This window comes from Solanum dulcamara, chromosome 10 (genome assembly GCF_947179165.1).
Source record: "Solanum dulcamara chromosome 10, daSolDulc1.2, whole genome shotgun sequence".
NCBI lineage: Eukaryota > Viridiplantae > Streptophyta > Magnoliopsida > Solanales > Solanaceae > Solanum > Solanum dulcamara.
In genome coordinates, this window is record NC_077246.1 from 3,394,611 (window position 1) to 3,454,079 (window position 59,469).

The following is a 59,469-nucleotide window of genomic DNA, read 5'->3' on the forward strand; positions in this document are numbered from 1 at the left end:
AACATTTGAGCTTTCGCATTATTATCGTATTTCATAAGTTGAACAGCTAATATAAGTTAGGATTTGTATCGTTGGTTAGCCCACCTAGGAGGTTAAGTGTAGGTGTCACTCATGGCTCAGTTTAGGTCGTGACAATATCTTTGCATAATGAGAGTGAAACTTTTACTTTATTTTGCCCTTTCTATTTACCCTGATTTTTTTTCGGGTAATCCATTATGTTCAAAGTCCACCTTTCTTTTGAACAAATGAAGAAGGTTAAGAGGCCGTTTGGATTGACTTATAAGATGTTTTCAGTTTTTTTTTTGAGTGTTTGGCTGACCAACTTAAAGTCATTTTGTGCTTAAAATAAGCCCCAATAAATAGTTGGATTTATTTGGACGAACTTATTTTAAGCAGTTTATAAGTTGAAAACAGCTTATAAGTCAAAAAAAAAAGTTGGTCTGCACCTACTTTTTTTTTTAACTTATAAGCAGTTTTCAACTTATAAGTTGTTTAAAAATAAGTCAATCCACATAGGCTATAAGTGTTCACCATTCTGTCGTTGTCTTGAAGTAACAACCTATTTGACAAAGCTCAGAGTAAAGGAGGAAGATTGTGGTTAGGAGCGGAGCTAGGGTACTTTTGGAGCGTAGCTAGGGTACAAAAGGGATTCATCCGAACTATTTTAATAAAAAAAAATATATTATACTTATACGGTCAAAAAATAATTATATATATATAATAGATATTGAATCCTTGACTTCTTCATATATTTTTTTCGTTATATTTTGAGTCCTTTAGTAAAAATTTTAATTTCGCCACTGATCATAATTAGTTGAGGAACATGTAAAAGTAATCTAATTATGTCAAATTCTCAAAGGAGATATAATAGATTATTCAAATAGTTGATCATTTTCTGAAGCCGAGTATCTAACTGAGGTTGCTGATTTATCTAATTGGACATAAATTTTTGTTGTAAACATAGATAGTCTAGATAGGGCTTATGGACTAGAGTTATCTAGATAGAGGTTGGCCAAGTTGTTGGGCCTGAGGCTAAACCACAAACAGGCTCAAGAATTAAATAAAATGTAGGAAAAATTATGCGAATTGACAAATATTACTATTATATTATGCAATAAAAGTATAGTTTCAATTAATTACACGAATTGGCTATAGTTTAATAAAATTTGTTATTATACAAATCTGAGGGCTCATATACAAATATGAAAGCGAATATACGAATCTTTAAAGCAAATATGAAAGCGAATACATACCATTTCTTTGAAAGCCCAATTTATATACTACAACGAGATATAAAAACAAAAAAGCTCAATTTGTATAATGCTATGAGATATACACACGAAATTGGTATAACAACTAAAAATATAGTTATAAAACGTAATTAAATAAAATATAGCTAAAGAACATAATTATATTCCAAATATTTGCTATTTTTAAAAGTTCCCCAACATTTTATTCCTCTCCTCTTATTTGTTTTACTGTTAAAAAAAGCACATAGAATATAAGTTACTCCCCCTTCCTTATTCATGTATCCTACTTTTATTTTTAGTCTGTCTCAAAAAAAATCATATTTCTTTATTTAAAAATAATTTAATATTCGACTTCAGACTTTAACCTAACACCTTAACAAAATAATTTATAACTCAAATGTAACCAATCAAACATCGCCATATAAATTGGGACATAAGGAGTATTTAATTTCTACTATCACAGTGTAGCATACTAACTCAGATTTAGAGACCGTTTGAATTGACTTATAAGTTGTTTTCAATTTTTTTTGAGTATTTGACTGGTCAACTTAAAGTCATTTTGTGATTAAAATAAGTCCCACTAAATAATTAAATTTATTTAGATGAACTTATTTTAAGCAGTTTATAAGTTGAAAACAGCTTATAAGTCAAAAAAAAAATTGGCCTGCACCTACTTTTTTTTTTCAACTTATAAGCAGTTTTCAACTTATAAACTGCTTAAAAATAAGTCAAATCCAAACAAGCTATTAATTTAGATTGTCAGAGACTTGATGAAAGTCTTGCTAGTTCAACTAAAGGGTATTTTACTTTACTTCACACATGGAAAATACAAGTCTCCTTTTTCAAGAATCTCTTCACAGTACCATTGCAACAAAAAATTAAACAAACAAAGCATAATAAATGAAGAGGGCTGACTATCATGTATACTACTACAATTTGAAATATGAAAGTTACTTAGATTTTCCTTTACTTGAAGGCCCTTTTGTTGATGATTTCTTGTAGGGTGACTTCCTTGCCTTCAATTTGTTATCGGTTGACGATGACTTCCCTCCCTGGCTCCTTCCTTTCTTATCTTTTTTCACATTGTACATGTTTACAGCCTACAGTATAAGATGAAAAATTCGCACTAATTAGCACGTAGACATCTCGGAGGATAAAATGATAGAGATGTACAATATGTATATGCCATACCTTTTGCACGTTGAGTATCTCATGTGAGTTCTTGGACATGAATTTGTTTAGAACCTTTTCAGTTTGCTGTCTCTCCAAGGATCCCATTCCTGATCCTTCCGCAACTGGTAGGAACTGGTTGTAGATAGGAGTGAAGCGGACTTAGACATGTACGATCAGGTCAGAACTAAGCAAAGTTATGTATGCAGTTTTTGTAATACAAACCTTTCGATACTTCTTGTCGTGTTTTGGGGGCTTTTCACCAGGCAACTTCTTGTCAAATTTTCCACCACTAGCTGTTGCATTTGCTGCCATTCCAGCAACATTCCCGAGTTCATCCTTGCTAATTTTCCTTGGTGCAGCTTGTGTTCCTGTTATAGGCAGTGCTGTGGCAGCAAGCTGAACGTGACTGCAAAGCAAGAAATGAGAGTGTGAGCCACGTTTTTCACTGTCGTGCCAGAAATTGGCAAACTAATGTATGTTAAGACACCATAGTGAGGAATTTTAAGAAGTCAAGGCCAAGAAACAGAATGATAATATCACCAAATCAACCCCAAAGGAAACTCGCAAACAAAAATGAACTTCCACTGTTTTGATTCGTTCACTGATGTTATGAATTCTCTTTGGACCAACGCACCAAACAAATAGTAAGATTCGCTGGAAGTAATTTGAAAAGATTAGATGACTAAACACTTTTTGGATAAATGCTTCTAGCTTTCTACAACTACACGTCATAATTAAAGAAGCTCTTTCAGCAGGATCTTCGTTTTTCTCCAGCATTGACTATGCATTCTTGCTGTAAGAGATAATAATTTCATGCAGAGGCTTAAATCTCTGTAACTTACAAGCCGTGAAGAATCCTCTCCTTCTAGAGTGATGATAAACTTAGTCACTGTTGCGTCCAATATAATTTGAGAAAACATAAAACAAATTGCAAAACGACAAATATGTCAAGGATTTGTAAGCACTTCGAATAAGTGCAAGGAGGTTCTCTCTTTGGGGGAGTAGAATATTTAACCACCGCACTTATCAAGACAAATGACGTCTGACAGAAGGATGTAACAGGATAAGAAAAAGGTAGATGCAAACTTCAAGGCGGAATTTAGCAACTGATAGAAACAGAGCTTGATAGTTTTCCTGAATGAAATCTGCTAATCAATGGAACAATTCAACAGCTAGTCTAAACTGGATCTTTTAAATAAATGGATTTGATACATGAGCAAAAAACTAATACATCCCTAATAGATGGCGGGAATTAATAAAGAATTAAGGTTTTGGCAGAAAAACATGAGAAGTTTAGAAGAACAAGACCTTGGCAAGGCACCAGCTTTTGCAGCTTCCTTCAAGTTACTATATCGATTTTTCTCTTGTTTTTCTACTCTTTTCTTCTTATCTTCTTGTCTCTTAGCAAAAGGATCTTGACCAGGCTCTGAAAAAACAAACAGGGAGAACACATTTTCAGAAAAACAAAATGCTAATGCAGATATGTTCTTCCCTTATTTGACAAAGTTAAGTTGCTTTCGCTATAGTTATCATCCAGAGGGCTTGATTGATATAAGAGAGTATAATCAAAATCACTATCCATTGTGAACTGAAATACTGAACTTCAACTTCAAGACATACATTTATTTTAGGATCTTATGACCCTTTGAATCCTATCATTCAAAATCCTTCCAGTTGAGAGCTTGAGGCATAAAAGAAAAATTGAGTATTGCAGATGTCAAAGAATGAAAAATTCTCTTATTTACCATCAGTTGCCTTGGCTTCAATGATTGGCACATCTTTGTCATCATTTACGCGATCGTAGCCATGTCTGCGCTTCCATGAACCAGTTTGGTCATCAAACACCACCTTGTCTTTCTTACGTTTTTGTATACCTGCAAGACAATTTTTCCAAAAATTAAGAACACAATGAAGGTCATTTAAATCAAGATATAACTATTCTAAAACCCACAAAATATTCACATGGTACCTTTCTTCTTGGCAAACACTTCCCATTTTGTTGGAGGTTTAGGCCTTGGAAGCTGAAACAATCAAATCATAATTAGCACTAAAAGGAGCTGACTGATTTAACAGATAAGGCCACTGTAAAGAAGATTTCTTTTCCACTATGCATATATAGAAGATAGGGGGCAGGAGGAAAGGAGGCATCTTAAGCATCTTATATAACAGAACTTTGATACTAGGATCAGTGCTAAATTCCTTAAAATATGAACTCAACAAACTTCAGATCAAAATGTATTATCAATGTTACTACATCAACCACTGTACTATAGTTTTGGGAAAAGAAAATAAACTAGCTAAGTCATCAGCAGCATCGGCAACATAAATTCTTGCCACATAAGTTCACAATTTTTTGACGACCACCACATAACTTCTCAAATTATGTAGGTTAAAATCTTCGTAAGCACTTTGCCCCTGTGACCTATGTAGTAAATTGCATTTTTCAGAGCTTATGCTGCATATCAGATTCAATTCACATTTGAAGCTAGAGTCACAAAAATCTACAAATTAAATAATGAGATTCAACTATTCTTTATTCAGAAACAGAAAGCACCAACACAATAGAAAACAGATCAATCGTTTCAAATATCATGAATGTGCAGAAAAATGAGTTCATTGTTGCAAATACATGCTCGACCACACAACTCTTGGAACTGATAAGAAAAACACAATTCTTGCGCAAAAAATAGAAATGAGGTATTACAGGCTTCTCTCTAGGCAATCTCGTAGTTGGTTGAGGCAACTGGACTAGAGGACCATCAGGACTTTCTGTTGAAGGTAAGTTGAAGAGGGCTTCTGCAATAGCTTGCACTAACTTGGTCCCCTCCTGTAGACACTCCTTCACAAACTCCTCCCTACATATTTAGAACAAAAATATATGATGAACAAAGGAAATCCGTTGAGTGTCCTTATCATTGTAACTTAGTCATAACATCAAATTGATCTAACAATGCTAATTGTGAGGCTACTTTCCTATCCCTTTGAGTTAAACTAAAAAGACAACTTTAACAGAACACTCCTTGTATATTTTCCAGAAAGAACACTCCGTAATATGTGGAACAAGAATGTACAAAGCATAGAAGGAATTTCATGAGTGCCATTTTCATTACAAAAGCATCGACTTCCTTTCCCTGTTGAATTGACCACCACAACCCCCAAAAAGAAAAGATCAACAATAATAGAAACAGGGTTGGTTCAATATTTAGGTGCAAAAGGCATAAAGCAAATATCCCTTCACAGCCATCTTAAATACATAAGTAAAAGCTAAACGGATAACGATAAAATATAGAACTACGAGTTTACATATTTTCATTGCAATTCAACCAGAATAGAAACTACTAGATCTCTCACATCTCTCAGTGCTGATGTTGAGACTGTAGCGAAAAAGAATTGGCTTGATTTGCCTTAAATATTGCATATTTAAATTAGTTAAGATTTTCCCCTTCTTCCAGTCAAAATGAGTCTGAGACCCCACGATATTAGCAACTGCCAGCACTAAACTATTAAGGATTACAAACCAAGCTGAAAACTCAAAAGGAAGTTGAACCAGATATCAAACTAACAAAGGTGGCTTATCAATCAATCAACTAAGCTTCGATCCTAAATCAGCTTGGATTGGCAATCAGAATCCTCTACACCTATTCTTCCCTATTCAGATCTATTCAGGAATATATCAATTGATTTCCCTTTCAAAAGACAAACTAGGAGCTCTTTAAAGCTCAGACATACCTTTACATAGCTAACCAGTTTAACCCCAACTAACTAGGATACTCTTAGCTAAATCTTCATAGACTCCCAAGGATTTTTTTAGTCTTTGAACAATTTCATGTGACTTTAGGTCTACCCCTTTTCCCCAAGATGAACCTATCACCCCACAAATCAGAATAACAACATAACTTACACAAAAATTGTCCAAATAGTGGAAGATAATACTGTAAACTCTTTCCAAGTTTCCACCTTTTTCGAGTTGCATAAAAGCATAGAGAACACAATACATGTTAAAGAAGGGTACTTTTCAATAACATACCTAACCAGTTTAATCCAACTAGCTAGATATCTCTTACACAGACAAACTTCCATCTATTATATTCTAAGCGAAATCTTCACCGATTCCAACGGAACTTTTTGGTCTTTTGATAATTTCCACTGATTTAAGGTCTACACATTTGCCCCAAAATGACTCTGTCATCCCACAAATCAAAAAGCAACATAACTTAAGCAAATATCGTCCAAATAGTATACTCTAAACTTGTACCAAATTTCCAGCTTTTCGAGTTCAAAAAAAACACAATACATGTAAACGAAGGGTAGTTTTCAACAATATAGCTAACCAGTTTATTCCAACTAGCTAGGTATCACTTAACACATACACCTCACTTCCATATACTATATTCTAAGCTAAATCTGCACTAATTCCCATAAAACTTTTAGGTCTTTTGACAATTTCTTGCGGTTTTAGGCCTACCCCTTTACCCCAATATGACTCTTAACAACACAAACTTGAGCCAAAATTATACAATAAATCTTTTCCAAGATTCGACCTTTGGAACAAAAATCAGCAAAGCAGTACATGTAAAGAAAGGAACTTTTCAAGAGAAAAAAAACCTGGAAGATGGTTGAGATGCAAAGTTGTGATGTGGGTATGAAGCCATGAGATTACCCACGTCCAATTCGTATGATTCTTGAACCATCTCCATTTTTTCGTTTGCTTAGTTTTCTGCAGAATGCCTTACAGAAAGAGGAGAGTGGCGAGGGTTTAAGATTTTGGGGATGGGTTTTTATGACAAAGTGATGGGTTTAAAAATGCAAATAGGTCAAACCTTAGAGCCCCTTGTAGGCTTATACTACTTTATTTCTGTTTCAATTTACGTAATATTTTTTTTAATTTTGAGATTCAAATAAAAAAATTATTATAATTTTTCATAAATATTTTGAATGTCAACTATTATGACTTATAGTACTTTTTAATAATTTTTTAATATTTAAGTTTTATTTCAAAAAATTTAACGTTTTTCTACTTGAATAACAATCAAAATTAAACTATTTAACTTTCGAAATTTAAAATGTGTCACGTAAATTGAGATAAACGGAATAACAGCTTTCTTATATGCGTATTTAAGTATGTAATTTCAGTATGATATTTTATAATTTGAATTTTGAAATACAAAAAAAAATTGTTTTGCTAATTTGATATATACCGAATTATACATACTTATATATGGAATTTAAGTTTATATATAAAGATTTTTATGTAAAATTATTTTATGCTATTACTATATACTTATTTAAATCCTATTAATTTATTTTATCGACAAATTTGATTCTTACCAAATCTGAAAAATCGATCAAATAGTTCATGTCTATTTTAAAATATGTTTTTGTGGTTAGATAATTACACGTTTGAAAGCCAATTTTTTTTATTAGAACTGATTATTAGTTTAATATTTCGCTTATAATCAGACTAAGGCTTTATTTGTTTGCACTTAATTGAGATTTGAATCTAAATGATTCAAATATCAGACCATTAAGTGCATGTGTTTTCATTAAGATTTGAAGTATTTAATTGGTCTAAATAAGTCTTAATCATTAAGATCTAGAACAGAGTCTTAATATTGTTGACACTCAATTTTGACCCTCCAAAACGCAAATTAGCTATCGAATTTCTTTGAATTTCGAATATTTTTTAAATAATTAGTTTTTATAAAAACAAAGATATTTTCAGGTTACTCTTAACTATTTTTATCTTTTTATAAATTTTAGTATAATATACATATGTTTATATATAACTATATCTTTAATTACTATTTATATGGTTATTCGAAAATTATCTCAGAAAGATTTTATTTTTAACTAAATACAATGTTAGTTAGGTTAGTTAAATTATAGTTTATATTTTTGAATTTTTTTGTTATTTTAAAAAAAATGCACTTCTCCCACATCGAAAATGTATGAAAATTTGGAGTTTTGGAGCATATATAAAGTCTCATATTCTAATTAAGAAGATGGGAGATGTGGGAGGTTTTTTTAGTCACCCCAAAGTTAGAAATTTTTTAACTTGGCTAGAATTTTGAACTCTTGTCCCCAGCCTAAAAGTTGTGAAAATTTCTAGCTTTCAATCTATATTTTTCTTCAAGAAAAATAGGAGATTGAAGTTGAAATTTAGGCTAAGAACAATGTTCTTACAACGTCGAACCCACGAAGGTTCGAGTTTAATTTTTTAATTTTTCTTTATGTGTATTGGAGTTCCATCAAGCTCTTGGGGTGGTGGCGAAGTTGTCTTCCGCTCGTCGTCTTCAGTCTCGCTGCCCGGAAAGAGATAAAATATTTTCTCAGCTTTATTTTATTTAATTATTTCATGTTTTATATTTAGTTGATACGTAGTCTTATTTTTTTTAGTTAGCATGTATTAACAATAATTAGATTAATAATAGAAATTTCTTATAGTTAACATGTGTTATGATTAATTAGCTATCATGTGTTAGAATTATTTAGTGAAAGCTCTTAGTTTTGTACATTATTTTTCCAAGTAATTTTCTTTGACAATATAGATTTTCATGCTTTCAATTTCTTCTTTTTACATAATTTAGATGACAAAAATATGCTTAAAGTTGTTATTTAATTAGAACTTCCATGGTCTAATTGATTTGATTCTTTCTTTAAAATTTGAGCTAGTATAGCGTATATATTAAATCTGTGTTCTTTATTTACTTGAATATATTTCTTCTTTCCTTTCCTTTGTCTACATATATTCTTTAGTTACTTAAATATACTTCTTCTTTCCTTTCCTTTGTCTACATATATGCATGTTGTTAGTCACTTCTAAGATGTCCATCAATTTGATAACTTAACATATCATGATATATTTCTTGGTTTAACTTAAAATGAGCAAATGCTTATGTAATTTTATATTGATGCATGTGATATCAATTCGAATCCATCTTTGGACTCTATTCTTTCATATCATTGAGTTTTGAGTCTCCCATCATCTTGCTCGAATTGTTGAAAAATTGATACATGGAAAGGAAGCTAATATACATAGTTTGAATATTGATATTGGGTTGTATACATGGAGTAGAGGTGGAAAACAATGTCGTATACACTGATATACAGTATCTATACAGTTCGATATGTAAAAAAATAATGTTGTATATATTGATATACAGTATATATATATATATAGTCTGATATACAACAGATACAGAGAACAAACAGGTGGTATACTATTCGATATACAGAAATAATATGGTATACACTGTATACAACATATATAGTCCAATATATAGTGTGTATACAGTTGCGATATACAGTGGAATTGTACTTAAGGCCCAAAACGCAGATGACCCAACAACTTAGTCCAGACGTACAGAAACTAAGTGTCGGGCCATATTTTCATGTGTTATTCATTATTTATTTATATTAATTCGGGTTGTAATAATTTATTTACTTACGTTATTTATGCTTGCTTAGATATTAATTTTAATTTGTTTTAACTTAATTAGATTCTCCAAAAGATAAATCAATTCATGTTAGTTTACTATTTAAATGATTTTCTACCTTTACTTAGTCATTTGATAAACTTTTTTTTATATACACATGTATATTATTTTCAATGTATAAATTTGATCATTTTTTCTTTAAAAAAATAATTTTAAAGTCTCTGTTTCCTTTTAAATTAATATTTTCAAAAGTTAGTCAAATAATTTTTCAAATCGCTGGATAACCGCGCGTTAGCGGCCACTTTGAATGCTTAACACCTTCTCAAAGTGGAAATACGAACCTCGTACTTTTTTCTCTGAATTTTTAAGACTTAAATCTGTTAGGGTCTTTTAAATTAAGTTTTCTTAATTTCTTTAAAAAATTAAGTGGCGACTCTTCTTTTCTAAAATTATTATTTTTTCTATAAAGTTGAAACACTTTCTTTATTGTGAGGGCACTTGAAACATGAGGATTGGTATAATTTTAAACCTTTGTTGGAAACAAGATAAAAAAATCTTGTCGACACTTAAGTATGCTTGAGGTACTACTTGAAGCTATAGGAATTACCTCGAAGTGGCGACTCTTCTTTTCTGAAATTATTTTTTTTCTATAAAGTTGAAATTAAAAAATCAATTTCAGAAAAGAAGAGTCGCCACTTCGAGGTAATTCCTATAGCTTCAAGTAGTACCTCAAGCATACTTAAGTGTCGACAAGATTTTTTTATCTTGTTTTCAATAAAGGTTTAGAATTATACCAATCCTCATGTTTCAAGTGCCCTCACAATAAAGAAAGTTTTATTTCACACATAGCTGAAGTGTTTGATTTGAGGACATTTTGCAAAGTGCACTCACGCTCTCAAAAATGTTCAACACATACAATTGTGATACCATCTCCTTGGTCTGCATGTAAGTCTCCACTAATGTGAGAATATTTGGAATGAGATCATGTAGGACTTATTATTGCCTTGTAATGTAGGCTTAAGGACGGGTATGATATTAATTTGGGATAAAAGTGACTTAATCTCTCCTTGAGCGTTACACTGAATTTGTGCTTTTTATGAATGATACGGCTTTTGGCGTCCGATCCTCTTTGTTATCTCCTTCTTAGATTTCCACTTCTTTTTTAGTCTTTATTTTTGGACCTTTTTCTCTTTTCACCCTTTCCTTTTGATGTTTCTCCTTTTTTGTTGGAGTATTTTCCTTTTTGTCTTACATCGACCTTGTAGGAATATATTTTTTTATCTCTTTCAACCTTTTTTTTTTGAAAGTTGTCTTTGTTTTCTTGACTTTGGAGACTTTATATCTTTTGTCTTTGACAATTTCAAAGTTGGATCTTCTTCCATAATTTGCACGTCTTCAGTGTCAAGCATTGTACTCCATACTTGTTTTAGAGTGTTGATTAATTTAAATTTGCGTCGCATAAAATTTATTAAAAGAGAATCACTTCATACTAGGACTTGTTGGGAAGCTTTGTTTCACTCAATATCAATCATGACAATAATGGCTCAATAATTAGTTCTAACTGACATCCTAGAGAGATCATCGAATCAATAACAATAAGTCCGTTTTGAAGAAGCTCACATACAAAACAACATGAAATAATACCCAGAGCGGCAGGCCTTTCCTTAGACCTATGATAATATATGAAATAAAAAAGAATTCACAGTTCAACTAAGTAAATTGGAGTGTCAAAAGGAGTTGCTCCTCCTTTTAACCAAAGATTTCGATTTCGAGTCTTAAGTATGGAAAATCCTTGGTAGGGAGCATCTCCCCTCCTAATGGACCTACGTAACGTGAATCTAAATTAATCAAGTTCCAGTACGAATACCAGACTCTCGAGAAGCCAAAGCCAAAAATAAAATAAAGATTGGAGTGTTAATATGAGACTCATATAAACCTCAATAAAAAGCCAAAGCTCAAAGTACTAGCCTTCTTTACACAAAAACAAAGCATCTTTCCAGTAAGAACAAGTAGTTCGTCAATAACAGAAATGGAAAATTCATCCTTAATTGTCACTCGATTAAAGGCGCGATAATCAACACACATCCTCATTTCCAATGTGGCCCTTTTTTGGACCTATGAAAACAAGAAATTAACTATCAAAGTTACTTGAAACTTCAGCAAGCCAAAAATCAAAATACTATATTTTTTGTTGAATTTGATATATCCATTGAAGAAGATAGTAGCCTTATTTATACGAAAAGGGAGAACGTTCAAAATTCGAAAAAGAACATTGCACACTAAAGCAACAAATTTGATGTACAAACAAAACGATGCACTAAGCTCCAACTATGCATGGGTCGGATAAGAAACGGACCACTGGAATTTTTGTTTCCACAGCTCAAACCAAAAGTGAATCTAGAATCTCTAGAACATGATGCAACACACAACCTTAGCCTACATTTCTGCAAGAGATTGTCTCTACAACTCGATCCAAAGGCAAATCTAGTATTTCTAGAACATGAGTGCACCACTAAAAGAAAAAGAAAAAAAATGTATTAAGCAGAATTGATTCCAAGTACGTAAATAACTCTACATTCAACCAAGTGCACTATTTAATCATCTTGTAGTCAATAAATAATATTACAGTAATTTTAGAAAATATATACAAAAAATATCTAATTCCATGAAGAGACCACGAGTTCATGTGGCCATTATTTTGACTTCTTGGTCACATTTTTGAACTTTTGCCAAATCCCCGAAAGAGTCGCGAGCAGTGGAGGGTTTAAGAAGTTGGGGCAGGGTTTTATGAAATGAAAATGTAAATAGGTAAAACTTTAGGGCCCCTTATGATTTTTATTTTTAAATTTTAATTTTTTTTTTACCTTCACGGTGATGGTTAGTTCATTTGTTTTCGAATTTAGCTATGATTTTCTACTTACCTATAGTATTTATTGGCCCCCAATTAATAAAAATGGAAGCAACTTTCTCAACTTTTAAAAATTGTATACACTAATCATTTCTACCGTTTTTTTTTATCATGTAGGCTCTGAAGGTCTATCAAAAATAAAAATTCTTTGTTCTACCCCTTCAAATATGAGTTCATGCTAAATCCTATACTTGTCACAGTTTTCATTTTTATATCGGAGTAATTGCCTCTGGGCTTCTAGCTCAACTCTGGTTGATGCATAGGTTTCAAATTCCAGAGAATATTGAGTTTACCAAGCTCTGGTTGGGGCAGAAGCTTGCAGCAGGGTTCAAAACCCCAACTTGCACATCACATGCTACGTCGAAATCACACACTCACACGGCGGGGGAGAGGGGAGAGAGTCTGATCATGTCTAGAAAGAGGATTCTATTTGTCCAAAAATGAGTCATGATTCTTCAAATGGCAGATACATAGTTTCTCTAATTTCAAGCTACCATTTGTGCCAGTGAATCGAAGCCATTGTCCACTAATCTTTTGACGTGATGACCAACAATCCCAATGCACCTATCAATATATACTGCATAAACAGGAAGAAATAAAGAGTCTAATATTAGAATTTCATTGCACCTAGATAGTCAACCTTGTAAAACTCAAAAAAAAAATTAGAAGTTTGATTCATAACAAACCTTGATAATTGGCTTTTCAGTCATGATTATAGTTACCCAACCAACATAAGGCAAGAACCTGAAATTGACAAGCAACTGGTTCAGCATACAAGGAACAAATAGGTAATGCAAAAAGGACTGAATACAACAACATACTCAGTATATTCTCACAAGTGGGGTCTAGGGAGGGTGGGGTGTATGTAGACCTTACCCCTACCTTTGTGAGGTAGAGACGTTTCCGATAGACCCTCGCCTCAAGACAACTCTTTGCCAGAACAGGTTTGAAAGCTATGATGAAAATATTGCAGGAAGAGAAGTACTGACGATAGAAGTAATACTACAGGAAAACAAAAAGAGAGATGAGGAGTGACTACTTCAATTCTTTCGTAACAGGTTCATGAAATTTCCCTAGCATGGAAATAGTGGCAGAAAATAATGCTAAACTTCTGTGCAAAGTTCACTTTAAGGGGAGAACTTCAAATGGAAGAGGATTAACAATATGAATTCACCAAACATATGGAGGACTAGTTGTTGGAGTTTCCACTATTGTATCGAGTAGAACTGAAAGGAAGTGGTGCATATTTAAATAAGATAAAATATAGAAGGGAATGAGCACCAAGGCAACACCACTGGATGACCTCACAACCTAACAATTGCTGACAGGTCTCTTAAGCACAGACCTCAAGAAATGACAAACCAAGGATCTAAAGAGCAGATCTAACTGTCAACTCACCCAACAGCTCTCCCCATAATGTGATGACGTTGCAGCCAGAGTTGACCGTGGGCATAGAGAAGTCTGTCATCACCAAAGTTGTTGTCTCCTAAAGAAAAGAATCATAAACAAGCAAGAAAATTAATAGTTTTCATTGAGGACTAAGAATCATAAAACCTTGCTTAACAATTATTAGGGAACAATCAAATAGCAGAAGGATTTCTCAGTTGATAAGTACAAAGAAACAGAGGAGAGAGATCATTGTCTAAAGTAAACTCCCTCATTAGATGGAAAAATATGAAATGATTGATGTACACCTTAAGAATTGTAATATATTTATGGTAACTGATTCTCAATGCAGAGATAGATGGGGGGGGGGGGGGGGGGATCCATATAACACATCCTTGACTTCTACCTAATATGCATCATAAAATTACCTTTTGTAAGGACATTAACTTCTCCAGTGTCTTTGCGCTCGTGAACCTACAAGGGGAAACATAAAAGAATAACGGTGGTTTAGTTTACCCAAGAGGAAGAAAAAGTGGGCAGACAGCAAATGTAGCACAAAACCAAAATTAGTTGAGTACAGGAAACACGTGCCTTCTTATCATCATTATTAAACAATAATTTAATTCCTGTTCCCTTTTCATTCAGAGGGTTGGTACCTGGGTTGGGTTTGGAAGTAAATACAACAAAGTGGTACTACAAATTGAATTACCAAATGAAGAAAATGATACAGGAAATTGCTGATAATAATTGTCAAATGATATTGTCTGTTCTCGGTTAGACTAATCAGCAGTGTATGCCTCCAGAATTTACATTGTACATATATACTTCTGTCAATTATTAAGGAAGAGAGAAAGGGCAAATCATTAGCAGGCTCCAAACCAACCCTATTCTGATTGGTTACATACCCTAATCCAGTTAAGGAAAGAGGGTCATCTATCACTTTTTTCACTTCAGAATGTACTTCATTTATCCACCCCTCATATCCTTGAAAAATCTTAATAAATAATTGCACATTCCTTGTTTTACTACCAGTGGACAGAAACATTAGATGCAGGCAACCAAGTTATTATAATCAAGTACAACCAGATGAAAGAATATTCGGTATAGAGAGAAAACTTCCCACCATACCTTTATTACTCGATGAACAATTGGAATTTCACGTCCCTGTGCAACAAAAAACATGCCATCAGCATAAGTAAATTTCAAAGTCAATATAAATGACAGCATAAATTTCAGCTAGATGATTTTGACATATTGAAGTTCAATCAACAAAATAGATACTACTAGTATTTATGATGAAAACTAAATGGGGTCTATTCAATGAGCCATTTTATTTCCTTACATCAATCTTGGACTACATCACTACAGTTGTGTTTTCTAGAAGAATGACCCATGTTGGATTATCCTCCACTTCTATCTTGTAGATAAGTTGTACAAGGTAGTTCACACAAATCAACATACTGTACATCAAGACCAATTTTATCATTTTTTATTCCTATTAGAGCTCTGTACCTCTCCCCCCACCTGCCAAAATAAAATTGATTATTCGCAAAATAATATATGCCTAATCCTGTTGGTGTGGATGAAATAGAACTGTGGAAAGGTGCCAAGCTGTTTCTATGGAAACATAAATAACTCCCAAGCAATTGGCATTGGCAAAGCTGAAAATACAAAGAACTATTCTTTATCGTGTATATTTATCTTCTCAAAAGCCCAAGCAACTCGAGCAGAAAATAAAACAGAAGATGCTGGTATGCACTACTTACGTCAACATTAAACACGACAATTTCTCCCGCACGAATAGGATCCTTGCTCATATGCAAGAAAAGAATGTCACCCTGCAAGAAAGTAGACGATGCTTTCAGTAATACAAAGTCGAAAGAGCAACTAACACTCCACTAAAAGAAGTATTTCTACTTCTCACGAAAGTGGAAAAGAAAAGAAAAGGAATTCAGGAGAGTTCTCAGTTGAGGTTCTCTTCGGTCGTAAGAAAGACACCAGGATCATACTGTCATTGTACATGAAAGGCGTCCTTTGCACAACATTACATATAGGAAGGCTCATTATTTATTTCAAATAACAAGTTGCTACTGAAACCCTGAAGCTATTCTGCAATAAGCCGTAGTTTCTTAGATATATCTGACATAAATTATGCATATTTAGATGATATACCAGATAGTTAAACCACAAACTATTTTTTAATCTTATTTTGACTCCCTTTCTTTAGTTCATATCTTAATTTCCTCTAGTCTTTAACCTCTGGTAAAGAATCTTTAGCAAAAAAGAAGTAGAAAGTAGAAACAACTCCAGCTATAGCTTGCTGTTATCCGTTGTTTAAATGCCCTCTCCCATCCCCAGCCCCTCCTTTTTTTCTTCTTGTGAACAAGTTTCTTTAGCTCACCCTTTTAAAGCCAGGTTCCATACTTCCGGAAAGCACAACCACCACAGGTGACTCGCTGCCAGTTACACACATCAGCGCTTTCCATATTATAAGTGCTGATGTAACAATCATCCCTGAAAGTGATTATGTGAAAAAGGTCAGAATAAAGAATACTAACCTTTAAAGTAAAGAATAGAATCCATCAACTTTCATTTTCATGCTATTTCACACATCAAAAGAATTGAAAATAGATTTCACATTTTAATGAATTCTTTTTTTGCAAGCGAGAGGTAGAGAAATATTTCAAAACATTATCTGCATGTAAGGCTGTTCAGTGTTTGTATGGAAAAAATGATATAATATCTGCATGTAAGGCTGTTCCGTGTTTGTATGAAAAAATTGAATAACTCGGTTTGAATATCATTTTTTTCAAGAAGTCTTTGGTTGGACTGATTTTGCCAAAAAAAAAAAAGTTCTAAAGAATTTGAAACTATGTTTTTCAAATAGCTCAAAGACTCTGATACTCTATTCTTCATTTTTTTTTCAAGAAGTCAATTTGAGTTGAAATATTTGAAAATTTGAGTTCGAAATTATTTCCCATAGTAGTCAACTTTCGTTTGGCAAAAACAGCAAAAACAAGCACTTCTTGAAAATTTTGAAAACTGAGTTTCAAGTCCAATTCTTCAAATGAATGCCAACTAGATATTTCTTCTATCCCAAACAAGACGTCCAACTATTTTCTAGCTCATATCATCTTAATCCGGAACAAAGTCAAAGTTAGACACTAATTCATTGAAAAGATGATAGAAATTAGCTTCAACTCTTATCTGCAATAGTTCCATACTTGCACTGTTGCACATTTAATTATTTGAGAAGGTGATTTCCATAGCTAATCACTTTTTTCCAAGGGCAAGATTAAGTTGCATAGTATCCTTACATGGAGATATAATGAACCTTGCCATTCACAATTAAGTTATTTCTTGCTTTTTAATGCCCCCAAAAAACTATTGATATGCATAAAACAGTTCTCTATCTTTGGTTACATTGACTACTACAGATGTACTTGGTTTGGGTTAAATATTTCAGCCTTGTATCATAAAATATGTGAACCTATAGGTAATAGGTTAATAATAGAACACAGCTATTTCATGTTCTACAATTCACCTTGAGACAATGAGTACAAAGTTGGATCCTTCACTTCATAGTTTTTCAACAATTATAAAGAAGAATAAGGTATAGAACTTCTCGTAGCCTAGTTCTGAGCAAACTGCACATTCCAAACAAGCAATAGTACAACACACAGTTAGCAAGCAAATTTATGCCACCTAACAAGAAAACTACTTCATCTTAACTTCCATGGGATGTCTCAGAATTTGGTTTCGTTGGTACTAAAAGCAAACACTATAAATATAAAATACATCATACAACAATCAGCCATTGATGTTTGCATCAGGGTTGGCTGCCTACATCACACACTTTAGAGGTGCAGCCCTTCCCCGGATCCTGCGGGATGCTTAATGCACCAAGTTGTGCCTTTTTACCATGAAACAATCAACACAAAAAAGATACTCATCCTCATGAAAAGCAACCTAATTTAAACTTGACAAAACACCTAAAGATGAAATTTTTTTAAAAAACCTCAGCTTCATAGTCTGAAATCCCAATAAATTCATCAAAAAAATCCACATCCCGGGAAAATGAAGATATTCCAGAAGTAGACAGACAGCAAAAAACAGTCAATTCATTCTGAATACTGAATCCATCAAAACGGGTCAACCCAAATGGGTCCATTAATTGATATGTCCAAAATCCGAAAAAAATCATCAGAACCCCCCAAATCCATGAAAAAATGAATATTTTCCAGAAGCTAACACTTAACACTTACTGAATCCATTAAGACGGATCAACCCAAATGGGTCAATTAATTGCTAGGTCCAAAATCCAAAGAAAATCATCAAAACCCCCCAAATCCATGAAAAAATGAAGATTTTCCAGAGGCTAACACTTAACACTTACTGCATCCATTAAGGCGGGTCAACCCAAATGGGTCAATTAATTGTTAGGTCCAAAATCCTCAAAAAATCATCAAAAAGCCCCAAATCCATGAAAAACGAAGGTTTTGCACAAGCTAACACTTAACAGACAGCAAAAAAAAGAAGTCAATTCATTCTGAATACTGAATCCATCAAAACGGGTCAACCCAAATGAATTAGACTAGATACATCAGCACAATTGATCAATCAATTAATAGGTCCGAAAACACACACAAATGAATCGAAAAAATCAAACAATTCCAACAAGAAACTAACTGAATCCATCCATCCATCCATACAAATACATATAAAAGCTCAATTGAATTGAAACAAAAAGATAAAAGATGAAAACGGACCAAGACTAATAGCTTGAGTTACGAGTTGTCTGAACTGAATTGACTTTATCGAATCGATTTGCTCTCCGATCCATCCCATTTTTTCGTCTCTCCTTTTTCGTCTCTGTTTCTCTTTGGTCTGGAAATCAGAAATCTCAAAGGGCACAAAAATTAAAGGGATTTTCGATCTATATGCTGAAAAGTTTGGGCCGAGTTTTCAATTTTAGTAACTAGTGGGGCACTTTTCAAAATACTTTCTCTGAAAAATAAAATTGACAAAAAAAATAATCTAAAGTTTAAGTTGTATTTGAACGTGCATTTTATTTGATTTTATTTAAAAGTGAAAAGAATTCAATTGAAAAAATATATATTTTTAAAAAACTAATCAAAAGATCAATTCAAGATATAATCGGAAGATATTTTTAAAAGTTTTAAAAAAGGAAAAATAAATTAAGTAAAAATGTTTTAATAAATTAAGATTGGAGTGAAAAGATATTATGCTTTTTAATTTAACGAATCTTATGCAATTTGAATTTTAATAAATCAAATTGAGTGGAAAATCAAAATAAATACAAAGTATATATATTGCTATTTAGATATTAATGATTGTAAAAAGAAATTAGCCAAATACAAAAACGACCCATATAGTTACTCCAATTTTCAATTCGACCACTCAATTTTGGTCATTACCTAGTGACTAGTGTGAGACAAATCAGACCAATTAAATAAAAACATGTCAGCAAAGAAGAAAAAATGAAAAAGACACTTCACAAAATAAACCCTACGCCCCTTCTCCCCCCCCCACGACACCATAGTAGCTGCCCGTAGAGACGAAATCAAAATTTTAATTGTTATTGATTCTGAATTTTATAAATTACGACATTTAGTGAGAATATATTTTTTTTTCCAGATCAGCTTGTGCATATCTAGATTAAATTTACGATTTAAAGTAATAATATTTTTTTTTTGTCCAAACTAGCTTGCGCTCATCTAGACCAATTCCATGAGATACTCTGAACCTCCACCATCAATAAGTTTTAGGTAAGAAAATCACCTAGTGTTTATCTCTACTAAAATTAAATCTGAAATCGCATGGTGCTAAACCCACTTCATTAATCATTAGACTACATGCTTGGGTGTTTAAGTGATAAAAATTGAGTTAAAAATTTCACTTGTATTTAGTGAATTTTTCAATACAAATATATGATTAAAACAAAATAACTTTCATATGTTTGTCAATTATTGTTGATTTATTAAAACTTCAGCTATAACTAGACAAAATAAAGATTGAAATGATATTCATGTGACAAAAAAATGTCAACCAAAATGAGTTGGTTTTTGGTTTGGTTTGGTTTTGATAAAAATCGAACAAAATCGCTTCATGTAAACCTCTAAATTAACCACATAGCTCGCGATCTGATTGTATATGTCATCGTCAATGAAGTGCCACGTTCCATCCAAAGTCTCGAGACTCAATTATTATCTTCAATAGTCTTATGAAGTTCTTAACATACAGGCACTTCTCAAGATGTAAATACAACATACTATAGATGCAAATCAGGCTTAAACAAGAATAAGAACAACAACAACAACAACTACACCTTAGTCCTAAACAAACTGATGCCAGCTACAAAGACTAAATGTAAATTATCAAAATAAAAATGTCGATAAAATCATAAATTTGTATTTCGAATCTCCATTTAACTAACTAAACTATATACAATCATCAAAAGATCATCAAGAAATGCTAAAAGCTTCTCTGTTATTATCTAAAAATCCTCAATTCACACTTTAGTTGATGATACTTATTGGCACTTGGAAAACATCAAGAAATATAATGATAAGCTCCAGTCACACTTGTTGGATATTTCCAAAGAAAACACCTTTTTTTTTTATTAGTCATTTTACTCTAAAAATCATTATATCCAATTTTGTGATTTCTTTTCAACACCCAACTTGGGATTCAATATTTGTAGCAATCCAGGTAGACCTAAATAATCCCCAAATGAAAAAGAAAACCCAACCCCTTCATGTAATGAAGGTGCATAATATGTCAAAATCATTCTGATCGGATCAGATTTTATATTAGCTATATGAACACATATTACATTTTGGTTTGATTGAAAATCGTATTTGTGCCTACTATCATTTTATTGATCAGTATGTCCTAAAAAAATATTTTTTCTTCGACTACATCCGATAGAGATCATCGCATCAATAGCAAAATAATACTTGGGGCAGCAGGCCGTTCCTTGTCCACTAATCTTTTGATGTGATGACCAACAATCCCAATGCACCTATCAATATATACTGCAATAAGCAGTAAGAGAAAAAGAGCCAAACATTAGAATTTCATTGCACCTAGATATTTAACCTTATAAAACTCAAAAACACTTTATTTGAATAAAGTTGAAAGCAGAATTAGAAGTTTGATTCATAACAAACCTTGATAATTGGCTTTTCAGTCATGATTATAGTTACCCACCCAACGTAAGGCAAGAACCTGAAATTGACAAGCAACTGGTTCAGCATAAAAGGAACAAATAGGTAACTCACAAAGGGTTGAATACAACAATAACAACATACACAGTATATTCCCACAAGTAGGGTCTGGAGAGGGTGGGGTGTACGTAGACTTTACTTCTGCCTTTGTGTGGTAGAGGGGTTTCTGATAGACCCTCGGCTCAAGAAAAACGTTTCCAGAACAAGTTTGAAAGAAATGGCAGAATAGAAAGCTATGATGAAATCAAAGAAAGAAAAGTACTGAGAGTAAAAATTACTACAAAAAAATGAAAACAGGAAAACAAAAAGAGAAATAGAAGAGTGACTACTACTTTTTTTTGGTAATAGGTGAGTGACTACTTCAATCCTTTCTTAAGTGTCAACAAGTTCATGGAATTTGCCTAGCATGGAAATAGAGGCAGAAAATAACGATAAACTTCTGCGCAAAGTTCACTTCAAGGGGAAAACTTCAAATGGAAAACGATTAACAATATGCATTCGGCAAATTTATTATGGACTAGTTGTTGGAGTTTCCATTATTGCATCGAGTAGAACCGCAAGAAAGTGGTGCATATTCATATAAGATAAAGCATAGAAGGGAATGAATGTCATGGCAGCACCACTAAAAGACATCAACCTAACAATTGTTGATAGGTCTCGTAAGTGTTGGCATTTTAATATTTTTATTAAATTGCAATTTTAGAAATTGTTCATTGATGACATTTAATGTCATCTTTATTCTAATTTTCACTAGTGCATAAAAATGTCTTTCATTATCATCTTTAGTTAGTGCAAGACTAAATCATTCAATTATGTATTTTTAATCTAATTATCACTAATAAGTGGTGCACTAAATGATGATAGTGATGGCATTCTATTATTTTTTCATCTTTGTATGACTTTCTCTCCTATAAATAGAGAAGTCTTCGTTGTTTTGAAATGTAAGATAAGAGAAGAAAAAATTGAGAGAATTAAGTTTGTCTAAAAAGAGAGTTCTTATTAGTTGAAGGGAGGTGTTCTTTGTGTGGAGCTTTAAACTCAACTCTTGTCCAGAGTTTGTTGAGTTACATTCTGTGATAAGGCTGTTGTATCCTGGAGGGGACAAGTCAAGAGGACTACTGCTGCACCAGTGAAACGATTTACTGCAGTGGGCTTGAATCTCCTTAAAGAGAGCGAGATATCCGCGCCTCAGCCAAGAAGTGAAGTTAATTTCTTCATTTTATTTTTCAATTGTAATTTGTAATCTTGTAATTTCACCAACAATTTTAAGGAGATTCAATATAGCTACAATTGAAAAATTTGCGGATATCAAGATGGGAGATCTAAATAAGTCATTTCGATTCAATGGTAATCATTTCAAGAGATGGAAGGGTAAAGTACTTTTCTACTTAAGTCTTCTCAATGTTTCATATGTGTTAACTCAAAAAAATCCTAATAAAGTTGACATCCTCTCCATGGATAATGATGAACTTATTTCTCATCAAGAGAAAGTGGAAAAGTACAATAATGATTCCTACTAGTGTCGGTATTATATATTCTTAATTGTCTATCTAATAATTTTTATGATTATTATGATAGAACTTACTCTAGTGCAAAGAAAATATGGAAAGCATTACAGAGTAAATATGATATCGAAGAAGCTAAAGCAAAAAAAATATGCTGCTCGCCTATTTTTTCGTTTTCAAATGGTGGATGACAAATCAGTGATAGACCAAGCTCAAGATTTTATAATGATCGTTGGAGAGCTCAGGTTCAAGGAAGTCAAAATTGGAGACAACCTTATTATTTGTGGCATAATAGACAAACTTCCACCTTCATGGAAGGAGTTTCAAAAAACTATGCGCCACAAACAAAAGGAAACCTCTCTTGAGACTTTGACCATAAAATCCGCATGGAAGAGGAGGCAAGGGGCCAAGATGCACTTTTACAAAATGAAGAGAGCAACATCACAACGAAGGTAAATTTAGTTACTTCAAAATATGCTACTCCTGAATCTAACAAAAATACCTCTTTGAAGCCTAAGAAGAAAAAGTTCAAGAAAAATAATGGTAGACTTCCCAAAAAATATAATGGTGAAAATAGCCAAACACAAAATCAATAAGTTTATGATAAAGGATCGTGCTTTGTCTGTGGCAAGAGTGGGCATATTGCTCGATTTTGCAGATACCGGAAACATGGTCCTATACCTCAGGTAAACGTTACCGAAGAGCCTTTTGTGACAATGATTACAGACATAAACATGATTGAGAATGTTGATAGATGGTGGGCTGATTCTGGTGCAAACCGTCATGTCTATTATGAAAAAGATTGGTTTAAAGAATATACTCCTTTTGGAGAGCCCAAAACCATCATGCTCGGTGATTATCATACTACTCAAGTGCTTGAAACGAAAAATGTCGAATTGTGTTTTACCTCTGGAAGGGTATTACCTTTGAAAGATGTACTTTATACTCCTTCCATGAGAAAAAACTTGATGTCTAGTTTTCTTCTTAATAAAGCAGGTTTTAAATAGATTATTGAATCTGATCAATATGTAATTGTGAAAAAGGGTATTTTTGTGGGAAAGGGGTATGCTTGTGATGGGATGTTTAAACTGAATGTTGAAATGAATAAAGTTTCTACTTTTGTTTACATGCTTTCTTCTACTAATTTTTGGCATGCTCATTTGTGTCATATTAATGATCGTTATGTTGGAATCATGAGTAGTTTAGGATTAATCCCAGTGATTAAAAAGAATTTTAAAAAGTGTAAAGCCTGTAGTAAAGCCAAAATCACTAAAAGGTCTCATTTTCAAGTTGAAAGAAAAACTGATTTATTAAAATTAGTTCACACTGACATTTGTGAACTTGGAGGAATTTTAACTCGTGGAGAAAATAGATATTTTATCACTTTCATTGATGATTTTTTTAAGTTTACATATGTTTACTTGATGAAAAATAAAAGTGATGCTTTTAAAAATTTTAAATTTTTTCTCCATTAGGTTGAAAATTAGTTTGGAAAGAAAATAAAAAGAATTAGAAGTGATAGAGGCCGTGAATATGAGTCAAATGAGTTTAATTTTTTTGTTAGATCATTGAGAATAATTCATGAAACTACTACTCCTTATTCTCCTTCATCTAATGGTGTAGCGGAAAGGAAAAATAGAACTTTGGTTGAATTGAATAATGCTATGCTTATTGAGTTAAATGCACCTTTAAATTTTTGGGGTGAAGCTATTTTGACTGTGTGTTATGTGTTAAATCGAGTGTCTCATAAAAAGACTAAACTAACACCTTTTGAATTGTGGAAAGGTCACAAGCCAAGTTTGGGATATCTAAGAGTTTGGGGTTGTCTAGCCTTTGTAAGGCTAATGGATCCCAAAGTTACAAAATTGGATAAGAAAGTTACTACTTATGCTTTTCTTGGTTATGCTTCAAATAGTACAGCCTATAGATTTTTTAATCTTGAAGATAATATTGTAATAGAATCAGCTAATGCTATTTTTCATGAAAATAAATTTCCTTTTGATTCTAAAAATAGTGGGGGTCAAAGAATTGAACAAAATATTTTATCACTACCTAGTTCTTCTTTTTCCATTTTAAAAAATAAAGAAATTGATGATTTTGAGTTAAGAATAAGTAAAAGAGCTAGAGTAGAAAAAATATTTAGTCCTGATTTTTATGTTTTTAATGTTGGAGATGACCCTTTCACTTTACAAGAAGTTTTATCTTCGCATGATTCTATTTTTTGAAAAGAGGCTGTAAATGATGAAATGGAATCACTAATTTCTAATAAAATTTGGAAGTTGGTTGATTTACCACCAGGTTATAAAACAATTGGTTGCAAATGAGTCTTACGAAAAAAATTAAAACCAGATGGATCAATCGATAAATATAAGGTTAGACTAGTTGCTAAAGGATTTAAGCAACTAGAAGGCTTAGAGTTTTTTGATACTTTTTCTCCGGTTACAAGAATTATATCAATTAGACTTTTAATTGCTATGGTTGCAATTTTTAATTTGCATATTCATCAAATGGATGTAAAAACTGTTTTTTTAAATGGAGACCTTAATGAAGAAATTTATATGGAATAACCTGTGGGCTTTGTTGAAGCAGGCCAAGAAAGCAAAGTATGTAAAATTACTAAATCCCTATATGGCTTGAAACATGCACCAAAGCAATGTCATAAAATGTTTGATTCCTGCATGATTAAAAATGATTTTAAAACAAATGAGTGTGATAAGTGCATATATCATAAGTCTTGGAATAATACACATGTTATTATTTGCCTATATGTTGATGATTTATTGATCTTTGGCTCGAATATGAATGTTATTGATAAAACTAAGAACATTCTTAGAAGCCATTTTGATATGAAAGATCTTGGTGAGGCAAATTTTATTCTGGAAATAAAAATTACTAGAACATGTGATGGAATTTTCCTTGACCAGTCACTTTGTACACTTGTTTCCTGTTCAAAGTGAAAATGATGTGATAAATCAAAAGGAGTATGCTAGCTTAATTGGAAGTTTGAGATATGTGACTGATTGCACTAGGTCTGGTATTGCATATGCAGTAGGAGTACTTAGCAGGTTTACAAGCAAGTCAGGTAATGAACATTGGCATGCTATAACAAGAGTTATGAGATATTTAATTGGAACAAAAACTTGTGGTTTGTTCTATAAAAAATATCCTGCTGTACTTGAAGGCTTTTCTGATGCAGATTAGAACACTCTAGCAGGTGATTCCTGTTCTACCACTGGTTACATTTTTACATTGGGTGGTGGTGCTGTTTGTTGGAAATCAAAAAAGGAAACTATAATTGCTAACTCTACCATGGAGGCTGAACTAATTGCTTTAGCTTCAGCTAGTGAGGAAGCGAATTGGTTAAGAGATTTATTATTTCAAATACCTTATTTTGAAAAACCAATTCCTCCAATTTTAACTCATTGTGATAGCACTGCATCAATTGATAGAGTTCAAAATCGTTATTACAACGGTAAATCCAGACCTATAAGGAGGAAACACAGTAATGTAAGATCGTATTTGGCAAGTGGTACCATTAATGTTGATTATGTCAAATCTTGTAAAAATCTTGCAGATCCTCTTACTAAGGTCTTAACTAGAGAAAAGGTCTGGAGCACATCGAAGGGGATGGGATTGAAGCCTATAAGTTCATGAGTCATATATGAGAAAACCCAACTTGGAGACTAGAGATCCTATAACCAGGTTCAATGGGAAAAACGAATCATATGATGACTTGTAGTGGAAAAAAAATGCACTATTTTTTATTCCCTCCCTATGATGTGAGTGCATTGTTTCCTGTAGTGAATTGTGGAGGTTGAGTTTTAAAAAACTCTTAATAAAAATCTGTAGCCCGTATGGGTGGAGTGTTAAACTTACAGGAGCACTCTCGACAGATTTCACCTTTGTGAGTGTGGAAGTAGGTCGCTTCCTATGAGAATTGAGCTTATTCTTAAAAGCACTCATAAAACCGGGATAGCACAAGGACGTAATGTGTTGGCTTATAAAGCTCGTGACAATACCTTGATTACTATGTGTGAGCAGTAATATTTTATATCCCTTAAGCAGTCGTAGTTCAAGTTTGAGACCACTACGACTTTGGAGTAAATGTTATTGTTTCACTAAGTAAAGGTTCAATGCAGAGCACACCTTTATTATGTATAGTAGTCTTCCTTCAGCTGATAAACTCTCTTATATAATATTAAAATGAGTGGGGGATTCTAAGTGTTGACATTTTAATATTTTTATTAAATTGCAATTTTAGAAATTGTTCATTGATGACATTTAATGTCATCTTTATTCTATTTTTCACTAGTGCATAAAAATGTCTTTCATTATCATCTTTAGTTAGTGCAAGACTAAATCATTTTATTATGTATTTTTAATCTAATTATCACTAATAAGTGGTGCACTAAATCATAATGGTGCACTAAGTGATGATAATGATGGCATTCTATTATTTTTAATCTAATTATCACTAATATGTGGTGCACTTAAGCTCCCGCTATGCGCAAGGTCCGGGGAAGGACCCGACCACAAGGGTCTATTGTACGCAGCCTTACCATGCATTTCTGCCAGAGGCTGTTTTCAAGGCTTGAACCTGTGACCTCCTGGTCACATGACAGCAACTTTACCAGTTACATCTTTGTATGACTTTCTCTCCTATAAATAGAGAAGTCTTCGTTGTTTTGAAATGTAAGATAAGAGAAGAAAAAATTGAGAGAATTAAGTTTGTCTAAAAAGAGAGTTCTTATTAGTTGAAGGGAGGTGTTCTTTGTGTGGAGCTTTAAACTCAACTCTTGTCCAGAGTTTGTTGAGTTACATTCTGTGATAAGGCTGTTGTATCCTGGAGGGGACAAGTCAAGAGGACTACTGCTGCACCAGTGAAACGATTTACTGCAGTGGGCCTGAATCTCCTTAAAGAGAGCGAGATATCCGCGCCTCAGCCAAGAAGTGAAGTTAATTTCTTCATTTTATTTTTCAATTGTAATTTGTAATCTTGTAATTTCACCAACAGGTCTCTTAAGCACAAACAGCAAGAAATGAGAAATTAAAGATCTAAAGAGCATATCTAATTGTCAACTCACCCAACAGCTCTCCCCATAATGTGATGACGTTGCAGCCAGCGTTGACCATGGGCATAGAGAACTCTATCATCAGAAGGGTTGTTGTCTCCTAAAGATATGAATCATAAACAAACAAGGAAATTAATATTTTCATCGAGGACTAAGAATCATAAAACCTTGCTTAACAATTATTAGGGGACAAGCAAGTAACAGAAGGATTTTTCAGTTGATAAGTACAAAGAAACAGAGGAGAGGGATCATTGTCTGAAGTAAACTCTTCCATTAGATGGAAAACTATGAAGAGAGAGAGAGAGAGAGACATATAACACATCCTTGACTTCTACCTAATATGCATCATAAAATTACCTTTTGTAAGGACATTAACTTCTCCAGTGTCTTTGCGTTCGTGAACCTACAAGGGGGAACATAAAAGAATAATGGTGGTTTAGTTTACTCAAAAGGAAGAAAAAGTGCGGAGACAGCAAATGTAGTTGTATCATCATTATTCAACAACATTTTAGTTTCTGTTCCCTTTTCATTCAGAGGGTTGGTATTTAGGTTGGGTTTGGAAGTAAATACAACAAAGTGGTACTGCAAATTGAATTACCAAGTGAAGAAAATGATAGAGGAAGTTGCTGATATCTATTTTTTTATGACCGTGGTGTCTGGTTCAGTTTTCGCGCACCTTGATTAATTCCACGAGATATCTGTTAGTAAACCTTATTGAAAACAAATGATGAAACAGTAACAATAATTCTGAAATAAAAGACAGAACCAGAACAGAAACTGAAAGTATGAATAGTGTCTGAAAAAAATTATGTAAGAAAAATAAACCGAGCCTACTGAATGCTTAAGAAGTGTAGAAAAGAAGATGTCTAACAGAAATTTTCGTAAGGAACAATTCTGAGGATTAACAGATATATATAGCCTGTTTGCAGCTTTTTTGAAAAGGTACCTGTTGGGAAAATGTTTGCTTGTTGAGAAAAGATTTACAACTTTTCAGACAAGGATAATCCGAAGCCGAGCCAAGCGAGTGACAACGACGACGGCGCGAGGGGAGACCCTCTTCTTGACCCTTTAGCAACATAAAGGAGTGCTTCTAATTTTAAGTAGGAGACTTTTTCTTTCCACCACCTACGTGGGACAAATGCTTATTTCATAAAGCAAGAGAGAACAAATCATTTTTCCCTTCACTTCTTTTCCCTCCATTTCTCATTTAACCTATCAATTAAACCCAACAATATCTGCCACATCCCAACAGCAACAAGTACCAGGTAACTCTGTCCACCAAAGCTATAATATTTGTGAAATGCTATTGTGTGTTCTCGGTTAGACACATCAGCAGTATATGACTCCAGAATTTACTTTTACTTTACATATGTACTTCTCTCAATTATCCAGGAAGAGAGAAAGGGCAAATCATCAGCCAGGCTTCAAACCAACCCTACTCTGATTGGTTACATACCCTAATCTAGTTAAGGAAAGAGGGACATCTATCACTTTATTCACTTCAGAATGTACTTCATTTATCAGTACCTTATATCCTTCTTTTCCTCGACAAATTTTAATAATTAACTGCACATTCCTTGTTTCACTACCAGTGCCCAGAAACATTAGATGTAGGAAACCAAGTTATTATAATCAAGCACAACCAGATGAAAGAAAATTTGTTATAGAGAGAAACTTCCCAACATACCTTTATTACTCGATGAACAATTGGAATGTCACGTCCCTGTGCAACAAAAAAATGCCATCACCAAAAATAAATTTCAAAGTCAATATAAATGACAGCATAAATTTCAGCTAGATGATTTTGACAGATTGAAGTTCAATCAATAAAATAGATACTACTAGTATTTATGAGAAAAACTAAATGTGGTCTATTCAATGAACCATTTTATTTCCTTACATCAAACTTGGACTATTAGAGACCAAGTCCTCCTTTTTATTTTTTTGTGGGGTAGGGGGATTGAGGCCATTTGTTTCAAGAGTATATATCTATCACACTTAGGATTCTATAAACTTCTCAAAAGATAGGTCTGCGTACACTTTATCCTCTCCAAATCCACTTGTGGGATTTCATTGGCTATGTTGTTGTTGTACTATCACATCCTATTTGATGACTTCTTCCTAGCATCAGATACCTAATTTTCCGTCTATCCCATTCCTCGAAAAAGATTTCAATATTGATTTCATGTGCCTAATCCTGTTGTTGTAGACGAAATAGAATTGTGGAAAGGTGCCAAGCTGTTTCTATGGAAACATAAACAACTCCCAAGTAATTGGCATTGGCAAAGCTGAGAATACAAATAACTATTCTTTATCGTGTATATTTATCTTCTCAAAAGCCAAAGCAACTCGAGCAGAAAATAAAACAGAAGATGCTGGTATGCACTACTTACGTCAACATTAAACACGACAATTTCTCCCGCACGAATAGGATCCTTACTCATATGCAAGAAAAGAATGTCACCCTGCAAGAAAGTAGATGATGCTTTCAGTAATACAAAGTCAAAAGATCAACTAACGCTCCACTTAAAGAAGTATTACTACTTCTCACTAAAGTGGGGAAAAAAAGAAAACGAATTCAGGAGAAACCTCAGTTGAGGTTCTCTTCGATAGTAAGAAAGACACCAGGATCATACTTATCATTGACATATGAAAGGCGTCGTTTGCACAACATTAGATATAGGAAGACTCATTATTTATTTCGAATAACAAGTTGCTACTGAAATCCTGAAGTCTATTCTGCAATAAGCCGTATATAAGAAGATATATCGGGCATAAATTATGCATATCTAGTGAACAAGTTTCTTTAACTCACCCTTTTAAAGCCAGGTTCCATACTTCCGGAAAGCACAACCACCACAGGTGACTCGCTGCCAGTTACACACATCAACGCTTTCCATATTATAAGCGCTGATGTAACAATCATCCCTGAAAATGATTATGTGAAGAAGGGTCGGAACTCAGTATAAAGAACAGAATCCATCAACTTTAATTTTCATACTATTTCACACAACAAAAGAATTGAATACAGATTTCACATTTCATAATGAATTCTTTTTGAGATCGAGAGGTAGAGAAAGATTACAAAAAAATATCTGCATGTAAGACTGTTCAGTGTTTGTTTGAAAAACATTGCATAACTCAGTTTGAATATCAATTTTTTCAAGAAGTCTGTGTTGAACTGATTTTGGCCACCAAAAAAAGGTCTAAAGAATTTGAAACTATGATTTTCAAATTGCTCAAAGACTATGATACTCTATTCTTCATTTTTTTTTCAAACAGCTAAAACAAACACTTCTTGAAAAGTTTGAAAACTGAGTTTCAAGTTCAATTCTTCAATGCCAACTAGATATTCCCTCTATCCCAAACTAGAAGTCCAACTATTTTCTAGCTCGTATCATCTTAATCCGGAACAAAGCCAAAGTTAGACATTAATCATTGAAAAGATGATAGAAATTAGCTTCAACTCTCAACTGCATTAGTTCCATACTTGCACTGCTGCACATTTAATTATTTGAGAAGGTGATTTTCGTAGCTAATCACTTTTTTCCAAGGGCAATTAAGTAGCATAGTATCCTTACATAGAAATATAATTCAACCTTGTCATTCACAATTAAGTTATTTCTTGCTTTTTAATGCCAATTTTTTTTTATTAATATGCATAAGAGATAAGTGTTAAAAACACGACTAAACTATCCTTTTTTTGAGTTTCGTACCTAAACTATTGGGAGTGTGAGTTTCATACCTAAACTATCACTTTTTAGTTTGAGAAATACACTTCTCTCTTTTATTTCACTCTCATCATGGTGTGTGTACTACACTCTTTTTCTTGTAAAAAAAATTGTGACAATCACACTTCACATAGACAAAAACAAAAAATTAAATAAATTATTAAAATTAAAAATTAAAGTGTTACTATCCCCTTCCCCCACCCCCCCACCCCCAAAAAAAAAATCATAAAATAAAATATTAAATATTTCCCCTCCCACTCCACCACTTTCTCTTACCATACTTCTTTTATAAAAAATTAAAAATAAAAATCTTACTTCATCTCCCCCCTACCCTACATTCAAATAATAATTTAGATGTCGTTTTAATTTTTTTAAAAAAATTCTAACCCCCCCACCCACCTAATCCTCCGCTTTCAAAAAAAATTATCATTTTGTGTTAGATATATACATATGATTTTCGAAAAATATTTTTTACTTGACTCAGAGTGGAAGGTTAGATGGGGTGGGTATAATTTATTTTAAAAAATAAAAATAACATCATTTTAAAAAAAATAATAATAATATTTTTTTATGAAGGAGTGGAGAGGAGAGGTGAAGTATGAATTTTTAAAAAATATTGTATAAACGAAATGTAAAAAATAAAAGGACGGGGATTGGTGGGGAGGGGGTGGTGGAGTGGGTGATTTTTTTTTTTAGAAATAGAAATACTTTAGTTTTGACTTTATTAATATTAATAGATTATTTATTTTTTGTCACTGTGACAAGGTTATGAAAAAAAATAGAGAGATATATTTCTCAAAGTAATAAGTCACAATTTCAATGGTTCAAGTATCAAACTCAAAAAAAAGGGGATACCTTAACATTGTTTTTGACACTTATCTATATGCATGAAACAACTCTCTATCTTGGTCATTGGCCTTGAACAAAGCTCAATAATCGTAAATAGACATCTAAAATTGGTTCTTTGGTACTAAAAGCAAAACACTATAAATATAAATATACATATAAAAGCTCAATTGAATTGAAACAAAAAGATAAAAGATGAAAACGAACCAAGACTAATTGCTTGAGTTACGAGTTGTCTGAACTGAATTGACTTTATCGAATCGATTTGCTCTCCGATCCATCCCATTTTTTCGTCTCTCTTTTTTCTTCTCTGTTTCTCTTTGGTCTGGAAATCAGAAATCTCAAAGGGCACAAAAATGAAAGGGATTTTCGATCTATATGCTGAAAAGTTTGGGCCGAGTTTTCAATTTTAGTAACTAGTGGGGCACTTTTCAAAATACTTTCTCTAAAAAAATAAAATTGAGGAAAAAGATAATCTAAAATTTAAGTAGTATTTGAACGTGCATTTTACTTGATTTTAATTAAAAAGTTAATGAAAGATCAATTCAAAATATAATCAGAATATTGCTATTTAGATATATATGATAGTAGGAAAAAGGGTCAAAAATATTCTTAAACTATTTGAAATGAATAAAAATGCTTTTTATTTATAGTTTGATTCAAAAATGTTCTTACCGTCAATACTTTGATTCAGAAATGCCCTTATTATTATTTAATTGGTCAAAAATGCCCTTTCTCAAATAAATATATTATTTATTTTCTTTTTGAACATGTTTTTTTTCTAATAATATTTCTTTTATTAACAAATGTTTATTCTACTTCAGTTGGGAAAAAATTAAAAATTAAAAATATTTCTTATTTTATTATAATTATTTTTTATCGTTATTTGAATAAAAATTAATGATGAATTTATTATGATCTTATATATATGAAATATATTATCCGTTAAAACTTAGAGTACATAAAATTATTCTTTTGTAATTGATCAAATGAGATTACGAAGAATAAAATAATTTCCTACATATTTATTACTTCAAGTGGTTTTAAAAAAACAAGAATACAGTTCTTTAAAAGCAATATTTTTATAAAGAACAAAATTTGTAATTATTTTTTTAAAAAATAATATTATATATATATATATATATATATATATATATATATATATATATATATTCGAAAAAGGGCATCTTTGACCTATTTTGTAACAACAGGACATTTTGACCCATTAAATAATAATAAGGACATTTTTGGACCAAAATATAAAAAAGAAAGATATTTTTAGATCAAATTATAAACGGGGATATTTTTATTCATTTAAAATAGCTTAACAGATGACCTTTTTCCCACGATAGTAAAAAGAAATTAGCCAAATACAAGAACGACCCATACAGTTTACTCCAATTTTCATTTCAACCCCTCAATTTTGGTCCTGACTAGTGTGACATCACTTGCTTCATTAGGCGACAAATCGGACCAATTAAATAAAAACATGTCAGCAAATAAGAAAAATGAAAAAGACACTTCACAAAATAATCCCTAACCCCCAACCCACCCCACACACCTTTTTCCTCCTTAATAAAAATATAGTTGCAGACAAGATTATGGAACTTCCAAACCAAAGAAATGCAAGATGAGAAGGAGCTTTTTAAGTGTGACGGAGTTATAATTTTAATTTTTATTGGTTTAAGATTTTATAAATTACGACTTTAAGTGATGATAAATTTTTTTGGTCCACGATAGCTTGTGTGCATCTAAATTAAACTTACAACTTTAAGTGATAGTAAATTTTTACGGAAAAGGGTCAAATATACTCTTATACTACTGGAAATAGTTTAAATATATATTTCGTTATACTTTCGGGCTAAGTATCCCCCTTATGCTATACTTTCGGTTCAAATGTACTCCTCTCATTATACTTTGGTACAAATTCGCCCTTAATTTTAACGGAACAATACTTGAAAAACTCAAAATTAAATAACTCATTCCCAATTTTAAATATCTAATTTTTTTTACAAATAAATAAAATTTTCAAGTACTAATTTGAGTTTTTTTCTTAGAAATGACAATACAGCACTAATACATGAAATTTCTAAGTATTAATTTGAGTCTTTTTTCTTACAAAATGATAAGACAGTAAATGCTGCAAAATAATTTTACAGCATTTTCTATCTAATCATTTTCTAAGGAAAAAAGACTCAAATTAGTATTTAAAAATTTCATGTATTAGTACGTAAAATTATGCAATGCATTATGTATTGTCATTTCTAAGAAGAAAAAAAAACTCAAATTAGTACTTGGAAATTTTATTTATTCCTAAAAAAATTAGATATTTGAAATTGAAAATGAATTATTTAATTTTGAGTTTTTCAAGTGTTATTATGTTAAAATTAAGAGCAAATTTGTACCAAAGTATAATGAAAGGGGTATATTTGAACCAAAAGTATAACAGGGGGAGTATATTTAGCCCGAAAGTATAACGAGAGGTATATTTAAACTATTTCCAATAGTATAGGGGTATATTTGATCCTTTTCCGTATTTTTTATTGTTTAGGCCAACTTGTGCTTATCTAGATTATACTTACTTAATACTCTGCACGTCCACCAGCAATAGGTTTCAGGTAATTTTGTGAGACTAGAATATATCACCTATTATTTTTTCTTTGGTGGAAATTAAATCTGAGACCTTGTAGTACTCAAACTCACTTCATTGATCACTAAATCATATATTTGGATGCTTTAAATGATAATAATTGGATTCTAAATTTAATGTGCATATAATAAAATTTTTAACACAAATATATTATTTAAACAAAAATTACTGGATTCGATCAAACCTTCAACCAGGCTTCTACCTCCGACATTGATTGCCTCGTTTCTTTTCAGTTTGAAACATATTAATGTTAATTGGTTGGGGATGTATTCTTATGCTGTTTCAGTGTGGCTATTTTCCGATTTGGATGTTATGATCCATTGTAAGGCATGAGGCTTGAGTCGATGTGGGGTTTAATTGAAAATTTTAGTAAGTCTTAATGTTGAAAAATAGTTGTTAGAATGTTTACGGTTTGGATAAAAATCAATCCAAATCAAAAAATTAAATCAAAATTAAATAAATTAATTTTTTATTTTGTTTGATTTTACATTTTTAAAAATTGATAATATTTGATTTGGTTTTGATTTTATTCAAAAAAATCAAAGAAATAATCGAACTGACAAATAATATACATATTTTTTATAATAATATATACATAATATATTAATGTATAGATTATTTTTTATGAATACTTTTTTTTGCAATAAAGGCAGCACACTAATCTAAAATAGTAAGATATGACGCTTCTTTTATTTGTACAACCATATCATTAGCTTATGCATTATTTAGTAAGTTTATGTTGTTTAATACATTGAATTAACTAACAATATAAACAAAAAGTTAAATATAGTTAAAGTTCTGGTATAAGAATTATAAGATCCAAAGTGACACGAAGACAATTATTGTTTTTTTGAATCAGTTATTGTCTTTTTTCTTTTTTTTTCTCTTTTGAAGAATCGTTTCTTTTATTTTTGTGTATGGTTAATAACCGACTAACCGAACCAAACCTAATCGAAATTGAAAACAACCAAAGTAATGGATGTATATTTATTTGGTTTGGTTTGGTTTTAATAATTTTAAAATCGATTAAATTGGTTTGATTTTAGTTTTGACTAATAACCAACCCAAACTGACCCATGAACACCCCTAAGACTAACAAAATAACTATCATATGTTTACCAGTTACTACCATATATTTTTATTTATTAACTCCAAAAAGTAAGGATTGAAATCATATTCATGTGACCAAAAAATCGAAAAAAATGTCAAAACCGAACCCAACCAAACGAATATAGTTGGTTTGGTTTCAACGAAAACCGAACCAAATCGTCCGTGCACAAGGAAGAAGATTGTAGCAACACAAAATCACATGAAGAAGATTAGTAATTCTAAGCATAGAGAACTGAAGTTTTTCTGTTTGTGATTTTGTGTATCTCAAGTTGCAAGCAAGCTCATCGACAAATTTCAGTGGCTAAAAGGAGGGTAAATAAACATTCTTCGAGGTACGTGGACCCTTAAGAGTTCCAATACCCGACCCCAACTTGCTTGGGATCGAGCTATAGTAGCCGTTGTATATGTCATCGTCAATGAAGTGCCACGTTCCATCAAAGTCTCAAGACTCAATTATTATCTTCAATAGTCTTATGAAATTCTTAACAAACACACTTCTCAAGATGTAAATACAAGAGACTATAGATGCAAATCAGGCTTAAACAAGAACAACAACAGCTTCGCCTTACTCCCAAACAAACTGATATCAGCTACAAGAACTAAATGTAAATTATCAAAGTGAAAATGTCAATTACATAGATTTGTATTTCGAATCTCCATTCACCTAACTAAAGAATATGCAATCATCAAGAAGTGCTTTAGCTTCTCTGTTATTGTCTAAAAATCCTCAATTCACACTTAATAGTTGATGATACTTATTGGCACATGGAAAACATCAGGAAATTATAATGATAAGCTCCAGGCACACTTGTTAGACATTTCCCAAAAAAAAAAAAATTCTTTATAGTTCTTGATCATTAGCCAACATCTGCAAAACGGAACAAACACGACTAAAAGCTTCTTACTCAGTAACAAAAAATTTTGCTCTTCAAGGCATAATATGCCGCGATTTCACTATGCAGTAGAAACAATTGGTAACAAAAGCAAAACGCAATGACTCAAAGAATATATAAGTAGTATGAACCGACAGTGTAAAAATTTTCCACGTAGTCAGTGCATTTAACTTAAATCCAAAGTACCAAGAAGATTCAAAAGGATTCCAACCTATTAGCCAAGATTGTCATGATAGCCAATATAGCATCACTGTCATTGCTACAACTGCTTGTTGTACAATGCTTCCTTCTGTAAAAATCATTTCGGTCACTTAGTCGTTTTTCAAGTCAATAAACTGAATCCCAGAAGCCATATGGAATGTCATATATACACAACAGACGAACCGGAATAGTCGTTAAGGAGATTCAAAACATAACAAAGTAAACATACAAAGAAGCAAAGGAGATCCAATATCTACTATATTTACATTAAAAAATAAGCATTAATAGTCAAAAACATACCCAAACTATCACTTTTTTGCGAGTTTCATATCTCAGCTATCAATTGTTCTCTTTACCTACCAAAACTATAACTTCCTTTGTATTAAAACACAACTCGATAATGAGTGGGCCAAATATTTGTTCCTGAACGACAACATAGGTGTGCAGGCCACTCAAAATCGAGGTGTGTTTTATTACAAAGGGGATTGATAATTGAGGTAAGAAACTGGAGAAAAGGTGATAGTTTAGGTCGTTAATATAACAATGAATAGTTGTGATATAAAACTCGCAAAAAAGTGATAGTTTAGATGGGTTATTTTACCATTAAACTGTATATGGAGTGTAGTTTCTGACAAAGGGGATTCATACGTGGGAGGATGAACCATTATAGGTACAGGGTTCAATTGATCCCAAAACTTTCTATGTGAAACCTAATTGTATGTGTAACAATTTACTAAAATTGCAATGAATATTACATGAACAAAACCATAATTTTAAAAATATAATCGATTCAATGCTAAGAATCTTACCGGTAAAATTTAAATCCTGAATCTGCCTCGTGATTTGTATGATAGACGTACCTAGGATCCTCCTCGGGCTTCCTATGATAGATGTACCTACGCTCTGCCTTAATAATCACTTCATTCTCCAGATCAACAGTTACAACACCATAGCGAAATCTAGATCTCTCATTTTCGTGATTTCACTACTACTCGAACACGGATCATCCCTAACCCTGCTCCAAGAACCTCGATTCAACGAGTAAATCTCAACACGCAATCGAATTTCCTCTCATGTTGAATTACCCTCACTATTTTGTAATCATTGCTTTCCAGAACAAATCCAAACCCGAAACCAACAACAACATATCCCATTGAAACAATTGGCTTAGGCAGAGATTTGAATTCATTAGTTAAAGGACTCCACAAGTAAATCCAAGTAACATGAGAAAATATAGGCCCAAAATACAGAGAATTCCATTAACAGGCTCCAATAGCATGAATTCTATCGATTGCAATTCAATCGGAATTTTAAATCTATAAATCCCACAATCTCGAGACTGCCAATTGTTATCATCCCTCACCAGTGTGTATTTCTTATCGAAAACTTGATCGAAATGAATGGCGATTTCGCGTGTGCAGAACAGAGTACGCCATGATTTACAGATGGAACGGAAATGGAAGAGGGATTTTGTTAACCATAGCCTAGAATTAGAAAGCTGTCATGGTTAAGAAGCTATTAGAATTAGTTAGAAGTTAGTTATAACTTGTTATATATGGTTAGAAGGTTGTTAATGAATGGTTAGAAGTAGTTAGTATATGAGTGTACAAAATACACAAATACATCACACTATAAAGTGTGAGTATATAAAGATGTAACTATACACTGTACAATCCAATTTTTACATTTTTTGATATTTCCTTCTCTCTCTAACTTTACTCTCCCTTCTCTCTTCTCCTCTTCTCTTCTCTTCTGCTTCATCTGCATCTTCTTATCCTTTCTTTTCTTTCCTTCTTTTTTTCATCACTTTATCTCCATGTCAAAGCTCCACTGATGGAGCCATCATGGTATCAGAGCCGAAGAAGAAGTTCACAACCGGCGACCTAGATTCCAATAGAAGAAGTTAATCGGCGATCTAGGGCTCAAGCTGTCAATAGAGATATATACAGCTGAAGCTACGTCGGGAGCTATGGAAACTGGTGATGCAAACCTGAACGGAGCACATGCAACTGCTGAAGCTCCGATTATAGGCCACAATCACCCTCTGTATCTCCATCAGAATGACACTCCAGGTAACTCTCTAATTTCTCTTCAGCTCACAGGCTCTGAGAATTATGCTGTGTGGAGTAGGTCTATGCGAATTGGACTCTTAGGTAAAGGTAAATTGGGCTTTGTTAATGGAAGGTTCCCTAAGTCTCAGTTTGCACCTGAGCTGTTTGACATTTGGGAGAAGTGTAATGCTGTAGTTTTGTCCTGGATAATGAATGCTGTTATACCTGGTTTGCTGAGTAGTATTGGTTATGCTGGTGATGCACACAAGGTATGGAGTGATCTGAAAGAGAGATATGACAAAATTAATGGTGCACATGTATTCCAAATGCACAAGGAAATTCAGAGTTTTACACAAGGAACTATGACTGTTACTGAATACTACACACATCTAAGAGGGTTGTAGAATGAATTTGACTCTATCATGCCATGTCCAGGATGCTCCTGTACTGAATCAAAAAGGTTCCAAGAGCACTTTGAGTACCAGAGGCTGCTCGAGTTCCTTATGGGACTCAATGAGTCGTATTCAACTGCTCGAGGTCAGATACTAATGCAGAAACCAATTCTTAACCTAAACAAAGCATACTCCTTGATAGTAGATCATGAAAGCCAAAGAAATCTGGCAAGTACAGGTTATGAGAATGTTACCTCTAGAATTGTTGAAAGCACTGCTTTATTCACTGAGAAAGGTGGAAGTGGTCCTAATCAAGGTGACAACTTTGGCCATCAACAAGGGGTGATGGTAACTCATGAAGAGGACACTACGACAACCAATATAAGCCACCAAAATTCCAGAAGCCATTGCTTGTATGTGAGGTGTGTGGTTACAGGGGGTACTCCAAGGAACAATGTTTCAAAGTGAAAGGTTATCCAGTTGGATGGAAGTCAAAGAAGAAGAGAGAAAACTCCAAATCCAATTCATATGCTAATCAGGTTGAGGTCACTCAGTTTACAAGCCCACAACCTACTTTTGACACACCTACACCTTCAACATTCTTCACACAGGATCAGTACCATCAGATCCTGCAAATGCTGGCCAAAGGAAGTGAAAATAGAGGAGATCTCTCAGCTAAAGCAGCTAGTGCAGGTAGTGCTCTATTTGCTTTGGTATATGTAGATAAAAGCTGGATAGTTGACACTGGAGCCACCAATCATATGACTCCTAAAGCTGATCTGCTAACTAATTGCCACACAGTACCACCATCTGAGAGGAGACAAGTACTTTTACCCACTGGAAATGTTGTATCAATCTCACATATTGACAGTACTCACATTTTTGATAATCATCGTATTGACAATGTCCTGTTTGTGCCTAACTTCAAATACAATCTCCTATCTGTATCACAACTCACCAAAGAACTCAACTGTATGGCAACCTTCTTTCCTGACTTCTGTATTTTTCAGGATCTCTTCAGTGGTCAGGTCAAGGGGATTGGTAAAGAGGATCAAGGACTCTACATTCTAAAGGAAGGTGGTCTAAAGACAGCAGTCAATGGTGCAGCAACTCAGTCTCCAAATGTAGTCTCTGCTCTCCATACAAAGAGCAGTGTCACCTCATCTTGTAACTCTGCTTCTGCTTCTGCTTCTCTATGGCATCTAAGACTAGGCCATGTACCTGTAGATATAATAAAGAAATCTTCCAGTATTGAGATTCTAGAAACTGATCACTCTACTTGTACAGTTTGCCCACTTGCTAAGCAAACTAAACTCATTTTTCCTGTAAGTTCTCATGTTTTAAATGCTATACTTGAGTTGGTTCATTGTGATATTTGGGGTCCCTATAAGGTACCTACTCATGATGGCAAAAAGTATTTTGTGACTGTGGTAGATGATTACTCTAGGTTTACTTGGGTTTTCCTTATCACTTCTAAGTCTGATGCCATTGTGGTGTTAAGAAACTTTTTTACACAGGTTCACAACCTCCACTCCACAACTGTTAAGACTCTGAGAACTGACAATGGAAGTGAATTCTTCAATACTATATTTCAAACCATGTTGTCTAACCTTGGAATCCTACATCAGAGTACTTGTGTATATACTCCTCAACAAAATGGTATTGCTGAGAGAAAGCATAGAACTATCTCGGAGATGGCCAGGACACTCAGGTTTCAATCATCTGTTCCCTTGAAATTCTGGGGTGAATGTGTCACCACTACAGTTTATCTCCTCAATATAATTCCCTCCAAATTGCTGCAGTATAAGACTCCATTTGAACTACTCCATCTACATCCTCCCTCCATCATTCATCTTAAAGTCTTTGGCTGTCTTTGTTATGCTACCTGCCCCCATATACCTAAAAAATTCTCTCCTAGAGCTATACCTGTTGTTCTGATGGGCTACTCATCTTCACAAAAGAGGTACCTACTATATGATCTGCACTCAAAATCCTTCTTTGTTAACAGGCATGCAGTGTTCAAAGAGGATCTTTTTCCCTTCAAGGATGTGCAAGTCTCTCCTAATCCTATATTTCCAGTCCTCACACTGCTAGAATCCTACACTTCCCCTCCCTCCCCTACAGTATCTCCTGATCACCCCCAGCCTCCACTACCTTCTTTCTCCCCTGATATATCCCTCATTCCCCCTGCTCCTGTCCCCTCCAAGAAATCCTCCAGAGCTAGTATGCCTCCCTCCGGGCTGCAAGATTATATTACTACTCCTTCTAGGTCTGCAAACTCCATAAATCACTGTATGGACTCAAACAAGCCCCCAGGCAGTGGAACCTGAAGTTGACTGAGTCCTTGTTCAAGTTGGGATTTAACAAAAGTCACCATGACTACTCCTTGTTCACCAGGCAAGTTAAAAAAGATATTGTTGTTGTGCTGGTTTATGTGGATGACCTGTTGGTCACTGGGAGCAACACATGCTTAGTAGAGGACACAAAAAGAGATCTACAATGTTAATTCAAAATGAAAGACCTAGGTGAGCTGAAGTTCTTTCTAGGCATTGAGTGTGCTAGATCCAGTCAAGGAATACATATCTCTTAGAGGAAATATGCTCTTGAACTGATTGCTGAATGTGGCCTAGGAGGAGCTAAGCCTGTAGGAACACCATTAGAGCAGAACAAGAAGCTTACATCAGTGAAGTATGATGAACACATTTCACCTGAGAGCAGTGCTGATGATCAGATACTACAGCAGCCTAAAAGATATCAAAGACTTATGGGAAGACTCTTGTACCTCACCATGACCAGACCTGATATAGCCTTCCCAGTCCAGGTACTGAGCCAGTACATGCACAATCCTAAAGAGTCACACATGGAATCAGCACTTAGAGTTATCAGATATCTCAAGAAAGCTCCAGGTCTGGGATTATTAATGCCATCTGAAAATACAAATGCACTTACTTCCTACTGTGACTCAGACTGGGGATCTTGTCTTGAAACAAGGAGGTCAGTCACCGGATATCTGGTGAAGTTTGGCGGAGCACTGATCTCTTGGAAATCAAAGAAATAAGAGACAGTGTCCAGGAGCTCAGCAGAAGCTGAGTTTAGAAGCATGGCCAACTGTGCAGCTGAGATCACTTGGTTGATAAGCTTGTTTAAGGAGCTGGGAGTTCACATTGAGACACCTGTTAACATGATATATGACAGCAAGGCTACAATCCAAATTGCTGCAAATTCCATCTTCCATGAAAGGACCAACATATTGACATAGACTGCCACTTTGTAAGAGAAATAATCTGCCAAGGCATGCTGAAGACCAGTTTCATACACACAAAGGACCAGTTGGCAGATATCCTCACAAAAGGCTTAGGAAAGGCTCAGCATCAACATCTGCTGAACAATCTTGGAATGCTGAATCTCTTCAAACCATGAGATTGAGGAGGAGTGTTAACCATAGCCTAGAATTAGCAAGCTGTCATGGTTAAGAAACTGTTAGAATTAGTTAGAAGTTAGTTATAATTTGTTAGATATGGTTAGAAGGTTGTTAATGAATGGTTAGAAGTAGTTAGTATATGAGTGTACAAAATACACAAATACATCACAATATACAAGTGTGAGTATATAAAGATGTAACTATACACTGTACAATCCAATTTTTACATTTTTTGATATTTCCTTCTCTCTCTAACTTTACTCTCCCTTCTCTCTTCTCCTCTTCTCTTCTCTTCTGCTTCGTCTGCATTTTCTTCTCCTTTCTTTTCTTTCCTTATTCTTTTCATCACTTTATCTCCATGTCAAAGCTCCACTGATGGAGCCATCAGATTTCATTGACAATCTGGAGAGGATGTTGATTATTATGTCGAATGGAAGATAAATGAGGTTTCTTTCCCTTTGATGCAACGACGACGAAGGAGTAATTGTGGTGTTTTCGTCTTTCACAGCATTCATCAATGGCGGAATATTAGTTTTTCTCACCATTTGTTGATGATCGCCAGAGGATAATAGCAAGTACAATAAGAATGACAAAGTTTAGTAAATAATTTTCCATAGCCAAATTTTTAGTGATCTTAGAAACCCGAATGGTTTAAAACTCTCCTAAACCATCACCATTTTAGGAGTTTAATACTCAAATGAGAGAAGTATTGGAAACACATTTAAATTCTAAACTCATCGTGAATTATTAGTTTTATCTTCGAATTATTGACAACTTTAAAAACACTCCTTTAATTGACTAATTGAACTTAAATACACATTTGGTCTTGTAACATAAGTGAAATACACCACTAAATTCTCGTCAAGTTTAAAGATGTTTTCAACACTTCTACCATATTTTTATTAAGAGTTTCATGCTCCAACAAGAGTTTGAGACCACTTGTAATGTCACGTAGCAAATCTGGGTTTATCTAAAGTTTAGTTAGTCAAGTAGAGGGGTACTTTTAAAGCTATCAATATTTTAGAGACGAAACTAATAGTTTACATCAAGTTCAAGGGTATTTTTGAAGGCTAAAAAGGGCAGCCCGGTGCACTAAAGCTCCCGCTATGCGTAGAGTTCGGGGAATGGTCTGACCACAAATATGCCTTTTAACTTTGTCTCATTTCACTTTTATGCCCTCCAAATTTGGGATGCACAAGTAGACGCTTAAACTTGTATAAAATTAAACAAGTCGACACACATGTCCTATGTGACACAATACACGTAGGACGCCACGTAGGATAGAAAATTGTCAGATAGGATGTCATGTAGGACGAATGTGTCTATTTGTTCAAGTTTTGGATAGTTAAAGTGTCTACTTGTGCATTCGTAAAGTTAGAGGTCACAGTTGTCAGCTGAAATCAAGTTAAGGGTCATATTTATGTATTATGCCTATTTTGAATATTCTCTAAACCTATAATTATTGGGTATTTTTGTTACTCGGCATTATAACTCCTTTAACATTAAGGAAAAACACTCGATTAAATATGTGAAAATATTTGGTATAACTTGTTGAGAGACGCGTGGGAACTACAAGAAATTACTCTTAGAAAATGAATCCACCTGACAAAGTGAATTTATAGGGTTATATGAACGCTCAATAGTTTGGATATGGAACTTGCAAATAGGGATAGTTTATGAGAATTTCAACCTATTTATTCATAAACTTTATTTCACATGTACTTGGAATTATTTGGAGGATTTTTGGGAGCGTGATGTTCACATAGCATGTCATATTCTTTCGGGGTGTAGTTCAAGAGGTTTCGTGAACACTCAATAGTTCATTATAAAACTTGAAAAAAATGATAGTATATGAGATTATTATTTTTTACCTAGTCACTCTATATATTTTAATCAAATCAAATAATTTAATCTTGTTGGTCCTCCTAATTTTGATCTAATTTAATCTTAGATTAAATAATTTTTTTAATTCCCTTTACATAGAAAATATATGTTATATAATTAGCTTATTTTTAGAACCAAATATTATTTCTCGAATATCAAGTAATAATACAAATATTAATATTATTAGAATCTAAATCATTATTTATTGGTTCGAATTTCCCTACTTATTAAGTTAGATAATAAAAATATATGAATAATATTTGAATAGTTAAATAAATATGAATCTTGAAAGTACTACTCCTATGACATAATATTATTAGTGAAATAGTGTCAAATTTTTCAAAAGGTTCCAAATAACAAGAGGTTTTTCTATAAGGAAAAGGATTTGATATACACCCAACTTTCTGATCTAGAGTTGATAAATTCTTCATTATAAAAATGGTTCACATATATACCCCTATCGTTACACAAATAATCTGGATATATATCATTTGTGTAATATTGTTCCATTCTCATATAGAGATGTCACTCAAATGTGTTGAATCCTCCATCTAGAGTTAAAAAAAAACTAAAGAAGAAGAGAAGGGACACTCAGTGCATGAAGCATCCCTCGTTCATGCAGGTTTGGGAAGGAGAACACTCTCTAGAGGCTAACCTAATCTTCTCAATCTTTTTCCATACATAACATTATTTGTACCATGTGTCAACGGACTTATTTGACAGCAAATGGTATACATTAAAGTGCAAGTTTATCGATATACTTTACGAAGGGTACATAAACTTTCATCGAGGTGTTGTGAACCCTTAGAGTTCCAACACCCGATCCCAACTTGTTTGAGATTGATCTGTAGCCCTTGTTTTTATATCACCATCGAGGAAGCGTCATGTTCATCAAAGTTTTGGGACTCAAAAAAAATTTCCCTCTAAATAGCCTTATGAAGTTCTTAACAAACACACACTTCCCAAGAAATAAATACAACAGAGAATACATGCTAATTAATAGGCTTAAGCAATCTACCACTAGCTACTAGAACAAGAATAACGATAACAACAACTACGGCTCAGCCCCAAACAAGTTTTATTCAACTACAAGAACGATGTAACTTATAAAAGTGAAAATGTCGGTTATATAGATTTATACAATCATCAAGAAGTGCTAAAAGCTTCAACAAATATAAGTATCTTGATCACTTGTTAGAGATTTCCAATAGAATCACTCTTTATTGTTCTTCTAATCATTAGCCACATCTTCAAAACAGAACAAACCGCTACTAGAAAGTAGAAACAACGGTTTTTCCCACCGCGAATCAATAAAAAATTTGTGATATAAAACATGACTGTTCACTCATTTTCTCTGAACCAGCTCACTGGAAAAACACATGCTGAAAATAATTAACACTGAAATATTGTGAAGCTTTCTAATTTTTCCATATGCGAACACTTTCTAATTTTTCCATATGAGAACACTACTATTTTTTTCTTTTCACACTGATTCAATCAAAATATCTGTAAAAATAGCCACCGAACATTTTTCCGTGGGAAATTTCAATGGAAAAATAGTGATTTCTATGTAGTGAACACTACTAAAAGTATGAGCTTTAGTAAAAAAAAAAAAAGCAAAGAACTTAAGGCCTAACATACCATGTTTTCACTATGCTCCAGAACAGTGTTTGTCATAGGCGAAAGCTTTAGAAAGCGCTCCAAGTCTACTTGGTCTTTAAGCGCAAAACACAATTAAAGTATGAGCTTTAGTAAAAAAAAGGCTCAATGAAGAAAAATATAAAAATGTATATGTAATGCCAGAAAAAAGAACTTTATAGTGTCTTTAATATAGCATTTATGAGGATTCATCCCCAGTTTTATTTAGATTTTTCCTTTATTTTATGTAAAGGGAGAGTCTCCCTTATTTATGCTTTCCTAGTTTCTTTGTATCGAGAGGAGTCATTTCCTTTAGGTGCATAGTTTCTAGGTTTTCTTTTCATGTGCTTGTATCGGGGATGAATTGGCTGCCCTTAGTAGGATGGTCGGCTTATGAACCACCATAGGATTGGAGGTTAGGTTTATGTCCCCCTCCGTGTATTTTTCTGTTTTTATGTATAATACAGCTTGGGGGTGAGCGACTCAACCCCTGGCCGCGCACGAGAGGTGGGAGCCTCGTGTAGGGTCTGTTCCCTTAAAAAAAATAAAAAATATAGTGTCTTTAATATCTCTTTTGCTAATTGAATTTATTTATTCAAGATAGAACTCACAGGCAATGAGGCACGCGCCTTGACTTGCCTAAACTGAACCACAGCTTAAGCTAGGCGTAGCGCCCTCCCTGAGTTTAATGAGCCTTTGACAACACAGATCCAGCAACATTTGGGGAACAAAAGCAAAATGCAAAGAACTTAAGTTCTATGAACCAACAATGTAAAAGTTTTTTCAACGCAGTCAGTATATGTAACTTAAATCCAAAATACCAACAAGATTCAAAAGGATTCCCGCCTATTGGCTAAGATCGTCGTGATGTCAGTTGGGTGGAACAAGGCTCCCAGTAAAAGAGAACCTTTTTGAAGAATATCCATCGTGGTAACTCGAATCATTCTTGACATATTCTTTGTTGCGTAGAACCAGATCATATTCAGGCAATGTTAACGACATAGCATCCATTTCATTGCTCCAACTGATCGTTTCACAATGATTCCTGTTAGATAAAAAAGAAGAAGCCTTTTCGATCATCAACTCGTTTTTCAAGTTGATAAACTAAATCCTGGAATTCAGTGGTGGAGCTAGAGAGAGCAAGGTTTGTCGGAAAATTACACTGCATATATACAAGGTCAAATCATGTTATTCTGTATAGTAGATGTTGAATGTCACTCGACGTTTTCATGTGTTCACTTTTATTTTGAGATAATGGTCAAAAACATACTGAACTGTCATTTTTACACTCAACTATCAAATGTTTTCTTTTCCTACCTGAACTATCATTATCTATGTTTTCCCTGAACTATCATCATTTATGTATTAAAACACATCTAGTTGAGTAGAGGTGGTAGTTTAGAGAAAAAAGGGAATAACTGATGGTTGACTTAATCAACTTCCAGGTGTGTTTTAATACATAGATGGTGATAGTTCATGCATTAAAAGTGAACAACTGATAGTTGGAGTGTGAAGCTCGCGAAAAATGATTTAGATGTGCTTTTGACCATTAACTCATTTATTTTTTGAAAAAATTCTGGCTCTGGCATTGCTAAAATCAATAAGGAATGTCATATATACATACCAACAATTCGCCTCAATAATCACTTCTTTCTCCAGATCAATAGCAAGGGTAGCCCGAGTCCTGACAGAACGATTGACACTAACATCTCTCTCTTTTTCGGTGATTTCATTACACGAGCACGAATCACTAACCCTACTCCAGGAATCGCGATTCAAAGAGTAAATTTCAATCCGTGAATTGGATTTCCACTCATGTTGAAGTACCCTCACTACTTTGAAATCATTGCTCTTAGGAACAAATCCAAAGCCAAAATTAACAACAAGATATTGCAAATGAACAATTGGCTTGGGCAAAGCTTTGTATTCCTTAGTTAAAGGGTTTCAATACACAAAAGAAATATAGGACCTACAAGGTCCACAAATACAGAGTATTCCTTTAACAGGGCTCAATAACATGAAATCTAAGGATATCAATTCAAATGGAATTTTAAATTTCCAAATCACATCGTGAGGGTACCAGGTATCAGCGTTTCTCATTAATGTATATTTTTTATTACAAATTTTGTTGAAATGAATGGACATTTCGCGTGTGGATAACTGTAACAGAGAACGCCATGATTTGCAAACGCAATGGAACCGGAAGAGAGATCTAACAGGCAATCTGTTGAGGATTTTGATTATAATGTCGAACGGAAGCTGAGGAAGGTTTTCATTATTACTGTTTTGCTCCATTGATGATAATCTCCATTAATGACAATGAAAGGTGCAAAAATGAATTAAGAAGTGAAGAAAATGATTTTATATGGATATATTAACTGATCCTAGAACCAGGGAACCATTTAAGCTAGGTACATATATATTGTTGGGTAGAGTAGTAAATACTCCTTCATTCTTAATTAGACGTGTTGGATTCGAGTCCTGGTTATAGAATGACCTTTGGTAGGAAGTGTTTTAACTTTAGAGTGGGACTTCCAGATGCAAATTCGGATAAGTTGGCCCCAAAGCGCCCACCTAACATCCATGGAAAACCAAAAAAAGAAAAAGTACATATATAATTTCGTCAAATCAAATAATTTAATCGTATTTTATTACTTATTGTGTTTTTACTTAATTAATTGAAATATACGTCTTTTGATCCCTTTACATAGGAAATATGTTATGTTTACATTACTATTTTTGAAATCTCAATAAAGCATGTTCTCAAAATTGATTTTCTGTTGTCGAACATTAATTTGATTGTGGACAAGACTATTGTGAAAGTATGTGTACTATTCTTTTCTAACAATTATAAATTCTTGTTTTCTCGAGGTAGAGTTTGTTTGTAATAGGAGCCCCGTTGTGTTTTTACGGAGCTTGGCATGCTTTCACATTAGCTCACCTTTTGGTGATTTGATTCGTAGCAGTCCAAATATATCTGGGAGTTCCTTTTACACGCCACTTTATATATACTTGGCGATAATAATGTAATATATTGGTAAATAGATGATTTAATAGTTAATACTCGTTAAGTTTGTAAAGATTCACGGTAGAAGGATCATAATCAATTGAAGGTTAACTATGCTTAGCCAAATATCATAAGGATAAAATCGGAATTTAACAATGTTTCAGGGTATAAAAGGTAAAAATTTCTCTATTAATTAAATTAAATGGTAAAATATGTTATGTTATATGCTTAGTTTACTGTAAATATGGAGTGATATGGAGAGATTTGGTAGATAAACTTAAAATAGGGAATTTTTTGTAACACCCCTCAAAATTTTTCCCTTAAGATTCGGACCTTCCTTGTACACGTGTGGGGTCAATCGTATTTATTTTGAAGTATGTGCTTGAGTTAACATGAGTCCTTGAGAAATTAAAGAGTGTTGGAGGTGATGTGGGGTCATAGAGGACCCCTAGGACCGAGCTAAGTCCCCAAAAAGGTTCGTCGTGGCTAAGTTAGGATGAGTTCGTGTATGGGGTCGACTTCTAATGACCCTATCTTTTGAAAGACGACAATCTGGGTGGCCCACGACCCATCAAATTAAAGGTCGTCGAGTCTTCTTTCCAACTCTACCAAGAATGTAATTTTTGAAGTTCGGAGTCAAAATATATGGCGGTCCTAAGGTGAACTAGCACATCAGGGATTTTCAGGCCTGGGTTGCAATTGCTGGAAAACTAGGCTTGGCGCCGCAGTGGCGCGACGCGCCATTATCTTGCCAGAAACATGCCTCAGTAGTTTGGGCTCTGGCGCGGCGCGCCACTAAAAGGTGTGCAGGGTTTTTCAAGCCAATTTCCAGAACCCAGAAAATATTAGCCTTGGCGCTGTAAGGGCGCGACGCGCCACTATCGCGCCAAGAATGTGCCTCAGTAGTTTGATCCTTGGCGCGGCGCGCCACTACAAGGTGTGCAGGTTTTAGGCGTAATCAGCCTGGCGCTGCAATGGCGCGATGCGCTCATCGCGCCAGGTGCATTTTTGACTATTTTTCAGAACTTTTAAGGAGGGGTAATTTGGGAATTCCCCCAGATTATATATGTATCATCCTTATCCAATTTGGGGACATATTTTCAGCCCCCACTCTCTCTCTAAAAAGCCCTAGGAGTTTCCTCTCTCTCTCTCTTCTTCTTCCTCTCCAAATCCTCCTCCAACAAGAAGAGTTCCAAGAGCTTTAAGGTTTGAGTTCTCCATTGAAGACCCAACCACAAGGTTTTCTTCAAGTCTTCACTAAGGTATGTAAGGCTATCCAAAACATGGGTTGAGTCCACCCATGTGCCCTACTCTTGCTTTGAGGTTAGATGTTCATGAAAAAAATGGAGTTTTCTTGGTATGGTTATGTTTGTATGAGCTTTGTCCCCTATTTATTTGACTCTATATGTGTTGATGTTGTTGAGCTAAAAAGTCCTTAAAATGGGCCTTTATGTGAGAATGAGTTGATCAAGACGAGTTGTTAAATATATTTTTATTGATCTTCTTAATTATGTAGATTATGATAAAAGATGCTATCTTCTTAAGAATGTTGCCTATTATAAAATGTCGATTTAAAGTCTTGAAGTTGTGATGAGTCTCAAAGATTTCTCAATGGACGGAGGAAATGATTGGTTATGTCCATGTGTTGTTATAAACGTGCATTTATATTTCTTTGAAAGATATGATTGAGATTGATCGGATAGTATGATTGAGAGAGATTTGATCATGATAGAGTTGATGAGTTGCAAGGTTGAAATGAGACTTGTCAATATGATTTGATTGAGTTGATTGGATGGAGTTTTATGAGCATTGAGTCTTGGGAGGAGTATCGAGCACCGAATTGGGCAAGAGTATAGTCCCTACTCGAACCCAATAACTACGTCGCCAAACGTAGGGGTGATTGAACCGTTAAAGTCAGATGTTTCCCCGAGATATTTGTCCTGACATTATAAGACTTGGTTGGATTGGATCCATGATTGGTTGATTCGTTCATACCCTGGCAAAGTATGAACGGACGCGGCAACAACGTCGGTTTGTTGTACTTTCACTGGCTCATATGTGATGGTTGTCGGGTAAGATAAACTCTCAAATAGGTCTTGATAGTACTCTAAGTCAGGATGAGTTGAATTGTATGTGATTGGTCCCGTCTAAATCATATCCCTGTTTAGACTTAGAACATTTGATTGAGTTTTTATCCCCTTTGAGTTGAGATTCCGAGTTGATTGATTCTTCCTTAAAGTTCGTTGCATTCGGCCATTTTACATACTCGTACATTCCATGTACTGACGCCATTTGGCCTGCATCGTTTCATGATGCAGAGACAGGTACTAGAGATCATCAACCAGCGCTCCGTTGAAGATCCACATACACTCCCAGCTAGTTGGTGAGTCCTCCTAGTTTCCGGAGGATGTTGAGCTTTCTTGTATAGTTTTTGTTGTCGTTTCCTTTATTTTGATTATTGGTAGCCATGGACTTGTCATTGGCACCTCTTAGACTTTGATAGAGGCTTCATAGACTGGAGTGTGGGGAGGTTGAACTGTTATTTTAAGGAGTCTTATTATATTGTTTTGTTGGGTCGAAAATGCTTGGCCCTCGGCCCCCATATATATATGAACAATATTTCATTATTTGAGTTTTCCGCTAAGAGAATATGATTGAATGAATGTGTGACTAGACCAGGTGATTCGCTCGGCGGCCAGAAATGGCCTTCGAGTGCCGGCCACGCCTAGGGTACCCTCCCGGGGCGTGACAAACATGGTATCAGAGCCCAGAGTTCAAGTGTCCTAGGGAGTCTATGAAGCCGTGTCTAGTAGAGTCTTGCTTATGGGTGTGTTGTGCACCACACTTATAAGTAGGAGGCTATAGGACATTAGGAATTATTTCACTTCTTTCATACTCTGACTTCATGCGATAGAGTTAAAACTCTATAAAACTCATTTCTAATTCGTGCATTTGTACGTTACAGATAATGCCTCCTAAACGTACGACTGGCTAGAGAAACGTTGACAACGCCGAGATGCCCCAATTAGAGGTACGCCCAGTAAGGTCTAGATGTCGACCTGCGAGGTATGCGGAGGCAACCCAAGTGCCTGCTACTCTGCCTGCACCCACGTCAGAGGTAGAATTTAGAGGAGCGATTGCAATGCTCACGCAATTAATGGCTGCCCAAAATGGTAACCAGAGTTCGCCGACTCTTAGCTCTAGTTCCCAAGAGCCATCTGCTGCCACCACAATTAGAGACTTTCTGAGGATGAATCCGCCTGCATTCACGGGTTCTAAGGTTTTTGAAGATCCCCAAAACCTTATTAATGAGATATGGAAAATTCTGAAAGCTATGCATGCTACGGAGATTGAGGGGGTCGAGTTGGTGTCCTATCAACTCAAAGATGTGGCGAACATTTGGTATAACCAATGGGAAAAAGGTAGGGGTGAGGATGCTGAACCTGCTAGATGGGATGAATTTGAGGGAGCCTTCCTTGACCACTTCTTTCCTCGAGAATTGAGGGAAGCGAAAGTGGAGGAATTTGTAAATCTAAAACAAGAAGGTATGACTGTTAAGGAGTACAGCCTGAAGTTCATCCAGTTATCCAGGTATGCTCCAGAAATGATCCCAAATATGAGGTCAAAGATGAGGAAGTTCGACTCCGGATTAGGGAGGCATGTAAAGAAGGAGTGCAAAGCAGCATTGTTGATCTCGGACATAGATATTTCCAGATTGATGGTGTATGCTCAACAGATAGAGGATGAGAAGAGGAAAGACAGAGAGGAGCATCTGAGCAAAAAAGGCAAGATCAGCTGGGCATGAGAATGAGCAGAGGCAAAACAAGGGCAACAGGTCCTTCTTCCAGAAGAGGTCTCCCAATTATGCCTCATCTACCGTCAGCGCACCTATGCCGCAGAACAAGTATGATCGGCAGGGACAAGGTCGCCAGAATCTCAGACCCCAGGGTTCTCAATCCCAAACTAGCGTGGGTCAAAGTTCACAAGGGAAGCCACCATGTGTCAAGTGTGGTAAGCTTCACTTGGGAGAGTGCAGAGCGAGAAGGATGGGTTGTTATAAATGCGGCCAAATAGACCATTTTCAGAAGGAGTGTCCAGCATGGGGGAACAGAGCCCAGTTCTCTACCGCCGCACCACCATATAGGGGTAATCAGAGGGGCACTACTTCAGGTACAAGTGGAGGTACAAACCGCCTATATGCCATGGGTAGTCGCCAAGATCAGGAGAACTCTCCAAACGTCGTGACGGGTATGATTCGAGTCTCTTCTCTTGATTGCTATATTTTGATGGATCCAAGTGCTACCTTATCTTTTGTGACTCCTTACGTGGCTAGTAAATTCAATAAAATTCCCGAATGTCTTCTTGAGCCTTTCAGTGTAGCTACTCCTATTGGTGATTCTGTCTTAGCTGAGAGAGTCTATAGAGATTGCACTGTGTGTCAATTCATCACAGAGATACCTTGGCCGACTTAGTTGAGTTGGACATGGTTGATTTTGATGTGATCCTTGGCATGGACTGGCTTTATGTCTGCTATGCCTCTATTGATTGTAGAACTCAGGTTGTCAAGTTCAAATTCCCGAACGAAGCTGTCATAGAGTGGAGGGGTAGTCTTGTTATGCCTAAGGGTAAGTTTATTTCTTACCTTAGGGCCAGGAAACTAATCTCAAAAGGGTGCATTTATCACCTTGTCTGAGTGAAAGATGACGATATTGAGTCTCCATCCCTGGAGTCGGTTCCGATCGTCAATGAGTTTCTGGATGTCTTTCCTAAAGATCTGTCTGGAGTCTCTCTTGATAGGGAGATCGACTTCGGGATTGATATTCTTCCTGATATCCAACTTATCTCAATCCCTCCCTATAGAATGTCTTCGACTGAGTTGAAGGAGTTAAAGGAGCAGTTGAAAGACTTGTTAGATAAGGGATTCATTAGGCCGAGTGTCTCACCATGGGGTGCTCCGGTCCTATTTGTGCGGAAGAAGGATGGGTCCCTTAGAATATGTATCAACTACAGGCAGCTGAATAAGGTCACCGTAAAGAACAAATACCCTCTCCCCAGAATAGATGACTTATTCGATCAACTTCAGGATGCCACTTGTTTCTCAAAGATAGACTTGAGATCCGGCTACCATCAGTTGAAGGTGAGGGAGTGTGATATTCCGAAGACCGCTTTTCGGACTCGTTATGACCACTTCGAATTTTTGGTCATGTCCTTCGGGTTGACTAATGCCCCCGCAACTTTTATGGATCTCATGAACAGAGTGTTTAAACCATATCTTGATATGTTTGTGATTGTATTCATAGATGATATTCTGGTCTACTCCAAGAATGAAGAGGAGCACGCCCATCATCTTAGAATCGTCTTACGAACTTTGAGAGAGCAGGTATTATATGCAAAGTTCTCCAAATATGAATTTTGGCTTGCATCGGTGGCCTTTCTAGGTCACATTGTATCTGGAGATGGTATTCAGGTTGATGCTCAGAAGATTGAAGTTGTGAAGAATTGGCCCAGACCCACATCCCCGACAAAGATAAGGAGCTTCCTGGGTTTGGCTGGCTATTATCGAAGGTTTGTAGAGGGATTCTTATCCATATCATCACCATTGACTAAGCTGACCCAAAAGAAGGCTAAGTTTCAATGGTCCGATGCTTGTGAGGAGAGTTTCCAGAAATTGAAGACCAAGCTAATCACTGCTCCTGTCCTGACTCTGCCCGATGGAACAGAGGGCTTTGTGATCTATTGTGATACATCTAGAATAGGGTTGGGCTGTGTACTGATGCAGAGGGGAAAGGTGATAGCCTATGCTTCGAGACAGCTTAAGGTTCATGAGAGGAATTACCCAACTCATGACCTTGAGCTGGCAGCTGTGGTATTCGCGCTTAAAATCTGGCGCCACTACTTGTATGGAGTGCATGTTGACGTATTCACTGATCACCAGAGCTTGTAATATATTTTTAGCCAGAAGAAACTCAACCTGAGGTAAAGGAGATGGCTTGAGCTACTCAAGAACTACGATATGAGCATCATCTACCACCCAGGTAAAGCTAATGTTGTTGTTGATGCTCTTAGCAGGTTGTCTATGGGTAGCACTGCCCACATGGAGAAAGGAAAGAGAGAATTGGCGAAGGAGGTACACAAATTATCCCGATTGGGAGTTCATCTGGAAGAGAACAATGAAGGCGGAGTTACTGTTCAAGATGGGTCTACATCCTCACTTGTGGTGGAGGTAAAGGAGAAACAAGATCAGGACCCCGTCCTCCTTCGATTGAAGGAAGTTGTCCACAAACAGGGGGTGATGGTTTTCACCAAAGGGGGAGATGGTGTATTGAGATACCAAAACAGATTGTCTGTGCCAGATGTCGATGGTGTTCGAGGAAGGATTATGGCTGAAGCTCATAGTTCCAGATACTCTATCCATCCGGGCTCTACGAAAATGTACCATGACTTGAGGGAAATCTATTGGTGGAGTGGGATGAAGAAAGATATTGCGGAATTCGTTTCCGAGTGCTCGAATTGTCAACAGGTGAAGGTTGAGCATCAAAGGCCATGTGGTTTAGCTCAAAATATAGAAATTCCAGAGTGGAAGTGGGAAATGATCAACATGGACTTTATTACAGGTCTATCGAAGTCTCGAAAGTAGCATGATTCGATTTGGGTGATTGTGGATAGGATGACGAAATCCGCTCACTTCTTAGTGGTTAGGACTACTGACACCGCAGAGGATTATGCAAAGTTGTACATTCAAGAGATCGTCAGATTGCATGGGGTTCCCTTATCTATCATCTCAGACAGAGGAGCTCAATTCACTTCCCAATTCTAGAGATCCTTTCAGAGGGGACTGGGTTCGAAGGTGAACTTGAGTACGGCCTTCCATCCCCAAACAGATGGCCAGGACGAGTGCACCATCCATACATTGGAATATATGTTGAGGGCATGCGTGCTTGACTTCAAGGGAAATTGGGATGACCACTTGCCTCTCATAGAGTTTGCATATAACAATAGCTATCATGCAACCATTCAAATGGCTCTTTATGAAGCTTTGTATGGGAGGAGGTGTAGATCTCCCATTGGGTGGTTTGAAGTTGGTAAAGCTGAGTTGATTAGGCCTGACCTTGTTCACAAAGCCATGGAGAAAGTGAGAATTATTCAAGATAGGCTAAAGACAGCCCAAAACCGCCAAAAATCTTACACCGACGTGAGAAGGAGAGACTTAGAGTTTGAGGTGGGTGATTGGGTGTATTTGAAAGTGTCACCCATGAAGGGTGTCATGAGGTTCAGAAGGAAAGAAAAGCTCAGTCCTCGGTACATTGGTCCTTACCAGATTTTGAGGCGGATAGGGAGTGTTGCCTATGGATTGGAGTTACCCTCAGAGCTATAATCTATTCATCCGGTGTTCCACGTTTCGATGTTGAAAAAGTGCTTGGGTGATCCTTCGTTGGTAGTCCCTATTGATAGTGTTGGAGTTAAGGATAGCTTATCCTATGAAGAGGTTCTGGTCCAAATTCTTGATCGCCAAATTTGCAAACTGAGGAACAAGGAGATCGCCTCAGTCAAAGTCCTGTGGAGGAACCAAATTGTTGAGGAAGCCACATGGGAAGCGGAGGAAGCAATCTAAATATCCACATCTATTCGTGCCTACCGAGGAGAATGTTGAAGGTAATGTCCATTTCCTTGGCTTGAATTTGTTTGTACATTTTGAGAATTTGATTGGTTGAATGACTGAATTTTGATTGTGATTTGTACCCCGAGTCCATTCTTGATCACTCATCATTCGAGGACGAATGATCCCAAGGGGGAGATAATGTAACACCCCTCAAAATTTTTCCCTTAAGATTCGGACCTTCCTTGTACACGTGTGGGGTCAATCGTATTTATTTTGAAGTATGTGCTTGAGTTAAGATGAGTCCTTGAGAAATTAAAGAGTATTAGAGGTGATGTGGGGTCATAGAGGATCCCTAGGACCGAGCTAAGTCCCAAAAAGGTTCGTCGTGGCTAAGTTAGGATGAGTTCGTGTATGGGGTCGACTTCTAATGACCCTATCTTTTGAAAGACGACAATCTGGGTGGCCCACGACCCATCAAATTAAAGGTCGTCGAGTCTTCTTTCCAACGCTACCAAGAATGTAATTTTTGGAGTTCGGAGTCAAAAGATATGGCAGTCCTAAGGTGAACTAGCACATCAGGGATTTTCAGGCCTGGGTTGTAATTGCTGGAAAATTGGGCTTGGCGCCGCAGTGGCACGACGCGCCACTATCGCGCCAGAAACATGCCTCAGTAGTTTGGGCTCTGGCGCGGCGCGCCACTAAAAGGTGTGCAGAGTTTTTCAAGCCAATTTCCAGAACCTAGAAAATATTAGCCTTGGCACTGTAAGGGCGCGACGCGCCACTATCGCGCCAAGAATGTGCCTCAGTAGTTTGGTCCTTGGCGCGGCGCGCCACTACAAGGTGTGCAGGTTTTAGACGTAATCAGCCTGGCGCTGCAATAGCGTGATGCGCCCCTATCGCGCCAGGTGCATTGTCACGCCTCGGGAGGGTACCCTAGACGTAATCGGCACTCAGAAACCATTTCTGGCTCCCAAGCGAACCACATAGTCTGATCACACATCCGTTTATTCATTCATTCAGCGGAAAGTTTAAAAATAAAGAGTAATTTAGCGGGCAACTCAAATAACCCATCCAACTCAAAGAATAAAGGCCATGGGCCGACAGATCAACTAAAATATTTGTCATTTAAAAATAGCTTGACAAGAAATACTCAAGGATAGAAATACTCAATCGACTCATCACTATCTAGTCTATGAAACCTCTATCACTACTATCTAATTGGTGCCAACGACATGTTTATGGTTACCTCAAATCAAAATGAAAAGGGCTAATTCGATGCAAGAATACACAGACGGTGTCCTCCGAATGTAGAGGAGGACTCACCAATACGCTGAGTGCGAATAGATCCCCAATGATACTCCTATTGACGATCTCTTAAACCTGTCTCTGCATCATGAAACGATGCAGGTCCAAATGGACGTCAGTACGTGGAATGTACTGGTATGTAAAATGGCAGAATGAAACATACCTCAAGAAAGAATAACATCGGTCCACATATCTCAATTCAGAAAGATGAGAGAGACTCAACAAGGCGTCATAAGTCTAAAGTAATAATACATTTTTAGACAAAGACCAATCATATACCATACAGTCCAATCCAATCATACACAATACAGTTCAATCAAATCATTTACAATTCGATCCCTTTCAATCATGTACACTCCGATTATATACACTCAACTCAACAATCAACTCCATAATCAAATCCAATCTAGTCACATACCATTCTATTCAATCCAATCACAATTCATCTATTCCAATTCGACCATATACAATCTACTCAGCATTCAACTCAACAATCAGCTCAAATGACTCAACTCAGTAAATATGCAAATTAAATTATGCAACGCTTTACAATTCAACTCAAAGGACTCAACTCAATAAGTATGTAACAACTCACTCAAGTGTCCTAAGTCCAACAAGAATAGTTTAGACAGGACTAACTCATAAGCCACTTAACTCAACTGACTCGGAGCACTAACAAGGCCTAAATGGGAGTTTCTCTTAACCGACAACCATCACCTATGAGCCGGTGATAGTACAACAATCCGACATTGTTGCCACG

General features: G+C 35.0%; 4 protein-coding genes across 5 annotated transcripts; 1 reads left to right on the forward strand and 3 right to left on the reverse strand.

Annotated features, from left to right (window-relative positions):
* Positions 1-2,036: 2,036 nt before the first annotated feature.
* LOC129871490 (ribosome biogenesis regulatory protein homolog) lies at positions 2,037-7,201 on the reverse strand. The gene is made up of 8 exons (XM_055946413.1): positions 7,029-7,201; positions 5,128-5,278; positions 4,393-4,444; positions 4,169-4,297; positions 3,732-3,849; positions 2,646-2,829; positions 2,442-2,555; positions 2,037-2,350 (listed from the first exon to the last, which is right to left on the reverse strand). The coding sequence occupies exons 1-8, from the start codon at positions 7,118-7,120 to the stop codon at positions 2,201-2,203; spliced, it is 990 nt and encodes a 329-aa protein (XP_055802388.1). The 5' UTR covers positions 7,121-7,201; the 3' UTR covers positions 2,037-2,200.
* Positions 7,202-13,176: 5,975 nt separating this feature from the next.
* LOC129870898 (uncharacterized) lies at positions 13,177-19,110 on the reverse strand. The gene is made up of 8 exons (XM_055945776.1): positions 18,923-19,110; positions 16,555-16,667; positions 15,920-15,991; positions 15,282-15,317; positions 14,582-14,627; positions 14,166-14,253; positions 13,454-13,511; positions 13,177-13,344 (listed from the first exon to the last, which is right to left on the reverse strand). The coding sequence occupies exons 1-8, from the start codon at positions 18,999-19,001 to the stop codon at positions 13,294-13,296; spliced, it is 543 nt and encodes a 180-aa protein (XP_055801751.1). The 5' UTR covers positions 19,002-19,110; the 3' UTR covers positions 13,177-13,293.
* Positions 19,111-20,952: 1,842 nt separating this feature from the next.
* On the reverse strand, positions 20,953-32,944 carry LOC129871357 (uncharacterized). 2 transcript variants are annotated; one of them, XM_055946256.1, is made up of 8 exons: positions 32,765-32,944; positions 30,796-30,908; positions 30,374-30,445; positions 29,668-29,703; positions 28,338-28,383; positions 27,993-28,080; positions 21,347-21,404; positions 20,953-21,198 (listed from the first exon to the last, which is right to left on the reverse strand). In XM_055946256.1, the coding sequence occupies exons 1-8, from the start codon at positions 32,841-32,843 to the stop codon at positions 21,052-21,054; spliced, it is 639 nt and encodes a 212-aa protein (XP_055802231.1). In that variant the 5' UTR covers positions 32,844-32,944; the 3' UTR covers positions 20,953-21,051. The 2 variants fall into 2 exon arrangements, with proteins under 2 accessions (XP_055802231.1, XP_055802232.1); XM_055946257.1 differs by having other exon boundaries at positions 20,953-21,211; positions 32,765-32,938.
* A 9,422-nt stretch (positions 32,945-42,366) lies between these two features.
* Positions 42,367-42,912, forward strand: LOC129870975 (uncharacterized mitochondrial protein AtMg00240-like). The gene is made up of 2 exons (XM_055945844.1): positions 42,367-42,379; positions 42,485-42,912. The coding sequence occupies exons 1-2, from the start codon at positions 42,367-42,369 to the stop codon at positions 42,910-42,912; spliced, it is 441 nt and encodes a 146-aa protein (XP_055801819.1).
* Positions 42,913-59,469: the final 16,557 nt, after the last annotated feature.

Coding starts and splice junctions, on each gene's coding strand:
- LOC129871490 (XM_055946413.1), bottom strand. CDS start 7,120: ATGGAGATGGTTCAAGAATCATACGAATTGGACGTGGGTAATCTCATG. Junction 5,279..7,028: donor GCATCTCAACCATCTTCCAG/GTTTTTTTTCTC, acceptor CTAAATATGTAG/GGAGGAGTTTGTGAAGGAGT. Junction 2,351..2,441: donor AGATACTCAACGTGCAAAAG/GTATGGCATATA, acceptor CTTATACTGTAG/GCTGTAAACATGTACAATGT.
- LOC129870898 (XM_055945776.1), bottom strand. CDS start 19,001: ATGGGATGGATCGGAGAGCAAATCGATTCGATAAAGTCAATTCAGTTC. Junction 16,668..18,922: donor AACTCAAGCTATTAGTCTTG/GTCCGTTTTCAT, acceptor AATCACTTTCAG/GGATGATTGTTACATCAGCA. Junction 13,345..13,453: donor CTGAAAAGCCAATTATCAAG/GTTTGTTATGAA, acceptor CTGTTTATGCAG/TATATATTGATAGGTGCATT.
- LOC129871357 (XM_055946256.1), bottom strand. CDS start 32,843: ATGGGATGGATCGGAGAGCAAATCGATTCGATAAAGTCAATTCAGTTC. Junction 30,909..32,764: donor AACTCAAGCAATTAGTCTTG/GTTCGTTTTCAT, acceptor AATCATTTTCAG/GGATGATTGTTACATCAGCG. Junction 30,446..30,795: donor TGGAACCTGGCTTTAAAAGG/GTGAGTTAAAGA, acceptor ACTTTCTTGCAG/GGTGACATTCTTTTCTTGCA.